The sequence below is a fragment of the Dromiciops gliroides genome, chromosome 2, assembly GCF_019393635.1.
Source record: "Dromiciops gliroides isolate mDroGli1 chromosome 2, mDroGli1.pri, whole genome shotgun sequence".
NCBI classification, from domain to species: Eukaryota; Metazoa; Chordata; class Mammalia; order Microbiotheria; family Microbiotheriidae; genus Dromiciops; species Dromiciops gliroides.
In genome coordinates, this window is record NC_057862.1 from 247383403 (window position 1) to 247455491 (window position 72089).

A 72089-nucleotide genomic window follows, 5' to 3' on the forward strand; every position below is an offset into this window, starting at 1 on the left:
AAAGGGAGAGTAAAAGGGTACACCTAAATTCTCGGATTTTTTCCATGTTCTTTTTCTTTTAAGCCTGTGAAATCCACTCACTATTATGGAAGATGATGAATAAAGCAGGCCTTCTGGTGCAATAGAAACATTTCCCCTTTGCTCTCCCAGGGGCCAAAAGCTCTGCCCAGGTTTGAGCTCTCTGCAGCTGCTCACATTCACAAACTGTGAGTTCAGGCCAATTACAGTGTGGGATTGAAAACATAAATTATAGACACGGTAGTAGAGATGGAGGGTATCATATAGCAAACAAGTCCAATTTTCTCATTTTACAAATGAGGAAACTGAGGCCCAGAGAGGGTGGTGGAGTTATGATTACAACTCAGGTCTCCTGACTCCTAGACTGGGACTTGTATTCAACCATAACCATACTACCTCTCTTCAGGGAATAGCCAATGAGAATGTCCTTGGGACTGCTGAGTATTCACATGAAAGCTATTTTGAGTGTTTATAATGTACAGTAAGGATGAGTCTTCTTGTGCTCATAAATGAAGGCTTATACTTACCAAAAGAGAAAAACCTTTATATAAATGGATCATACACACATACACAGTGTATCACATATTACATCTACATAATTACATGTATATATCTACATTATCTCTGTCTCTCTTTTTTTTTTTTTGCGGGGCAATGAGGGTTAAGTGACTTGCCCAGGGTCACACAGCTAGTCAGTGTCAAGTGTCTGAGGCCAGATTGGAACTCAAGTTCTCCTGAATCCAGGGCTGGTACTTTATCTACTGCACCAACTAGCTTCCCCTCTCTTTCTTTCTCTCATCCTAATCTAGGTTAACTGAAGCATGAAGGAAACCTGAAAGAGAGACAGTATGTGGCCTGTGCTGGGAAAGTAAAACTACCACCATCACCTCAACTACCAGCTTCCGTCATGCCCCAAGGTAGAAAGCCTAGGAACCTAAACTGAAGAATCTTGGCCCTTTCCAACCTGGATCCCACTGCCATCACCTGAGGAAGCAACTCCTGTGAAGAAGCAGACTGACAACTTTCAGCATGGGTCTGGCTGCCATAATTATTAGAGTCAGAAAAAGAAGTTCTAAACACCCAAATCTTTGACATTGTCAGATGGTTTAACATCAGAAATTGATATGATTTTATCTATGGGAATGACATTAAAGATGTGGCCTTACTCTATTTTGCTGCTGCATCCTAATAATCATGGGGATTTCCACTTAACTTGCAACTGAAAACTGTGATATGTGTCATCTCTCTGTAGAATGGGAGCTTTTTGAGAACAGGGACTATCTCTGTTTTTCTATATGTATCGCCAGAACTTAGCACAGTGATTTATACATAGTGAAAGATTAATAAATGCTTTTTCATTCATCTATCTGTCTACATATCTAAATAATATTTTCTTTCTAAGAAAAATCATTTAATTAATTCTAGGTTACTTTTTTGTTTTTTGTAAATTAGAAGAGAAGGAACAATTCCCTTTATCATTCTTGATGAGTGGGGTTTTGCATCAAGCATAGAGCACTGAGACATTTTTATAGCTTATAAATTTATAATTGTAAACCATGTATGCATATATACACACATGACTTACTATAAAAAGTTTACAATTATAATTTATAGCCTATAAATCTCTAATTATAAACTATATATGTATATGTGTGCACATAGATTTTACAATTAGATCTTTAATACTTAGATATTCATAAGTATGTATATATAGGTCTATACAGATACACAGATCGTTTTATAATTAATTTAATATATATTATATATTGAACCCCAAATCCATGGCTTCCCTTCCTAGATGTGTTCTCAACTATATACTTGCCTGGTGGTAAAAGATAAAGGGATATTCTGACAAACAATCCCAAATCAGACTTAATGTGAATACAGGCTAGTATATGCTACTCAGCTGGTGTAACAAAGAACTAGCCTCATTGATGAAATGCTGATTAGCTTGCTTTGTGCTGAACAAGGGACTCATGGGCCATTCTCTGTTTCTTGTCAACTTCAAACAGCCTGAATGTGTTTTAAGTCCACTGACCCCCAAATACTTTTTGTCTTTATCAGACTCTATTCTTATCTTTCCAGAAGTGGACTTGCTTGTCTTTTTCCTGTTTCCTCATATTTCTCTGAAAGATGTTCAGGAATCAGGAAAGCTCTATATTTAGGTTCCTTTTCAAATTCCTATTTCTGGGAATCTTCCAGTGTCCTTAGTCCTTCCTATATGTCACAACCAAGAATTTGATGCCAATTTGTCTATTGGAGTAATTTGATTTGATTAGATTCAATTCCATTGCTTCAATTCAATTTGCATTTATCCTGTACTCTGCGCTCAACACTGGACAAACCTGCTGAGAATACAAAAGAAAGTAGAGGGATTGATCCTTGTCCTGAATAATTGAGTTGAACATGAGAGACTAAGGAAAACAAGAATAAGCCAATAATTTACTTTTAAGCCCCTGTAGTAATTTATTTAGCTTGATTATCAGTTAAAAGCAAATTATTCATGAGAAAAAACAAAGAAGGACCAAATAGCTCCATCAGGATATGTATTTCAGATCCTGATATATGTGGTGCAAGATTCCACTTCATGAGTAATGTTGAGTCATTTCAGTCATGTCCAACTTTTCATGACTCCATTTTGTGGTTTTCTTGACAAAGATACTGGAGTGGTTTTCCATTTCCTTTTCTAGCTCATTTTACAGATGAGAACCTGAGGCAAACTGTTAAGAGACTTGCCCAGGGTAGCAAAGCTAATAAATGTCTGAGGCAGGATTTGAACTCATGAAATGTCCCTAATTCTTGGTTCCAAGCCAGAGCTCTGTCCATTGTGCCATCTTTGCCCTCATGAGAAATATCTAAATAATAACACCAAAAATAGTTGAGCCTAGCTAAGATGTTGAGGAGATTTAACCTCCTTTCAAGTTATTCAGAACTCTTACTCTGCCATAGAAAAACAGTCAGTGTAGGAGTTAGGAGGGCACTTTTTCTTTCAGTCCCAGCTCCTCTAGGATGTTGCTGGGGGTGTTTGGAAAAATGAAAATTTCTCTGTTTTGGAGAGTAATATTTGTCCTGTATTTCTAAAAATCATTTCTAATTTTTGTCATTCTGAACTTGGCAAACAGAAACGAACATAAGCTTTTCATATATAACACAAAGTCAAAAAGAGAATGGTATATAAAATGGTGAATTTATTACATGCAGCTTCTTTTTAAAGAACTTAAATTTATCACATTGGTTTCTAAAGCTGTACTACTCATCTCTGCCTCTCTCTGAATTTTTCTCTTCTGTGTCCTTGAAAATGCTTCTAAAAATGCTCTTTCCTTTCCTCCCCCTTATTTTTGGGATGCATCACTGTAATTATCCTCTTCCTTGCCCCAAGCCTCCCTGCCTAATTAAAAAAACACACCCCTCTTTTAAAACAAGTAGGCTTAGTCAAGCAAAATTAAACCTACATTTTGGTCATATATAACTATATATAACTATAACTATATATAACTATATATATATAAAACTATATATATATATAAAAAACTATATATATATATATATATAAAACTATATATATATATATATATATGATCATTAGTATCACTAGGCCATCATTTCTCTGCCAAGAGGTGGGAAGCATGATTCATCTCTAGTACTCTGGAGTTGAGGTTGGTCATTGCATTGATCTAAGTGTTTAAGCCTTTAAAAGTAATTTTTTTCTCTATAATCATTCTAGTCATTGTACAAATTCTGGTTTTGTATCATTTTAAGCTTCACTCTGTATCATTTTATCATTTTTATGGTGCAAAAACACTTTATCAAATTTGTGTACTGTAATTTATTAACAATCTACCCATTGATGAGTACTTCCTTAGTTTCCAGTTTTCTACAATAAAAAGTACTGCTATAGTTTTGTGCATATAGATCCTTTCAATTGAAAAATGATTATTTGGGGTAGGTATCTAGTAGCAGTACCAGAGGGTCAAAAGGTATGACTTTTGGAGTTGATTCCAAATGGTTTTCCAGAATGACCAATCCACAACTCCATCACCAATGTATTAGTGTTCCTTTCCTCCTAATGTCTCTTCAATAATTACCATTTTCCTCTTTTGTCATCTTAGCCAGTCTGAGATAGAACTTCAGAGTTATTTAATTCAAATTTCTCTTATTATTAGTGATTTTTAGCATTTTTTCATATGGTTGTTGATAGCTTTTAATTTTTTCTTAAGAACTTCTTATTTATACCCACCAGCCATTTTTCTATTGGGGGAATGGCTCTTATTATTATATATTTGAATCAATTCCCTGTATGTCTTGGATATTAGACATTTATCAGAGAAATTCACTAAAAAGATTTTTTCCTAGTTAACTATTTCCCTTTCATTTTGACTTCATTGATTTTATTTATATAAAACCTTTTTAATTATATATAATTAAATTTTAAGAATATCCCATGATGTTTTTCAGATGATGAAATCAAAGCTATCTATTGCCATGTGAAAAAAATGCTCTCAGTCACTGAAATGCAAATTAAAACAACTCTGAGGTACCACCTCACACCTATCAGATTGGCTAATATGACAAAAAAGGAAAATAATAAATGTTGGAGAAACTGTGGGAAAATTGGAACACTAATGCATTGTTGTTGGAGTTGTAAACTGATCCAACCATTTTGGAGAGCAATTTGGAACTATGCCTAAAGAGCTAAAGGACTGTGCATACCCTTTGACCCAGTAATACCACTATTAGGTCTGTATCCCAAAGAGATCATAGACAAGGGAAAAGGACCCACATGTACAAAAATATTTATAGCAGCTCTCTTTGTTGGTGGCAAAGAATTGGAAATTGAGGGCATGCCCATCAATTGGGGAATGGCTAAACAAGTTGTGGTATGTGAATGTAATGGAATACCATTGTGCTGTAAGAAATGATGAGCAGGCAGATTTCAGAAAAACCTGGAAAGACTTAAGTGGACTGATGCTGAGTGAAGTGAGCAGAACCAGGAGAACATTGTACACAGTAACAGCAACATTGTGTAATGATCAACTGTGATAGATTTGGCTCTTCTCAGCAGTGCAATGATCCAAGACAATTCCAAAGAACTCATGATGGAAAATGTTCTCCATATCCAGAAAAAAGAACTGTGGATTCTGAATGCAGATTGAACCATACTGTTTCTACTTTTTGGTTGTTTTTCTTTTTTGAGGTTTTTCCTTTGTGTTCTGATTTTTCTTTTACAACATGACTAATGCAGAAATATGTTTAACGTGATTGTGCATATATAATCTATGTCAGATTGCTTTCTGTCTTGGGGAGGATGGAGGGAAGGGAGGGAGGGAGAAAAATTTGGAACTAAAAATCTTATGAAAACAAATGTCGAAAAAAAAATCCCATGATATTCTCTATCCTTTGTTTGGTCAAGAATTCCTTTCCTATCTATAGTTATCCATAGTTATGTCTCTCTTTCCTTGTTCCTCTAATTTATTTATGAAGTGACCTTTTATGCATAGATCATATTTCCATTTAGAGCTTATTATGGTTTTTGGTGTGAGATGTTGGTCTAAGCCTAATTTCTGCCAAATTTTTTTCTGTTTTTCCTAGCAGGTTATTATTTTTTTTGTCAAGCAGTAAGTTTTTGCCCCAGTAGTTAGGATCATTGGGTTTATTGGCCATTATATTACTATATTCATTGGTTTCTTTATGTTGCATACCTACTCTGTCCCACTAATCGACTTTTCTATCTCTTTAACCAAGTCATTAAAAGATAATAAAAATATTGCCATACATATACACAGCAAAACAGAAAAGAGGATTGCATGTACAGCAATAAATCTTCTTCTTCAGTTAAATGTACAACAAAGTCAATATGTTATTTTCAAAACTTTGTGTTTGCATTTCAAAGCTTCTATTCTTCCCTGGTCTTGTCATCAAGAATGCTTGAAGAGGGCAGCTAGGTGGCACAGTGGATAGAGCACTGGCCCTGGATTCAGGAGGACCTGAGTTCAAATCTGGCCTCAGACACTTAACACTTACTAGCTGTGTGACCCTGGGCAAGTCATTTAACCCCAATTGCCTCACCAAAAAAAAAAAAGAATGCTTGAAAGTCCTCTGCTCTGATAAAGATTCATTTTTTTCCACTCACTCTTGGGTCCTTGTGGCCAAGCTATTCTTTTCTTTGAGGCTCTGCTTACACTTGTGGAATTACTCTCTTCTTCAGGTATCCCAGAATACTCTGAGCCTCTCTTAATTCATAGGATTTTTTTTCATTGTATTTGGTGTGATTTTTTTGTTTGTTTTCTTGTTTTATTTGTGTATTTATCTCCAACCTCAGTTACTGCACTGGGACTTTGTTCTGTGGTAATGCTCTGCTCCCTTTTCACACTCTTGGAATGGAGTAGACAAACCCTCTTTGCTCTTGTCCCTTCTATGGTCTGGGTGCCAATGCCCTGAAGTTCTAGATGGGGTATCTGCCTTTTGCTACAGTCTCCAGCTTCTGATTCCTCTTTTGGTGGACTAGTATGGTTTTGGCTTCAACTTTTATCTATTTCTAGAATATGCCTTTGTCAGGCCAGACCCATCCTCCGATAGATGAGTTCCTTCATTTTGGTTTGTGAAAGGGTCCAGTTCAGTTGGCCTTCATTTCCTTCCCCACTCCAGACTTCCAAATTTATGTCCTCCCTCTTTGAACCCTTCCCCAATTTTTTAGCTCCCTTCTGTGTTTTGTCTTCCCTTGTTAGAATGTAAGCTACATGAGGGCAGGAATTACCTTTTTTTTGCTTGCATTTGTATCCCCAGTGTTTGACACAATACCTGGCATATATCAAGCACTGAATAAATGATTGTTTCCTTCCTTCTTGTCTATTTTGGAAAGAGCCAGGGATACTAAGTCATATGCCCAAAGTCACACAGGCAATAAGTATCAGAGATTTGAATCCAGGTGAGATTTGAACCCAGGTCTCTTTTTAGAGGCAGAGTGCTGTTAGTGGATGGTGTTCAATTTGGAAGTAGAGAGAGTTGTATTCAAATCTTGCTTTTGACACTTACTTGCTATATCGGAGAGACAGCTAGGTGGCTCAGTAGATAGAGTGCTGGCCCTGGAGTCAAGAAGACCTGAGTTCAAATTTGGTCTCAGACACTTACTAGCTTGTGACCCTGGGCAAGTCATTAACCTCTGTTTCACTGGAGAATGAAATGTTAAACCACTCCAATATCTTTGCCAAGAAAATCCCAGGGACAGTTTTGGTGTGCTAGGGTCATGAAGAGTTAGACATGACTGAACAACTGAATAACAGCAGAAAAGCTGTATTATGGTGACCAAGTCAGTTAATGTCTCTAAGCTTCGGTTCCCTCAACTATAAAATTGGGATAGTAATAACTATGGTACCCACAGAGACAACTAGATGGTGTAGTGGATATGGTGCTGGGCCTAAAGTTAAGAAGACCTGCATTCAAATTTAGCCTCAGGTTCTTACTGTGTGACCCTGGGCAAGTCATTTACCTTGTTTGCTTCAGTTTCCTCAAGAATAAAATGGGGATAATAATAGCATCTGCCTCCGATGGTTGTTGTGATATTCAAATGAGAAGGTATTTGTAAAGTGCTTAGCACAGTGACTGGCACACAGTTGGCACTTCATAAATGCTTGCTTTATCCCTTCTTTCCTTTGCAAGGTTGTTGTGAGGTTCAAATAAGATACTGTATGTCAAGCATTCTGCATACTTTAAAGAGCATGTGTCAGCTATTATTTAGCAATCCAATACTGTACATACTTGCCAATGCTTGCTAATGAGGCAACTATTCTAAACAGGACTCGATTAAACTATTTTAGTATGACCAACCTCAAGAATTTAAATGAAATATTAAGTATTTCTCTTCAGAATTTGTATTCTTCTTCTCTTTGGATGGTCTCGTATTATCTGCTGCAGTTGGAAGTTAATCAGGCCAAAACGAGCAGAACAAAGTTAAAGTGAATGTCCCATCTGCCACCCTAACCATCTCTGGTGACTTCAAAGAGAGTTCTCTGCACAGAAGGAAGAGACACCTGGGGAGTAGAGGGAAATGAAAATCAGGTCCTCTTGTGTCAGGTTTGTTTTTCCAGGATTCAGGAGGTCCATAGGCTCATACTGTCACTTACAAAGTCATCTCCAGTCAATTTCAGTTTGAATCTGAGAAATTTTCTCCTCCCCCTCCCCTCCCCCCAAACACACACACACTCTCTCTCTCTCTCTCTCTCACACACACACACACACACACACACACACACACACACACACACACACACACACACATGGACCAATTACTGTTTGAAGTGAATGTGCTACTCTTCACACTGATGCTATAGAGGTGCGATGAGTTTAGAGGAAGTTAACTCCCTGTTGGGGCAGGCATCTTAAGTCTTAATTATCACTGTGACCCATCAGTCTCTTGCTGAGTGATAATGGTATTCTGGATTGTTCAGCAGGGATTCTTAAGCCCTTAAAGAGTCTTAACTAATTAAACAGACAAGCACATCTCTGTGAGCCAAGCAAGACCAAAGACTCTAATGAGAGCTTGGTTTGAGTTCTAATTCAGATTTTCCCTCTGATTTAACAATACCAAGACTACATTAATAAAGAATACTATAGAATTGAGCCAATACTTAAAATAATTTAAAGAAAGTGTCCACATATGTATCAATCCTGGAATCTCAGACAAAGTCTTATGTGTGTATGTGGGGATGGCTATTAATTATCAGTGTAATTGCCTTAGTTGATCAACTGACTACAAGTATAAACTTGACCCTAGAGACCCTTGGCCAAATGTAGGACCTTTTTAAAATTCCCCAAGGGTAATAATGATGTTTGTCATGATTTTTTCTGACTATGGAGTAACTTTATGGGAACATAAAAATACTATATAGAGGAGAAATAAGATAGAAGGTGCAGTGGCTGCTATATAAGACTTGGAGTCAAGAAGTTCAGTTCTGTCTCAGACAGTGGCTTTGTGATCTAGACAAGTCACTTTGCAGCTCAGTTTCCTCATCTGGAAAAAGGTTATAATAATAGTACCTGCTTCACAGGGTTGTTGTGAGAATCAAATTAGTTGACATATGTTAAAGTGCTTTGCAAACCTAAAAGCACTCCATCAACGCTATTATTATTATCTCTCTAGCAAAAATCCAATTAGGCCTAAATGTTAATATCTAATAGCAATATTTTTATAAATTCCAAATGCCAACTTGAAGAGAATAGTTAGAGAAAGCAACTGCAAAGCACCAACCTCCTTAATAACTACCTTATTATGTGTCAGTCATTCTCTTGGTTATTTCTTTGATTGTGCTGTTCTCCCATGGCCCTGCCTCAGGCCACTCTCCTACTCAATACTGGAATGGAATGAGACTTTCATTGGTCATTTAACAGTTAACCAAAGAAAATTTACTAAGCCATGGCAAGAGAAGGATATTTAACAAGGATAGATATCGAGGACATCCAGAGTTGAGTGAGATGAGCAAAAGTCCCTAACCTTAGTTGCCCATTGTAGTCTGCCTGCCAAGCATCAGAGTGTATCTGATGTTTCTTGTGGCTGTTTTGTTCTCACTCCACCAGGAAATTATATAAACAGCAGTCTCCTGAACCTGTCAAGTCTGAAGGGTGGTTTCTATAGCCTTTTGGGGGGAAGGCAATTGGGGTTGTGACTTGCCTAGGGTCTCACAGCTAATAAGCTTCTGAGGCAGGATTTGAACTCAGGTCCTCATGATTCCAGGGCTGGTGGTCTGTCCACTGTGCCACCTAGCTGCCCCCTAACTTCAATTAAAAAAATTTTTTTTGCAGGGCAATGAGGGTTAAGTGACTTGCCCAGGGTCACACAGCTAGGAAGTGTCAAGTATCTGAGGCTGAATTTGAACTCAGGTCCTCCTGAATCCAGGGCTGATGCTTTATCCACTGTGCCACCTAGCTGCCCCTGTCCCCTCACTTTAAAGAGGCATTACTTTCATGTGGGGCAGCAATTAGGATATATATCCTAACATATATATCTTTTAAAATGTAACAGTATATGGTTTTCCATTTTGTTCATGCCTTTCAAATGTGGCATTTATTGCCTAAAGAAACTTGTTAGGGTCTGAGGTCAGCAGGATCTCAACTTTGGCTTCTTGGAGTAGCCCCGGAGTAAAGAGCCGAAGCCCAGTGATCACTAGCCAGGGAGACAGGTCAGGTAGTGCTCCCTTAGAGACAAAATAAGAGACGAGGCTGGTTCCTTCCCACATTCAAGGTCTAGAGGGGCTTTGGAGGGAGACCTAAGGCCAGTTTAATCTCCAACAACTATTTGAATCCCATCCAGGCCACAGCAAGGGACAGAACTAAAGCCTGGTTGGCGATTATGCAATGGAAAGGAGATAGATAAGAGCCGATGCCAACACCTACATTAAAATAGAGGTAAGGGGGAGTGGCAGAGGGAGGTCCTGGGTGGAGCCACCCCATCCAGAATTTTTTATCTTGTTTCTTTTTATTTTTTATTCTGAGCCTCACATCAAATACAATGAGCATCTCCCTCTACAAAATGGTATGTGAAAGAGGCTTCTACGTGGAATTACACATCTCTACTATTAAAGCTATAGCTTGCTTTTAATTTCTTTGTAGGCACTTTAAAATAAATTCACCATGTAACTTCATAGCCGTCCTGTTTGCCTATTTCCTTCTATTCTCTTCTGTGTATTTAAAGAACATATTTCAATGACTCTCATTTCTTTTTTTTTCTTTTTCTCTTTTTTTGGTTAGTGCTACCATCTTAATCCCCCCCCCAACCCCATTGAAAAAGAAAAAAAACAAAACCCTTTTAACAAATATGCAGAGTCAAACAAAGCAAATTCCCACATTGGCCATGTCTGAAAATGTCTCTCTCAATCTTGAGTCTATCACCTCTCTGACAGGAGGTTGGTTGGTAACATGTTTTATCATCGGTCATTTGGAATCACACCACACAGAATTGCTGCAGCAGACATCCTGACTGCAAAAGGGGCAGGACCAGAGAGAACTTGCCCACCCTACTGAAGAGCATGGGATGGGGTTGGAGTGTGGTCATAGAATAAAGTCCTAAAGCAGAAACTGAAGCTTGAGATGGGAACAAACAGAAAGAAACATTGAAAATAATGAAAAATATACTGAGAAGCCCATAGTGTTCTGCTTACCAGAAGGGAGCAAGCATTTATTAAGTGCCTACTATGTGCCTGGAACTATACTAAGTGCTTTACAAACATTATTTCATTTGATCCTCACAACTCTGGGAGGTAGGTGCTATTATTATTTTCATTTTATACTTAAAGAAACTGAAGCAGATAGAGTTTCAGTGACTTGTCCAGGGTCACACAGCTAGTAAGTGTCTGAGGTCAGATTTAAGCTCAGGTCTTCCTGACTCTAGGCCCAGTGCTCTATCAAGAAAACAATAACTTTACAATAAATACAAAGAGTCTTTGACCCAGTACTATCACTTTTAGGTATATACCTCTAAGAGATCAAAGAAAGAGGGAAAGGATCCAAAGATATTTGTAGCAGCACTTTTTTCTTTTTAAAAAATTTTATTTATTTTATTTTAATCTTAAGAAATAAAACAAAGCATTTTCATAACATAGTAGAATAGAAAAAAGATGATTGTACATGAAGCTGCAAATATTTTACGTACAACATGCTATTCCTTTTATTTATTTATATATAATATACAATATAGTTATATATAATATAAAATATATTATGTGTTATATATGTAAATATATACATGTAAAAATATTCTGTATATACTTCTATTTATCAATTCTTTGGATGCAGATAGCATCTTTTTTCAGATGTCTATAATCAACTTGCATATTTATAATAGACAAAATAACTTATTCACTCAAAGTCATTCTTAAAACAATAATGCTGTTATTGTATACAATGATCTCCTGGTTCTGCTCATTTCCTTGTGTGATCTAGCAGCACTTTTTGTTTTAGGCGAAGAACTAAAAAGAAAATGGATGTCTTTCATTTGGGAGAATGACTAAACAAAGTATAGCATATGAATATAAAGAACATTATTACACTATAAGCAATGATGAAAAAGATAACGTGAGAGAAATCTGGTAAGACATATGAATTTATGCAACACAGGGTTTATTTTAAAAATATACAAAAAAGAGCAAAGTACAGAAAGTTCGGTAGGGGCCAGATAATGTTGGGACTGCTATGTTAAATGTAAAAACACAAGCTGTATGTAATAGAGATTTACAGTATTATCCATTATCCTCTTTCTTCTATTTTTCATATTTGGAAATGTTTGTGTCTGTTGATGTTTATCAAGTTTATAATAAAATTTAAAAAAAGAAACCTGTGGGGGGCAGCTAGGTGGTGCAGTGGATAGAGCACCGGCCCTAGAGTCAGGAGGACCTGAGTTCAAATCTGGCCTCAGACACTTGACACTTACTAGCTGTGTGACCCTGGGCAAGTCACTTAACCCCAATTGCCTCACCCCCCCCCCAAAAGGAAACCTGTTGGGGACAGCTAGGTGGCATGGTGGATAAAGAACTGGCCCTGGATTCAGGAGGACCTGAGTTCAAATCCAGCCTCAGAAACTTGACACTTACTAGCTGTGTGACCCTGAACAAGTCACTTAACCCTCATTGCCCTGTAATAATAATAATAATAATAATAATAATAATAATAATAATAATAATAATAATAATAGTAATAGTAGTAGTAGTAGTAGTTCTTCAGAGGTCATGGTGCTCCACATCCATATAGCAGCACCAGTAACACATTTTTGTTTGTTTGTTTTTTGTTTTGTTTTATTTTTGCGGGGCAATGGGGGATAAGTGACTTGTCCAGGGTCACACAGCCAGTAAGTATCAAGTGTCTGAGGCTGGATTTGAACTCAGGAACTCCTGAATCCAGGGCCGGTGCTTTATCCACTGTGCTACTTAGCTGACCCCACCAGTAACACATTGTTGAAAAGATGGGCCTTTGTTTTTATGGGAACCTTTGTGTCTGTAAAAGAGCACTGTAGGGGGCAGCTACGTGGTGCAGTGGATAAATCACCAGCCCTGAATTCAGGAGGACCTGAGTTCAAATCCAACCTCAGACACTTAACACTTACTAGCTGTGTGACCCTGGGCAAGTCACTTAACCCCAATTGCCTCACTAAAAAAAAAAAAAAGCACTGTAATTTCTGGAAAGCAATTTAGGCTGCTTGCCACCTCTTTTTCATTTCTGGACCCAGTTCATTGTCTAGCTGAATTGTCTGTCCCAGATCTCCATACTGTTGGGCAAGCTCTACAGGGTATGCACTCAGATGCATGTTGAAAGCTAGACAATAGGCATTCTTCCACTTGGACTTTTCTGTATGAATGGAAAGGCCAAATCTCCTTTGAGTAATTATGATTCCCCTCCAGGAGGCTCTGCAATGTCTTGGGCTTAATGCACAAAGTCATCCCCAAAGATGATATGCATTCACCATTCAGAGGTAATCTCTCCTCTACCTGGACTCTGCTCAATGTTTTCCATCACAGTGGTGAATACTTTTGGAGAATATATCTTTCTGTTTTATGCCTTACTTGATATTTATTATAAGAGGGTTATTGATATCAGGGTTATTTCTGCTGTTATATCTTCCAAGGAATCCTGAAGGATCCTGATGATAAAATGGGAGATTCATTGCTATAAAAAAGTCTACAGGGTGGTGTTTTGTTCTGCTGAATCAAATTTTTAGGTGCAGTTGAATCTTACAATCTCTACTTCTTTCAGTTAATTTAGAGCTGATAAAAATGTGGTCCATGGTTGAATATTGCTTGTGAAATACTGTTTGTTTCCAACTTATATTCTCTTTAAGGATGCCCTTAATTCATCTAGATGACACATACAAATTTTATATAAATGTGAGAATGGGAATATAGGAATAGCTATTGCTGTTCTTTTGTTCACTTTTATGCATCAATAAGGTTCAAGATTTTGCCCATGCCTTTGGTATCTTTTCCTTTTTTAGGTACCTTGCATATCAGTTCCTCAATGTTTTCACAATTGTATTTCTTCTGGCACTATGTCCTCCATATATATAAGTGGTCCAACAAGGCTGCTTTCCCTATCTTTGTTCTCTTTAGTGTTATGTCGACATTGTCTACAAGCATCTTAGGAACTTTGATGATAGGGTCCAAGTGTAGTGGTACCACTCTCCTTGATGAAGAAAACAGTTTGTTGATATATTTTCTTTTTTTTTCCCAAATCTTTTCCATTTTTCTTTTGCTTATCATCTTCCTTACATTTTCCTTCTTGAATACCAGAATACCCTTAGAGAAACTTTGCTTAGTTGCCATGCTTTCTTTAAACTGCTTTTACCTTCCATTACTTCTCTCTGCTTTCTGAGACTATACTACTCATAATCATCCATTATTGTTCTTTGTAAGATTTTACAAATGAATTTATATTATAATCCTAGTGTTGCTTTTAGTAGTTACCTCTCTTTTTAGCAGGTAAGTCAGATATTTTCTGAATAAAGAACTTTAAGGGCTCTTTTTGTCTCCTTGTTATGGCAATTAAATTACATTAATTTAACATATGGATGAATTTCTGCCATTGGTGTTAATGTTGTTTTTGGCCATTTCCTATTTTTATTTTTCAATAACTTCCAGTAATTCAGAATTATATCCTTTTAATCATACACTATGACTATTTCTCAGTTTGTATTCTTTCTTTTTTTTAAATAAGAAATTTTGATACTATCATTGACAAATGGATGATTTGATTGTATACAGACAGCTCTCAAGGTTAAATCATGCCAGCAGTGTCTTTTCCTGTCTGTTAAAATATATTCAATTTAATTTTTTGTGTGTGGCATTATCTGGTGTTTGTTATATGAAAGTATTCATGATATAGAAATGAGAAGCTTCATATGGTCAATCAATAAACATTTATTTATCACCTACTATGTGCTAGCTACTATGTTAAGCAACTGAGAATATAAAGAAAGGCTGGCAATACAAAAGATAGTCATTATTCTCAAGGTTCTCAACAACAAGTTGTTGGCTCCTCTCATTTAGTTTTTTTAAACCATATGTTGCCACATATTTCATCTTCAATCTCACCTTCCCCTCCCTCCCCCTTTTTGATTGAAGTTACCGGATATCAGAGTGTCAGTTGATTTCATTTGAAAGGTCTTAAGTTCTCAGGGCAGCTAGGTGGCATAGTGGGTAGAGTTCTGGGCTTAGAGTCAGGAAGACTCACCTTCCTCAGTTCAAATCTTGCCTTAGACACTTACTGGCTGTGTGACCCAGGGCAAGTCACTTAACCCTGTTTGCCTCAGTTTCCTCATGTGTAAAATGAGCTGGAGAAGGAAATGACAACCAACTCCTGTATCTTTCTGCCAAGAAAACCCTAAATGGGGTCACAAAGAGTTGCATCTGACTTAAAAATGACTGAACAACAACAACAACAACAACAATGCCTCATAGGCTTTTTCTACCATTTTGACCTAAGGGACTGACCAGGGGACATAAGCTGAAATTGTTTCCATAGTGGATTTTTAAAAAAAAATACTAAGTGAAGCACATATGTTGGAGCTACTCCCTCAACGTCCACTGCAGTAACAGTTTTGATCCCAGAGTGTACCTATTATGTTCCCTCAGGACTCTAATAGCAGCTCCAAGAGGCTGGGGGTTAGAGCTATAGCCCTAGCAAGTATGCTTCCCCCTCCCATGAAATAGCAAGTCATCCTGAGAGATAGACAGAAAGCAGCATGTGCCAACTGAGTCAAACAATTGCCATTGGACCATCACCAGCAGCTTTCAACCCCCAATGGAACCAGCCCAGGACCCTGAGCTGAAGAGCCCTGGGTATAGAACCTGCTCTCCACAATACCAGCTCTACTTCCAACCTGGGGGTCCATCACTGAGGGGAATAAACCTTGTGGAGAAGGGACCAGTCCTCCTTGCCATCTCTAACACCATTTACTGACTAATTGCTACCCAAAGGGAGGAAAGCTCAAGAATTCAACAGCAGTACTCCCCTGACCACTAATTTTGCTTTCAGCTGGGCCCCTGTAGATGATGGCATTCCAAGAAATAACCCCAATAGAGATGTGACCTGGCAACTGCTTTTGCAAATACTAAAATCTCAACAACCAAAGCTACCAAAGACCTAGAAAGTTCTTGACACTGTCAAATAGTTAAAAACCAGGAACAAACATGATTTTATCCATGGAAACAATGTTAAAGAAGATAGATTATGATCTATTTTGTCACTATGTCCTAAGGACTTTTCCATGTGACTTGCCATTGAGACTTCTTATATATTTTCTTTCCTTATGACAATGTGAGCTCTTTGAGAGCAAAGACTATATACTTTTCTATTTACAACTGAGCCCTTAACACAGCTGTTTGCACATAGTAAGTGCTTCTTCATAGATGGTTTTTTTATTTATTAATTCTCCGCTGGTATCAATTAGTTAGTCAGATAATTAATTTTTGAAAGGGATATTTATGAGGGTAATATGATAAGAACAAAGTCTGTGACACTCTCACACAAGTACATAAGGAGTCCAGGGGAAAGTGGGCTCAAGTTTAGAACATATATGGTAAAGAAAGTAACTCATAGCCCCTGAGAGATTTTTCTGCTGAAGATATTTTCCTTAGGCATAGTGAGGCTTTTCTTCTGGACTCCTTGACTAAGCTTTTCCTTACCATGCTCAGTCTGTCTTTGGCTCCTGGTGGCAGACACTGTCTTTAGCTGTTGCATGCTTACAGCTCACAAGATTTTCCTCTAAGCAAGAGGGTGGGTGTGAGAGAAGACTGAGACTAAGGCCAAGGCTAAGCCTAAAATGAGGGCTTGTCTCATTCCCTCTCCCCCTCCTGCCATACCCCCTACCCAATTCCTTCTCAGGGACTTCACTGGAAAGCTTTAGCCACTAAGCAGCCAGATGCAGAATCCTTAATACTAAACTAGGCCGGTTACTTTATACAAGCTCCACAGGGCATGACCAAGTCCTTAAATCAATCCAAACAGACTTCTTGTAGCAAGTAACTCCAGTTCATCCAGTGGATTTAAAGGATTCCTAAATTGTCCAAAGATTTTGTGCATTGGTACAGGCATATCTGGAAAACATTCTCTCCATATTTCTATTGAAATTCTTATCCCTTGTAATACTAATGTACTATAAGAAATGATGAGCAGGATGTTCTCAGAAAGACCTGGAAAGACCTACATGAACTGATGCAAAGTGAAATGAGTAATACCAGGAGAACATTGTACATAGTAACAGCGATATTATAAGATGATCAGCTGTGAATGACTTGGCTATTCTCAGCAATACAATGATCAAAGACAACTCTGAAGGACTTATGATGAAAAATGCTACCCATCCCCAGAGAAAGATCTGATGAATTCTGAATATAGATCGAAGCACATTTTAAAAATTGTCTTTGTTTTTCCTTTCTTTGTTTTTTCTTTTTGGTCCAAGTTTTCTTTTCTTTTCTTTTTTTTTTTGTGAGGCAATGAGGGTAAAGTGACTTGTCCAGGGTCACACAGCTAGTAAGTGTCAAGTGTCTGAGGCCAAATTTGAACTCAGATCCTCCTGAATCCAAAGCTGGTACTTTATCCACTGCACCACCAAGCTGCCCCTAAGTTTTCTTTTACAACATGACTAATATGGAAATATGTTTTGCATGACTAAACATGTATAACCTACATAAAAATGCTTGCCTTCTCAAGGGGCAGGGGTGGAGGGAGGGAGAGAATTTGGATCTCAAAGTTTAAAAAATGTTAAAAAATATTTTTACATGTAATTGGGGGAAATAAAATACAAATAAATAATTAAAAATTAATAATAAAAAAGAAAATTCAAAAAAGACAAATTAAAACAAAGTTGTGGTCAAAAAAATTTTGTATCCTTGATGGTCTTGATCTGCCCTAACTGAAAGTGATCTATCTTTAATTCTTATAATATGTTGTCTAAACTTTTCCTTTGCCCATATCATATTCTAACTTGTATCTATATAGATGATGCATCATTCCTTTTATTTTTTTTATTTTTTAGTGAGTCAATTGTGGTTAAGTGACTTGCCCAGGGTCACACAGCTAGTAAGTGTTAAGTGTCTGAGGTCGGATTTGAACTCAGGTCCTCCTGACTCCAGGGCCAGTGCTCTATCCACTGCGCCACCTAGCTGCCCCCATTCCTTTTAGATTGCAATCTGATAGAGGTCAGGGATTCTGTCTTTTTTCATCTTTGTATCCCCAGACCCTTATAATAATAGTGATGACAGTTAACTTACAGTTAACTTAACTTACTTAACTTACTTAGCTTACTATGTGCCAGGCACTGTGCTAAGGTCATTACAATTATTATTTCATTTGATTTTCAGAACAACCCTGGGAGGTTGGTGCTATTATTATATCCATTTTTTACAGATGATGAAACTGAGGCAAACAGGGATTAAGTGACTTGCCCAGGATTATACAGTTAGTAAGTGTCTGAAGCCAAATTTGTAACTTAAGTCTTCCTGATTCCAGGCTCAACACTCTGTCCACTATACCATCTATCTGCCCCTCATATGTAGCAGGTACCAACTAAATGTTAACTTTATGTACTAGAGAAGTGTCTTAGTGTAAAGAATTCATGACTTGGAGTTGGGAAACCTGAATTTTAATTTCACCTCAAACACTGACTGGCAGAAGGGAATGGGGAAGTATTTATTAAGCACTTACTAGGTGATAAGAACTGTCCTAAGTGTTGGGAATACAAATAGAAAATCAAGGAAGCTCATGCTTTCAGTGAGCTTCCTTTTAAAAAAAAATCTTTTTTTTTTTCTTTTTTTTAAGCGAGGCAATTGGGGTTAAGTGACTTGCCCAGGGTCACACAGCTAGTAAGTGTTAAGTGTCTGAGGCCGGATTTGAACTCAGGAACTCCTGACTCCAGGGCCGGTGCTCTATCCACTGCGCCACCTAGCTGCCCCCTTTTAAAAAAATCTTAATAGTATTTTATTTTTCTTCAGTTACATGTAAAGATAATTTTCAACATTTGTTTTTATAAGATTTTGAGTTCCAAATTTCCCCACGCCTCTTCCTTCCCTCCCTCCTCCCCAAATCAGAAAGCAATCTGATATAGGTTATATATGTACAATCACATTAAACATATTTCTGCATTAGTCATGTTGTAAAAGAAGAATCAGAATAAAAGGGAAAAACCTCAAAAAAGAAAAAAAAAGTAGAAATAGTATGGTTCAATCTGTATTCTGATTCCACAGTTCTTTTTTGTGATGTGGAGAATATTTTCCATCATGACTCCTTTGGAATTGTTTTGGATCATTGCATTGTTGAGACGAGCTAAGTCACAGCAGATCATCATACAATGTTGCTGTTACTGTGTACAATGTTCTCCTGGTTCTGCTCACTTCACTCAGCATTGTTCCACTTAAGTATTTTCAGAAAAACCTGGAAAGACTTAAATGGACTGATGCTGAGTGAAGTAAACTTGTATTCTAATTAGAGGAGACAACATAAATAAGATAGTTCAGCGGCAGGGCTGATAAAATGACAAAACCTTAGAGTGTTTAGGGTACAAAGGCAGGCCAGATGGCAATGGCTGAGTCTAGAGGGCATAGTGGGCAGGGCAGATAGTAAGGGTCAGTGAACTCTAGGGAGCAATGGCAAGGATGCAAGGCCCAGTTGTCCACCATCTTATTGCTCATCCAAGCGGTATGAGTCTTCATGTCCATTGGCAAGTTATTTAACTTCTTGGACCCTCAGTTTCTTCATTGGTACAATGACAGCAATCATACTTGTACTACTTACTTCATAGGATTGTTGTGAGAAAATCACTAGGTAAACCTTAAAGTACTATTTAACATGAGTGGTTATTATATGTCCCCATAATCTTCCAAGTTGAAACTCAGGGAGTAAATTTGAGTTTTTGTTATTTAAAACTAAACTAAAACTAAACTAAACTAAAGCCATCATTTCTAACCTATAAAGAAATACAGTTGTCCCTTCCACATCGAGGGTGTTAGGGCCATGGCTCCTCTGTGATCTGGAAAAACCATGTAAAATTTTTTGGCCCTCTCTTCCAACCAGAGAAGTCTGAATTTTTTTTCCTTTTCTTTTGTGGGGTATTTATAGTACCTTATTGTAAAATTGGGTTAGGTATTTGGTTATGGGCTATATTATATAATATCATACATATATTTTATGCATTTTTCAGTTTCTAAACTTTTTCTATGTTGTCCACTGGCCTTTGTGTATTGTCTGTGGCTTCTGCAAAACTCCCCCCAAATTCCCATTTAATTTCTTATGCTGAACCACAATATACTGAAACCTTGATGGGGAAAATCTGTACTGTGGAAGGCATAACTGTACTCTATAATATGTTTGAAAATTTTCCAAAATATGAAATTCAGATTACAATGCTATATATGAGGAAAATCCAAATAAAAATGAAATTGATCAAAAGTCAAACTTGCAGAGTTTCAACCAATGAAATAACATAAAAGCAAAAGACCAACAATTTAATTGATTAAAAATCTATTTTAATTAGGCATAGAGTGATGTCATATATGCATATATATATATATTTAATAATATTATGGTTAGGGTATTTGTACACTCAATGTTTTACCCAGTTCACAATCAATAACAGTTGTGAAAAAGATGGTAGAGTATAGAGGTCAGAAGACAGTAGCAAGTGGCAGAATCATTGGTTAAGACCATGAGAGAAGCAAGTCACTCCATAAAGCAGACAGATAGGGTTGACTTTGGAAGGGATTGTACTTAGGGCTAGAAATTCCAAGATGCTGAAGAAATTATTTACCAAACTTGATGGAAGCAGGTTATGCCCTTTCAACGGAAACCTTGGCTACATAGATTAATTTTAATAATATAGCGAGATAGTCAGAAGCCAGCTTGATCTGCCTTTCCTTCTGAGGAGAAAAGCATATCTTGTCCTGTAACAGTATAGTCTGTGAGAGCTGTATCAGACTCCATAGTCTTCCAAACAAGACTCACATTGTCAAAAGTTTGCTGCATGCTTTCTTCTGCCCTTCTTTTATTCTCCTCTGCCCTCAAAAGGCTTTTAAAAGTGTCCAGGGCCATGATGATGCCCAGTTTTGCTACCAACTTTCCTTTTTCCTTTAATTTTTTTCAATGTCCGCTTTCTTCCCTTCAAATTCTCATTGAAGCCTAATTGCATATCCCAGCCTGTAATTAGCTTATATATAAAGTTTAATTCACTATAGCTCTTTTGGAATTTGACTCAAATGGGCTTTGAAGTCTTACTAGAGCTTTGATCCCAAATCCTTAGCTTGGTGGTCATTGCCCCTGCTCAAAGGATTGCCATTTACTTTTTTTTTCCCTCTCTTATTCTGGGACAGCTTTCCCCAATTACATCATTTGTGTTTGTTTGGCCATAAAAGCTACAAGGCATCATTTTGTTGCCATGCTATATTGTAAAGTGTGCAATTGATGTTCCTGGCCTCTCTTTGCTGCAAGAGAGAGCTCACTGCTGGACAAGGCATTTATAGAATGATTTTCAGACACTAGTGGCAATGATGTGAAGTGCTGGACTGCCAAATGTAAGGCATCAGACTATACATCTGGGTGACCCTTTCTGACATTTCCCAGGAAATGGCTTCAAGCACATGTTAAGTAACTCAAACACATATTAATTTAAGCCACACACTTATATCAGCAAATCTCTCTAGTACTGATTGCTAGGCTTTCTGGGTAACAAAAAGCAGCATATCTGGGGAAGCCAAAGGGTACAATGACTAGTGAGGAGATAATGAAGTAACTGAACAAGGAGCAATACAAACTACTTTTTAAAAAAATCAGAACAGCAGGGGGAGGTCAGATCCTGCTGGCAACAGAGGAAAGCAGTGGGTGATCTGTTTAAACTGCTTTCTCCGTACCTGCAACCAAAACAAAGAATCAAAGAAGTAGGAAAAAGCAAAGGAACCAGACGGGAGAGAAGAAAATTAGGCTGCCCCGTTAAGAGCAGAATAGGAGGCAACCTGACCCATCACCCTTAATCTTCTGATCACTTAGAGTTTTCCCTGAATAACAATTGTAGCATTGAGCCCCTTGCTTCTAACTTTGACAGCCTGTTTGTTTTAATTGGCCTTTGAATGAACTGCATTATTTATTCATGTATAATAGGCACTTTGGAAATTATAAACTTTTCCCCCTCCTGGTTTATTGGCAAAATATCTGCTGCATTTGTTTTGAGACTAGGAGATGCTAGAACTCTTTTATGGTGATTAGCAAGTGAAGTTGTTATGGCAAGTGTTATGGTTTTAGTCTAATGACAGAAGGATGGAGGGAATTACCTGACTTACATTAGCGACATGTTAAAAAGCATATGTCAATTTGCTGATTTCTTTTCTCCCCCTACTGTCTGTGCTTAAAATTAGAGGCCAAAATTATACATGCCTTCTAAACATTAAACAACAACAACAACAACAAAAAACTAATTAAAAATAGCTGGTAACAATTTTTAGAGAAAGACTGGGGAAATGACAACGAACATGGATGAATGTTATTGGATAGACTGAAATAGATAGGATAGTCCTTTAGGCTCCGAGCCCTACCTATAATGAAGGCTAATAAATACTGTATTATAAACTCAGTAAAAGCAATTAATTTGGGTTTTGGTAATGATCATCTGATAAAATTTCTTATTTGGATCTGATTTCTAACACAATTTTATTAATTTATTAATATTTTATAAATTTGGAATAAAGGTTATGAAAGGATCATATTACTATGTATAGGGAATAAAGTGAAAAATCCAAGGTATGTTTTGTGAGACTATGTAAAGAAATGCAGTTTATTACATTAAAATTATATTTTTAATATTAGACATAAAAGGATATCAGTAAAGAATAGCTAGTATTTATATAGAGATTTAAGGTATAAGCTAATGAAAAAATGACTAGGATGCAAAGAAGCACTAAAATTGTGTTGGGGAGAAAGCATATGCATATGTTTATACAAGGTGCATGCACACATATATGTCTCATATACACATATATGTACACATATACATAACATATGCACTGTCCGATATGTAGATATACACATACTTTCTTTCCACTTGTATAGATATATGGATGCATGTGTACATGTCTATACCATATATTTTAAAAAATGCCTTACATCTTTAACATGTGACCATCCAATACAAATTGAATCTCAGTCCTTTCCTGATCCTCATATGGCCTGATTCTCATTCACCTCACAGTACTGATTGTCTTTCACTGGACACACTCCAGCTTGGCAACCTCTCCCTTAAATGGTGGCACCCTGATTAGAACACATAAATCCAGATGTGGTCCGAAGAGGGCAAAGTACAAGGAGACTATCACTTTTCTCTTTCCGACACCATGCTTCAGTTGACACAGCCCAAGATTTCATTAGATTTTTTGGCTGTCACTGTGTTCTGGGGCCATCTGTAGGTTGGGACTTGAAAGGAGGGTAGAACTTAGATACTACAAAGAATGTCCTTTCTTTCTTGAAAGGGAGAACATGGGCACAGTTGGATTATATACATAAATATATGGAACACTTATTTTAAACTCATTCAAAATCATTAATACCAAGTCTGAGTGACTGAAAATTCTGATTTGAGTGGAATCCAAATAAATAAGGGGGTTTGTGTATGTATGCGGGTACATTACAAGCTTTCTCCCATCCAAAACATTAGCAGCAAAGAACCAGCTCCTGTTTATTCAACACAACTTATGACATCAAATCTCTTTGTGTCTAATGTCCTAAGTAGAAATAATCAAGCTACATAGAATACTATCATGAAGGAAACTATTCTGTGAGCCCCTCTGGAGAAATTAATCATAGGGATGGAAGGTGGAACCCCCCCCACTATTATTAGGTCACCTTTAATGCTCCCTGAGGATCTAAACGACAAGGCAATTGCCAACAGTTTACTTTCCATTGATTTCCTACAGTCCAATTTCAAATACCTTTTATAGTGAGATTTCCACCACTTCTGGGGGTGGGGGGTGGGGACCGATCTAGGAGTTAAAGAGTTTCAAAATTCTCCATCTTATAAAAAAAAAAACAACAAACAAACCAAACCCAACAAATTGTGTAGAAACAAATCCCCACCCCGGGGGAGGGGGGGATAACTTCAGTCATTACTAGGAAAGAAACGTGAATTCAATTTAAGTTGATATGTAGGGTGGTTTTGTGTAGAAAGGGTTAAGATTTTGTGCTGAAAATCAGAGTTTTTGAAAGTTCTCAGGGGAGCCCAACCGTTTTGTTATTTCGTGGACTTTGGCTCCAAGTCCGATTGTAACTGGATACTGGGACTCAAGTCAGTTGCCCCTTGAGTTGTACGAAATAGGAGAACCAATAAGGAAAAGAAAGGAAAAAAAAAGTGGGCTCAGTGAACGAGAAAGGGGGGATGGGTGACAGGGGGAGAGAAGAGGTAGGAGAGAGGAGAGGGGGCGGGGAGGACCGAGTGACTAGAACAAGGCGCTGAACGAAAATAGAAGAGAAGAGAGCCTGACAGGAGAGAGGGAAAGATAAAGCTAGAGTGAGAAATAGACAGGGGGGCAGGACCAAAGAAAGAGGATGTGGGATTGAGGGTTTGCAGAGCTGCAAAGCTGTGTGTGACGTTGCGCGGAGCAGCATTATCAGCAGAGGATCCTGGCTGGGAGGAGACCTGGGAGAGTCAGAGGAGGGGGCTGCAACCCCAGGACGGACGGGTGGGTGTGCACAAGGTTGGCTGGCCACACTCTGCTCCTCCGTTGCCGTCCTGGGAGGCTGGAGCTGAGAAACAGGGACTGTGGTGAGGAAGGAATTTCTCTTCCTCTCTTGCCCCGTGTCCCCCCAGTCCTGTGCAGCATGAACCCCTCGCCCCGCCTCCTATCCCACCAGCAGTAGCTACAGCAGAGGAGCAATTGATTTCTTTTCTCCAGCACACAGCGTTTGGGGAACATTGCCTCCACCTGCGGAGCAGCTCCAGCAGGGTGAGGGGCGCGCACGCCTCTTCCAGTCGGATGAGGGGTTGGGAAGAGGGCGAAGGACATGAAACCGAGTTCAGCCGTGACCGCGAAAGACCCGGAGCCACAGACGCCCCGGGGAGAGCAGCGGGCGGTGGAGCCCGAGGGGCGCTGGCGGGACAAGGGCGAGGCGGACACTGAGCGACAGCGCACCCGGGAGCGACTGGAGGCCACGCTGGCCGGTCTGGCCGAGCTGGAGTTCCTGCGGCAGCGGCAGGAGCTGCTAGTCCGGAGTGTTCTCCGAAGTCCGGGGGTTGTAGCCGGGGCCGGGGCCGGAGCCGGAGCCGGAGCCGGGGGCGTGGCGCCCACTCGGGCTGTTGGGGAGCTGCAGGCTCCTGGAGAAGCCTCCCAGCGCAGTCGCCTGGAAGAGAAGTACTTAGAGGAGAACATCTTGCTGCTGAGGCAGCAGTTGGTAGGTAGAGCCGACGGGCGGAGAACCTGGGGTCCCCGACTGAGGTTTTTGGGGCAGAGGGAGCTTGCTTCGGGCTGCAGGAATTTGCATTGTTAGACAGTCTACTAACTTTAGCGCTGGGGATACGGAGGCAAAAAATGAAATCGTCCTTGACTTCAAGGAGTTTACAGTGTGTTACAAAGACACTCCTTGCTAAAGCCTCTTCTCTGTCTTCACTCCTCTTTCTCCCCCGCACCTCCTATCCCAGTACCCCCAAAGCATTCTCCATTCTTGCGTTTTGGTGTCACTGTGTGTACATGTGGGCGCGCGCGTGCATTGTGTCTGGATCAGGTGAGGGTTAGAGTTGGGACTAATTTCAGTTCACCTCCATGCTAAGGCTCAGCATCTTCTCTGCTGAGTCTGATTACGACCTTCTGCTTTCCTTTTCCTTTCAGTTAGTGAAAGTCATCGAAATGCTTTCAGCGGGGCTAAACAATTTCATTGGCAAGTTTTGTGAGTTCCCTTCCTTTTTTTCTTTTTCCTTTTTCATTCACTCTGAAAAGTAACAAAAGGCAAGAAAGGGGCTCTTGGTGTGATTAAATTCTTCATCTCAAATGAAATGACTTAAAAAAAAACACCATTAAATTGAAATGACCTTAGGGAGTAGGTCGGTTAATTCATTGTCATTCCCAGAACTCTTCTACGTGTCAGCTTTTGCAGTTGATCTGAAGCTTAATTTCAAATGGAAGCTTCTTTGCATAATGGAGCTAAAACTAAATGCAACTGATGTAAATTGAGTGGCGCCCCTCCCCCAATGTATACTATTTTATATCTACTGTACTCTGAAATCCAACTGTGGGGCGGATGAAGGAAATCATCTTATTGGATTCTATCAGAATGGGCCATTTTAAGCAGTCTCCATTAAGGGTGAACAAAAAAACCTAAGAGGCATCGAGTAATGTCTTTAACCCAGTCTCATAGCAATGGCGGAGTCTTTTGTTTTCACTGTCCTCAAAATGTAGTTTGGAAAACAGGAACTAAACCCTCATGTGAATTCTCCTCAATAACTATGCTGAAAGATTAATGGCCAACACAAACAATGAGGTGCTGTGGAGTCATTTGTTGCCTTCTCATTGTGTGTGTGTGTGTGTGTAACTTCAAGATTCTTGATTCAGCTAATTTTGACTCAGCTAATTTTCCCTTAATAAACATTTTCATCAAATGGTTGTGGTTTGTGTCCCAAAGCTTTCAAGCCTATGGATATTCAGGAAGAACACTGAATATTCATGCAATTTTTTTTACAGTAAAAAGTTACGTAGCGTAGCCCACCCTATGATCCTGACGTGACTTGGCTTTTTCTTACATAATTCTTTGGCTGCGGACCGAATTTGGACATGACACTAGCTTGGGCTAATTTTGGTTGGTCATGCATGTTTAATGCAATAGCATTTTTATCTTCATTTACTTATTGTCGTAAATGGCACATATCTATTGTCTGCTCCAGATGAGTACAGCATTCACTGTATCAGGAGAATTCTAGCTTAGCCAGTGTTTCTGATACTATTTTAATTTGTACACTTGACATTCATGATTTGAACCAGATGCTGTCTCTGGGTAGTATTTTGTTTTTCTGGCAGACCACTAGATGGCACTGATGAGTTAGCAGAACTGATGCTTCGCTTGGGAAATCTGAACTAGTTCAAATTCTACCTCTCAGTCACAAATTCAGCCAGCTCACACAGTACTTGGCACTAACTAGCGTTTGTAGTTTCTCATTTTAAGGCACTTATGCTGATTGTACCCAGAAAAATAACTAACAAAACTTTATATAGGCTATCTGTGTTTGGAACACAGCCTAGATTAGATCATAGTTTCTATTAATTAGTGATATCAAATTATTAAGTTTCTTATAAAATAATTTATTTTAGATGATTCTTTATAGGTAAAGTGTTAGGTTCTCTTTTTTAAGAACCATTTAACTTTTAAAGGGTGTAGCTTGAAAGTAGTAGGTAGATGTTAAAGATATTGGTTTTATACCCAAAGTTTTTGTATACAATAATGCATTTTATTCTAATGTATAATGTATAAAAATAAAATGAGATTTAATGAGATTTTCCTTTTGAGGCTTTTGTTTATTTCCATTCTCGTGGGTAAATTTTTGGCCTTGGAAAATTGAGAACTGATGTGTGAGATGAGGTAATTTTGGTATATGTAACAACATCTGTTTCTCACTAATGTGTCTTAATTTTCTTTTCTTTTTTCCACCTCAGAACTGTTTGAGGAGAAGAGATGCTGGTCTATTAAATCAGTTGCAAGAACTAGACAAGCAGATAAGTGATTTAAGGTTGGATGTAGAAAAAACATCAGAAGAACACCTGGAGACAGATAGCCGTCCTAGTTCAGGTAAAGTTCCTATGCTTTCTAGTAACTGATTGCATTCTTGTGCTATATTTTACTTGAATACAAATGTCCCTTATCAGCTTTTCAAGACCTGTCAAACTGTAATAAGTTTGTGTTTTCAATGTAGGAAAAATAACCCTTACCATCCTTTTGAAGGAAGGAAAAAAAAGACCCAAAGGTAAAAATAGTGACATTGATCAGAGTGAATTCTCCAGTTAAAAAAAAAATAAGGCTTTTATTTAAATTTCTGAAAGAGCATTCCTTCTTTGAAATGTGAGAGAGTCTGCAGTGAGCTACAAAATTAGTCACACTTCAACTTCCTGAGACTACTTCAAAAGTTTGTTACCATTTGGTTCACAAAATAGATTTTTCCTTTACTCCCTGCTGTCCTCTCTTGAACTTTCCCCCCAGCCTCCTAAATCCTGATAATAGTAAAGACCAAGTCATAGACATATATGATTTTTCTATTTGTACATTTACATAGTGTCTATTTCATTGTTCATTTCATCTCTCATTAATATGAATGGAAAGGACCTAGGGAAAAAAATAAAAGGAAGGTCAGCTTGTGGTTAATAGTAACTATAAGGTTTTTTAGAACCCACTTTTTATCCCAATTTCCAGAATTCCTAGAAATTGAAATAGAGCTGTAAAATTAGAACATGAAATCCAGTGAACCTAAATTCACCTTCAAACCTTTTCTTAACTTTTCTAGGGAAAATTTCCTTTTAAGTAGGAATGCTTAGGTTCCTCAAAGCAGTCTAATTCCAAATGGTGTTTGTATTCTTAGGGTTTTATGAGTTGAGTGATGGGGCCTCAGGATCACTTTCCAATTCCTCCAATTCTGTCTTCTGTGAGTGTTTATCCAGTTGCCATTCCAGCACCTGCTTTTGCAGCCCTTTGGAAACATCTTTAAATATCTCAGATGGACACCCCAAATCTACAGGTAAGATTCTTAGAAATGTTTGTGCTAGAAGGGACAATTAGAGAAGATAAAGCCTTGGTCTTCAAAGGGTGTATGCTGTTATTGTTCAATTGTTTCAGTCATGTTGGACTCTATATGACCCCATTTGGATGTTTTTGGGGCAAAGATACAGTAATGGTTTGCCATTTCTTTCTCCAGCTCATTTGACAGATGAGGAAACTGACGCAAACAGGGCTAAGTGACTTGCCCTGGATCACACAACTAATAAGTGTCTAAAGCCATATTTGAACTTGAGAAGACAGTCTTCCTGACTCTATGCCTGGCACTCTATCCACTGTGCCACCTAGCTACCCTCAGAGTGTGTATGGCAGCACACCAGTTTATTTCACACTTCATAAAGTATGCCACAAAACTCTTCCTTGCTCTCTGAGACTTCCACATTTCTCAGCCCCTGTCTCCAGTTGCATTTGGCTACTTGTTCCTTCCTGCTTGGTGTTGGAAACCTCTGTCTGGGAATCACAAAGCTGCCTCCTATGGCTTGAGTTTTGGGAAGGTAATAAAAGAACAAGTTGAGGTAATGGGGGAGGAAAAGGAGGAGTAGAAGAATCCTAAGGTCTGGGTAATGGTTCTGGGGGTCCCAGTTCCTGGGAATCTTTCTTTGTTAATAACTTACACGTTCAGTGCACCTTCATTATTCATTGATTCCTATATTGAACTGTGAGTCAAAAAAGTTTGAAAGCTAGGATCTAGCGCTAACTTCTTGCTTTATAGACATTTGAGACTCAGAGAGGTGAAGTGACTTGGCCTAGGTCACATGTGTAAAAAATTGCAGAGCTGGGACTAGAATCCAGGGTCTCTAATTCAGCTACTTTTTAGTTGCATCATGAACTGTAGTATCAAATAGATAACTATAGTATCTATAGTTTGAATTCTCATATATGAAAAGAAAGGCTACTTGGTTCAATACAGTAGAGGGTTAATAATAACCCTCATAGCATGCATTTAGGTCATCTTCTAACTTCAAATGACTCTGGTTTATCACCAGAAATGTTTTGCCAACATTGGAGATCTGGAAACCTGAGGTTCGAATATGAGTTTTGACTATTTCTCCTAATTTGAAAAGATAATAGAAATGACAGATGCAGTCAAATCTAGAGCTAGAAGATTTCTTGAGAGGTCATCTATTCCCACCCCCACTTTTTTTGTTGTTGTTTTGGTTTTGTTGCAGGGCAATGGGGGTTAAGTGACTTGCCCAGGGTCACACAGCTAGTGTCAAGTGTCTGAGACCGGATTTGAACTCAGGTCCTCCTGAATCCAGGGCCAGTGCTTTATCCACTGTGCCACCTAGCTGCCTCCTCACCCCCACTTTTTTTACAGATGAGGAAACCAAGGCACAGAGAGGTGCCATGACTTGCCCAAAGTCACTCAGGTTATAGAAACTGGCAGAACCAGGATATGAATCTGCTTATTCACTAACTTAGAAGTGGAGTTATTATTAAGTTAATCTTATTCATCAGGGAAGTGCCAAGGGGTTGGTTTTTTTGTTTGTTTGTTTTTAGCACCCAGGGGATCAGTGGTCCTATTATGTCTCACAGAATCCTTTGGCTGAAAGATTAGTTCCTTTTTATACCTTACTTCCCAGAGGAATGAGATATGGTCACCAGTGTGAAAGATGCTATTCTGTCTCTGGAGAAAGAGCACAGTGGAGTGTGGTATAACGAGACTGTGATAACACCTGTGCTATTTTAAGAACCATTTTCATGTGTACCTTTTCCCTCATGGTGCATCCATGGCATTTTCTGCATGCCCCCATGTTCCTTCTTATCACACAGCCTCCAGGCAAGAGAAAAGGCAATGCAGAGACTATAGACCGAGGTATAGGGATGGGAATATGGTGCTATATCCTTTGTCTGACTGCAATTATCTGTTCGAGGTTGAATTCTCCTATGTGAAAGATAGGGCTGCCTGATACAGAGCAGCAGAGGATTGGTAATTGAATGATTTCTTTGTTTGAGAACAGTGTATTCAATCCCAATAGTTTGATATAAAAACAAATTTGTAGTATTGGCTATCTCATGTACCCAAGTTTACAGATTGCTGTATTCAATTCTGTACTGAACTGTTCTCAAAGGAAATTTTTATAAACCTATTAAAGGCAATTTGGTACAAGATTGAATGATTTCCTTGGAAACTGATTAATGGGTCTCCTCCCCTAAATAAATCCCATAGAAAAATCTCGTAGTCATATAATTTAGAAACAATGGGACTCATTCAATTAGGTGAGATTCTAAAACTGACATCTCGTTTGATGTAATTTTTCTTGAAAGTTAATTTTACGCCTTGAAATTTTTTACTCCTCAAAAGGGAGAAGACAGCAGTTGGGGGGGGGGGAGAAGCTATTTACAAAGCATTTTATAATCATATCTTAAAGTACTCTATAAATAGGGTTATTGCCTCTGGAAGACATGCAGGACAAGCATGTAAGATGGATAACTTTTCTTTTTTGGAGTGCCTGAGATAAAAGGGGAAGGAAGGTTATATTTGGTTATTGTTTTTTGACATATTTCCCTTGAAATGGGCAGTTCTGTTAATACTTCTAAAAGAAGGAAAAGGCTTTTGTTTTTTTAGAGAAGGAAAAAACTTTAAACCTCTTCCCCATTTAAGAATAATGAGAAGGGGATACACTTTTGATTTTCAGATATTGCTTTTCAGTGAAAAGAACTCCTAACTGGAGGGAGCTTTAATTGAGCAGTGATAATCTCAAAATTTTGTTCTCTTCAGATAACTGAGGGGCAATTAAAATATTATTTGATATTTAGAATTAACTTTATATTATAGAAGAAATATTAATAATGAATGTATTATTACAGAAAGAAAGCAGATGAAAATGATGAATAAAGTCAGTAATCTTACATTTGAATCATTGGTGGATGTTGGAAATTAAACTTTGATCAAGGTTTTGATTGTTACCTTTTTAAAAACTGCAAACTTATTAAATTTTTGAATAGAAGTGAATTCTAGACTGGAGGTAAAAGATGAGCCCTGGGGAATGTGACTGAGGAAGGGTCTTTTCTTGGAAGAATGTAGAACCCCTTCCTGGTAAAAATACAAACTGTTTGCCTGACAATGGTTTCTAGGTTCATTGGCACCAAGAACTCATAATCAAGAACTCATTAAGTCACTTATTAAGGGTTTTCCCTCCCCTCCAAAAAAACTACATTTTTTCTTTAGATTAATCAAAGCATGGTACTATTAGTATATAAAAATTTGTGTAGAAAGTGTCTCTAGGGACATGTGCCCTTGGAAAGGAGGTGGGCTAGTGATGGAGAGAGAAGGGATAACAGATGATGGAGAGTCTGTGTGCAGCCCTAGTAGCCATGAAGCTGGAGAGTCTTAGAAAAAGACCTCTAGTGCACTTTGTGGGAGAGCCCCCATTATAGAGGATTCATGGGAAGGCATGGACAGGAATTCACTTAGATGAGAAATCATGAATAAATCAAGGTATCACAAATGAACATCTAAGGAGCTACTGTTATAGTAATGATGAGATTCTGGTAAATGATCTACTTTTCATGATTTTCTTTGTGGCAGTTATTCTTGAATATTATAATGCCAATCAAGATAATTTTCTTAAGAAAATACAAAAGAATCTGTATTATTGCAATAAATGACAAAAGTAAAGAAATAGACTATAAGCTCCCTGAGGGTAGAAATAGTCTTTTATTTTGTATCTTTGTCTCTCCAGTGTATACCTAGCACAGTGCCTTGCATATAAATACTTATTAAATATTTGAGCTTAATTGAACTAAAGGGAAAACTACAAATAATATTAACAACAATAATAATGAATAAGAATAAGAAAATTTAGCATTTAAATAGTATGTTAGAGGCAACTAGATATCTCAGTGGATAGAGTGTTGGACCTGGAGTCAGGAAGATCTGAGTTCAAATGTGGCCTCAGATATATACTAGTTGTATGACTCTGGGCAAGTCACTTAACTGTGTTTGCCTTAATCCACTGGAAAAGGAAATGGCAAACTACTCCGATATTTCTGCCAAGAAAATTCAATGGACAGTATTGGCATGCTATAATCCACAGGGTCATGAAGAGTAAGGCATAACTGAACAGCAATGACAAGATAGTGCTTTAAGGTTTTCAAAGTGATTTACATATGTTATCTCATTTGATCCTCACAAAAATGCTATATTATCATCTCTATTTTATGGATGAGGAAAATGAGGCATGGAGAGGTTTAGTGTCTTGCCCAGGGTCACACAGTTGGTAAGTGGTCTGAGGCAGAATTGGAACTCAGATTTTCTTAACTTTAAGTTCAACACCAGCCACTGTGATACCTAGGTAATATACCACCACCACCACCCGCAGCATTGCATTGCATATAGCAAAGTTTACATAACCTTTAAATATATTTCTTCACTTGATCTTCAAATCAGTGCTCTGTAAGGGGTACTATTATTATCCCCATTTTATAGTCAGGGCAACCGTGACTGGCAGAGGTTAGGCGACTTACTCAGTGCCACACAGCTAGGAAGTGTGTGAGGCAAGATTGGAATTCAGGTCTTCCTGACCACAAGTTAAGCATTTTATCTACTATGTAGCTTAACTACAAAATGATGAAAAGGTAAGATCAAGATAGAGGAAAGATTTGCTCTGAGACCTGTAGGAGATAGATAAGATTATAGATAATGGATTTAAAAATGTTAGAAATGGAAAGGACTTCATCTTGTTCAACTTTCACATTTTATAGATGAGGAAACTGAAGGCCAGAGAAATGAAGTGATTTGCCAAAGGTCACACAGTGAGTAATTTTACTATCATTCTCAGTTTTTTTCAGATCACTCACTACACATTTATTAAGTGCCTACTATGTGCCTGGCAGTGTGCTAAGAGTTTTGTATACAAAAAGAGACAAGACAGTCCTTGCCCCCAAGGAGCTTATAATTTAATGGCTTAAAAAGTCGTCTTTTTTTTTTTAATGTAAAATTAACTTTTCATCTCTACCTCAAAAGCCAAGTAAGGGTGGGGAGATTAGTGGACATTTATTTTCCAGACTCCTTAAAAGGAAAGTTCCAAGTGGGAAATATTTTGATTGATTCATCAGTATGTCCACAACATTGTCCATGAATCATGCTTTAAGATTTGTAAAACAATAATATTCTCCTTACTTCAGAAACATAGTCGAGCTAATGAACACAATACTTTTTGATTTTTTTGTCTCCTCAGATCTCATAGGATGGTTGGACCACAAAGAAGGGCAGTGTGAAGATGCTTGCCGATCGCTCTCTATGCAACATTCTAATTCTCTCGACGTCATTGCAGATGTGAATCCTAAATATCAGTGTGATTTGGTCTCTAAAAATGGGAATGATATATACCGCTATCCAAGTCCGCTTCATGCTGTAGCTGTACAGAGTCCAATGTTTCTTCTTTCCATGACCAACAGCTCTGTCAAAGATGAGGGACAACTTGGTAGCAGTGCTAATGATGTTTGCATTGGCTCGGAACTAGATTCTGTCAAAGCAGATAATTCTTCCCTTCCACAAAGCAACTCAATGTCTGTGTCCCATCCTTCATCCAATAAGAAAATAGATGGTTACATCTTGAGCCTAGTGCAGAAAAAAACACATCCTGTTAGGACTAATAAGCTGCGGACAAGCGTGAATGCTGACCCCACAAAGGGCATTCTTAGGCATGGGAGCATGTGTGTTAGAGCAACCGGTGGAGTTACACACAGTAACAGTGTTAACCTTAAGAATTCTAAACAAGCCTGTTTGCATTCTGGTGGAACAACCACTTTGGAGAATGGCACATTCTCCCCACTGAAGCAGTGGTTGAAAGACTCAAAGGGAGAACAGCTGGAAAGCCGGAGGATGCCTGTGTCTGTGGGCTGCCCGCCAAACGCAGCCCCAGATCATCAAAGCAAGCACCTGCCAAAAAATGTCAAGCCAGGCTCCCAGGAGTTTGCATGGTGCCCTGTTTCTGGGGCAGGGGATTCCCCTAAAGAAAATGGTCAGCTCTTTACTGCTTCTCCAAAAGAAAGTCCTGGCCGCGTCCCAGCTCTCCAACAGGAGAACAAAGTTGTCCAGCCACTGAAAAAGATGTCACAGAAAACCAGCTCACAGGCAGCTCTGCCAGCAATTCCTCCTGCTGTGCCACCTCCTCCGCCCCTGCCTTCCTCCCTTCCTATTGAAGAGAGACCTTCTTTAGATTTCAAGAGCGAGGGCTCTTCTTCCCAGAGTTTGGAGGATGGGCTTCTGGTAAATGCTCAGTTTATTCCAGGGCAGCAGCAAAGTAGTAAGTTACATAGAGCCAACAAAAATGTCCGAATCCTCAAGAGCTCAACCCTGAAGCACAGAGCCCATGGACCTAATGCGGTGGAAAGTGGCTTACAGACAGTGAGGGAAAAAAGCAGAGTGGTGAGCAAGAAGTGTCATTTCCCTGATGACTTGGATACAAATAAGAAATTCAAAAAAGTCTCCTCCAGGGGGAAGAAGGGTGGAAGCTCCCAGGCTGAGGCCGGTCTTTCCAGCAGGCCTACAGGCGGTCTCCATCGGCCTGTGACCAAGTTCCACGGTCATGGGCACGGAAGAGAGGCAGTTGTGGCCAAACCGAAACATAAGCGAACCGATTATAGGCGGTGGAAGTCGTCCGCTGAGATCTCCTACGAAGAAGCCTTGAGAAGGGCGAGGAGAAATCGCAGGGAGCCCATGGGGGTCTACAACCAGGTCCCTCTTCCGTATGTGAGCCCATATGCATATGTGGCTAGTGACTCTGAATACTCTGCAGAGTGCGAGTCCCTCTTCCACTCCACAGTGGTGGACACCAGTGAAGACGAGCAGAGTAACTATACTACCAACTGCTTTGGGGACAGTGAGTCAAGCTTAAGCGAAGTGGAGTTTGTTGGGGAGAGCACCACCACCAGTGACTCTGAAGAAAGTGGGGGATTGATTTGGTCCCAGTTTGTTCAGACTCTCCCTCTCCAAGCAGTCACAGGTCCGGCTCTTCATGACAACCACACAAAGACTTTTGTAAAAATTAAGGCCTCTCATAATCTCAAAAAGAAAATTCTTCGTTTTAGGTCTGGCTCTTTAAAACTGATGACCACAGTCTGAAGTGACTTTTAGGTATGGAATGGAATGTATATGACCTAGTTACAGAAGCAAGGTGGTTCTTGTTTTTTGTTTTATTTTGTTTTGTTTTTTCTCCAGCTTTTTTCATGCTTTTTTCAACACTTAAAAAACAACCACCACCAACCTAAGGTAAATGATGTCATCCTCATACCGTGTGTGGATGTGAGTGCCTTTAAGTGAAGAATAAAGAATATCTTACTAGGAAGGAATAAAAATCCTACAGTGTTCATGGTGGTAACATTGAATGTTTAGTACCAGATGACTTTATTTTAAATGTTCTGATTCATGAGTCTAAGAGTAGATGGTCTTCATCTGACTCTTTTAACTTGACTCATCATGTAGGAGTGCTTTTTATTCCAAGGATGGAACTTGATATTCATCTTCCCCTTGATTCCTTTGGGGGGGGTGATGGGAGAGAGGAGAAATATCTGAACCTATGATGAGGAACCTCCTTTCTTTCACCCAATTCAGATGATCAGTCTTAGAGAGTTAGTTGCCTGGGAGACTGAAAGATTTAATGATTTACCCAGGATCATAAAGGGCTGGATGGATCAGAGATCTGAATTTGAACCAGTGTCTTCCTGGCCTCCAAGTCCAGTTCTCTATGCCCCTTGATTCTTTAGGGCAAAGGTCTTTATGAGAAGTTTCCCGAGGGTTACACTCAAGTGTATGAAGGAGTAAAGAATAAGTTATTATTTCATATCATTTTTCCTGCCTATGTCATTTGTGACATTTATTTCTCAGGCAATTTTCCTTTCTTTATTACTCCTCCTTGTCTACCTGCTTTTCTTGACCCAGGTCCTCTAGACCAGAAGTAAGTGACCGAGAAGAGGTAGAAACTTTAAGATAGGGACGTACATGATGAAAAAGGAGAAAATACAGGGCTGCAGGAAGAGTACCACTTGAAAACTGCAAGGACTAGAGCACTGTGCAGAAAACACTTTTCTAGGGTCACAGACTAGGAGTTAGTATATGGATTCCTTCCATTTTAATCTCTATGTCCGACTATGGTGTCCTAGAATGACTTGACCTTGGGAGTCAGATTTTCTATTAGGATTCATAGTGGTATCATTACCATTGAAATAACCTAGCTTCTCCCTGGGGAGTGTGAATCCAAAGCCATAACTGGGTCCCATCTATGCTTCTAGAAAGTTGCCTCCTTCAAGGTGTCTAGTTACCTTGACAGTCTAAATCCTGAACATGTTAGTGCAATCCCTTACAGAGTGAGCCATAGCTCCCTCTGGGAAGGGTTTATTTACTATTTAGTAAACAGTATTGTGTAAAATTGCTTTTTATCAACATGTATGTCATGTGCAAAAGTAGTAATTGTTTTAAATATTCTTATTGATGTCAACTTTTCTGTATAATATAAGCAGTATGTTTTTATATCTCATTGTGTAAATTAATACAACACATATGCTGTAATAAAGTTTGTTTTAATTCTATTAAGTTTGTTACATCTTTATAAAACCAGATGTTTAGACCTACAAATCTTAACAGAAATTATCAGTGCTGCTTTTGAAACAGGTATCAAGCCTACTAATTGATCTGTAGTAATGTGGATGTTTTAGCTATGTTAAATGGAGTGGGTAGCAAGGGATAGTGTTGGGGGCGGCTAGGTGGCGCAGTGGATAGAGCACCGGCCTTGGATTCAGGAGTACCTGAGTTCAAATCCGGCCTCAGACACTTACTAGCTGTGTGACCCTGGGCAAGTCATTTAACCCCCATTGCCCTGCAAAAAATTTAAAAAAAAAAGAAAAAAAAGAAGGTATCAGTGCTGATACCTTATACTTATGGGACAATTCCTCTGGAAATAGGATATTTTTCCAAAAGGAATTCAGTACCTTCTATTTCATATCATAACCTCTTATAGAAAAGGCAAGCCTCCTACATTTGAAATAAATGTTATAAAATATGGTAGAAAACAATTGTTTCAAAAGCGAAATTTTCAAATTTTTATATTTTAAAACAATGTAGCAAACTACAAACCTTTTACACATTTCTCTTTTAACTTTGGACTTCTCAATATTTTGCATCTTTACAAATATTATGCATTTCTCTACCTTAAGAAGATCTGTTTGAAGCAGCAGAAATAATTTCCCCTTAGTTTTTGTAGCATTGTAGTATAGTGGATACAGAGAGGCTTTGGAATCAAGAAGACCTGGGTTCTGTTCCAGCTTCTGAAGCATATTGTCAGTGATCCTGGTGAGTCTTTTAATTTTTCAGTGCTCTCTCTAGGTTTTTACATTTCAGAGAAGGTACCCATCAGCAATGAAAGTTAACTGACAGGGGACTTCCCTATGCCAATGAAATCACATGTCCAATCTCTCTCCCATTAAAGCAGATAGATAACTTGAGATTTCAAAACTTCTTGCGGTTTTTTTTTTTTTAGAATCCATGCTTAACACACACTCACATGCACACATACATACACAAATATGTCTTTCCATACCTTTTGCTTTGACTAGGATATCTCATTAAAATGAAAAAATATCTTCTGAGCAAAACAGAGATGAAGAATTTGAAGGAAATTCTCTTAATGTCCTTTACCAACTTTGTTTCTAGTGTATGCACCCTGAACAATATAGTGAAAGCCTGTTGTGTAAGGCAAAGGGAACACAAGTTATGTATTGTTTCCTTTATAATTTGTTCTCAAAGAGCATTATCCTTGGAAGAAATCACTTTCTGAAAGCCAGTTACTAAGGAATTGGCATTTTTAGGTATATGAATGCTAAGCCAAGAGAACCGTGAAGAAACAGGATTTTCCAAGAATCTTGGTCCCAGTTTCTTCCTTGGCAAGCTTGTAGGAGTTAGTACTGGACAAGATAAATTAGTGTTTACCCATTGTTTTTAGTCATATAAGAGCCATTGCAATCAGTACAAGTGAATTACTCAATTATTTACAGGGGAAAAAAGCACCAAATTATGGAATATTATGTATGGTTTGCCCCATTTCATATAGCTACCATTTTTACATGAGAGACAACTGTGGAGTAGTGTATATAGCAAGTTGGCCTCAGAACCAAGAAGACCTGATTTCAAATCCTGTCTTTGATACACAGTGACTGTGTGATCCTGGGCAAGTCACTTTACTCCTCAGGGCTCTAGGCAATATTCTAATGCCAGAAGATGCAGAGAAATTGCTTATCTATTTTGGGTAGAGGGAATTTCCTCAACTTTCCTATGCCAGTGAAAGCAGTCTATCCCTATCCTGACCATTTTTACAGAAGTCTTGCAAGGTGTTGTAAAATTATGCTATATGGGCCACCAATTTATGTACTTTGGCTGAACTCAACTTATTCTTTGAGGAATTTTAAATCTACCCTTTTTAAAAGTCAGTAGAGTATCAGGATATTAGATGGAATTTTCTGTCTCCCCCCCCCCAAAAAAACTTTCAGTATTTATGTTAGTTTTATTGTCTTAGAATTGGTCTTTAACATAAGAAATTTTTCTCCTGATATCCATCTAGGAATAGAACTCTTAAAAATTTTATTGATGCCTTTTGTTTTTTACATCAACAGTTATTTTTGAATATGTCCTCCAAGACTCACCAAGTGAGTCTTTTCTTATAACAACAACAATGACAACAATAGATGGAAGGAAAGAGAAAAGCATTTATTAAGCACCTGCTATATGGTAGGCACTTTACAAAGTATTTCATTCAATCCTCACGGCAATCTTGGAGATGGGTGCCATTATTATCTCCATTATATAGTTGAGGAAACTGAGGTGAACAGAGATTGTGTGATTTGCCCAGAGTCACACAGCAAACAAGAGCTTGAGGTTGGATTTGAACTCAGAACCTATTTGACTCCAGGCCCAGCACTCCACCTAATTGCCTCAGTTAAGTGAAACTGATTAAGGTTAAATGGAAATGGTTTGATAGTACATACAATACTCCACATATCCAAAGTCCCTCACATTTCTCCAGTGAAAGGAAAAAAGTACATTTCCTCATCTCTTCTCAAGGACCAGGCTTTGTCATTATAATTACATAGAGTTCAATTTAATTTTATTGTTCTTTTCATTTGTGTTGTTGCAGACATTATGCATTTCGTTTTTTTCTTGCTTCTGCTTATTTAATTCTGCATCAGTTCATATCAGTCAGTCAATAAATATTTAGTAGGTGCCTCCTATGTGCCAAGCACTATGCTAAGCATTGGGGATGCAAGGAAAGGCAAAAGACAGTTTCTGCTCTCGAGCTCACTGTGTAATGGGGTCTTTCCATGTCTCTCTGAATTCTTCTGGTTCATCATTCCTTACAGCAAAGTAATATTCTCTTACATTACATACCACAATTTGGTTAGGCATTCTGCAAATGATGGATGCTCACTTTGTTTTTAGTTCTTTGCTACCACAAAAAGTGTGAGCAGAACATTTAAAAAAGTCTGATCCAACTCTATCTTCCAAACCTCATGAGATAATGTGTGTAAATTTTCTGAGAGTTTTTTTAATTGTACAATTCTTTCCAAATAAGAGCTTACCCATTCTTCCTCCTTCTGGAGGGATTCCTGAGCCCAGTTGCACTTTTTTTTTTTTAAAGTGAGGCAACTGGGGTTAAGTGACTTGCCCAGGGTCACACAGCTAGTAAGTGTTAAGTGTCTGAGGCTGGATTTGAACTCAGGTACTCCTGACTCCAGGGCTGGTGCTCTATCCACCCCCCCCCCCCACCGTTGCACTTTAATTAATTAATTAATTTTTTTTTAGTGAGGCAATTGGGGTTAAGTGACTTGCCCAGGGTCACACAGCTAGTAGGTGTTAAGTGTCTGAGGCTGGATTTGAACTCAAGTACTCCTGAATCCAGGGCTGGTGCTTTATCCACTGCGCCACCTAGCCGCCCCCAGTTGCACTTTTTATGTCATTTCTCTTAACCACTGAATTCACCTTTTTGACTCCCTAAGTCTCATCTCCTTTTGAAGTGACTAGAATTTTCCCTTTCATTCACACATGAGACTGGGCCTTGATCCCAGACTTTTCTAAGACTAAGAGGCTCTGCGCTTTCAGATGTGCTTCCTACGCAGCCCTGTGTTCTTTCATTACTTTATTACTAAGTATACATCATGCTTTGATGGGCTAGATGGTAGTTTTGAAAGCACAAGCATAGAAACTCCTTTACCACTGTGTGTACAGATGAAGAAACTCAAAAAGGGATAACAACAATAGAGAATCACAGAACCTGAATTGAAAGTGACCTCAAAGGCTGGCTAGTCCAACGAATATTTGAATGAGAAAGCCTTCTAGGATGTAGGGGTAGGGGATAGGGAAGTAGCACCTGATTATGGAGTGGTGCATTATGATGCACCTATGGTTTTCAGAACCCTGTGGTGAGGAGGGAGACTTAAAATTTGCATGAAATATGGATTGATTCCTATTATTGCGGAGCCTAAGTAGTCTAGTGTGGTGATGAGATACAGAAACATGGATGACAACGATACATAAAATTACACGACAAAATGCATTAGATATGCAAAAAAGTATTGTGTGATGTTTGACAGAAAATGTTATTACTGAACTGGAATTAGAGGAAGGTTTCATGGAAATGGTGGCCTTTAAATTTTGCCTTAAAAGATGGGTAGAAGGGGGCAGCTAGGTGGCACAGTGGATAAAGCACTGGCCCTGGATTCAGGAGGACCTGAGTTCAAATCCGGTCTCAGACACTTGACGCTTACTAGCTGCGTGACCTTGGGCAAGTCACTTAACCCAAATTGCCTCCCCCCCCCAAAGATGGGTAGGGATTCAACAGGTGTGTGTGTGTGTGTGTGTGTGTGTGTTTGTGTGTATGTGTGTGTAGAGGACATTCAAGCATTCAAGTAATAAAAAGGAATATAAGGAAAGGTACAAGGAAGGGTAGGTTCTGGGTATTTTCAGAGGAGGGGAGAGGGCAGAGAGTTGTATGGTTTAGGAGGGATATAATGCAATATAATGTTGGAAAGGTAAAGCAGGATTTGATTGGAGAAGGCCTTGGATAGAAGGCAAAGGAATTTTAGGTTTACTTGAGAAGCAGCTGAGAATCATTGAAGATTTTTAAGTGGAAGAGTAAATGAAAAGAACTCTTCATATGGAAAATTAGTTTGACATCAGTATGAAGAAGATTGGAGGGAGAAGACATGTTAGGAAATTACTATATTAGGCCAGGTGACTGGTAAAGAGTGTCTATACTAAGGCAGTGACAGTGGGAATGAGGATGATGGGGCATGCTTGAGGGACATATTTGAGAGGTGATGAAGTCAAGGACAACTGTCATGTTGAATGGTTCCATTCTAGGCTTCCCTTGAAGAAGCGGGATGGGGGAGGTGTGGGGGAAGTTTCTGCCTTGTTTGTCAACAACAATGTAGGGAGGGATAGCAAATCCTGGGAAGAGATTAAAACACACTTTGAAATTGTGGCCTCCAGTTGTGTGTGTGGCATGTGGAAAGGGACACAAATATGACTTCGTTTTATTTTAATTGGTTGGTAAATTCATGAGGTGTCTAGGTAAACTTAAATCACTTTTGGGTATAGCCAAGTGAGAAGAAGCTTATTGGTTATTGTCTTGGGAGAGAAGACAGATCTGGATCCTTATGTTTGAAGTTTAAAGAGTTTGGGGTTAGATTATTAGATGACCCTGAACTTGGACATGTAAAAACTTGGACTTTCAAATATTATAACGGAGGCTTTGAACTTGTGACACTTTGCTATTAAAGAGTGTCTCTTCGACCCCAAATGCAATCTTTTTGGAGGAGCATTTGATTTGGGTTTTAAAGGAGAGAGATTCAACAATTGGAGAAGGGGAAGGAGGACATTTTGGTATAGTATAGAGAAAAGGCTGCATAGGACATGTTTGGAGGTCAGTATGCATGGAAAACATTGAGGTAGCACTGTGGTATGATGCTGGAAGGGTAGGGTGGTACTCGATAGAGGAGGATCTTGATGATGGATTGTGAATTGATTGTGGAGGGCAAAATAATTTTAACTTCCCTTAGTAGGCAATGAAGAACCACTGATGATTTTATAATAGAAGAACAGGATCAGGTCTCTTCATAAGGATGATTTATCTACCAGCAATATACAGAATGGACTAAGGGCAAGACAGAGATTAGAGAAGCAGGAAGACCTGCAATCATTTAGGTAAATGATAATTAGGGCATATACCAGAGAGGTAGCTACGGGAATAGAAAAATGGGGGTGGATGTGAGAGATATCACAGAAGTAGATTTAATAGGATTTAGTAGCCAAGGAATTAAAATAATATCAAAATTCATATGGAGAATGTTAGATAAAAGGTGGATAAAGTTGGACAAAGGAAAGAATTTTTCTCTGCTTCCTCCCTTTTTCCCTGCCTCTTTTCTTCCCTTCCTTCTTTTTTCCTCCCTGCCTCCTTTTCTCCCTCCTTCTTTTCCTTTCTTCCATACTCTTTTTCTTCTCTTCTCTTCCCATTCTCCCTCCTTCTCTTCCTCCCTTCTTCCTTCTATCTTTTCCTCCTTTCCTTCCTTCCTTCCTCCTTTCCTCCCTCTCTCCTTTCTTCTCTCTCCTTTCCTTCTCTGCCTTCTTTCTTTCATCACTCCCTTCCTCCTTGTCTTTTTCCTTCCTTCTTTCCTTCCTTCTTTTTTCCCTTCCATCTTTACTCCCTCCCTCCCTTCCTTTTTTCTCCCTTTCTCTTTCTTCCTTCCTTTCTTCCTCCCTTCTTTCCTTTCTTCCTCCCTCCCTCCTTTCTTTCCTTCATTCCTTTCCCCTTCACCCCTTTCTTCCTTTGTCCCTTCATCCCTCCCTTCCTCCCTCCTTTCCTTCTTCCTCCTTCTCCTCTTTCTTTTTTCTTTCTCTCTCTTCCTGAACAGTATTAGTTCCATCAACAACTATTTATTGAACACTTTTGTATTAGGTTCTATGAAGCAGAAAAGACGAACCCTAGTAATTGGGCTTATATGTAGTTGAGTAGATAAGAACTAAAACATACAAAAATATACCATGAAGTTATATGATTAGGGACTTCACAGTGTAATAGGAAGAGCACTGGACTTAGAGGCAGACCTGGGTTTGAATCTCTTGTCTGGAAATTACCAGCTTTGTGACTATAGATAAATCACTTAGATTTTTTGAGTCTTGGTTTGCTCATCTATAAATTGGGGGTAATCCTCTATCTATAATATCCCAAACTCACAGAGTAAGGACCACATGAGAGACTACATGTGGCTTTCGTAACCAATCTAATTGTTGGCTCTTATTATTGTCAGGCAGCTAGGTAGCTTAGTGGGTAGAATACTGGGCTTGGAGTCAGGAAGACCTAAACTCAAATCTCACCTCAGACACTAGTTGTATGATCCTGGATAAGCCATTTGGCCTCTTAGTCTTAGTTTCCTCATCTATTAATTACCACCTACCTCATAGGATTGTTGTGGGGAACCAATGAGAAAATACAGGTAAAGTGCTTTGTAAATCTTAAAGCATTATATAAATGCTAGCTATTATTGTCATAGATGTACTAAATCAATGATGCTCTGAACAAGTACTACTATAGGAGGGAGAGAGTTCACTGCAGTGTGGTTTGCAACAGGTTTCACTGAAGCAGAAAAGAGTGAAGCAATCCAGGTAGAAGCAGAGTATAAATGAAGCTTGGACATAGGAATGAGCAAGGCATAGTTACAATCCTAATGGGAGTTTTATTTTGAGGAGTAGTAAACATAATGAAAGTGTAGATCAGCAGTTCTCAAAGTTCGGTTTATGGGCCCCTGGGGTCCCCAAGACCCTTTCAAGAGGGTCCATTAAGTCAAAACTATTTTTACAATAATATTGACATTATTCATCTATTAAAATACTTCTCCCTTTTCTAACCATGTATCTTTGTAAGGCCAGATTTTTTTCATATACATTAACCAAAACAACATATCACAACAGATTGAATGCAGTAACAGATATGAGGATCCAGCTGTCTTTTATTAAGTTAGACATTAAAGAGATTTACAAAAAATATGTAAAACCATGCCAGTATTCTCACTATCTTTTAAAAAAAGTTATTCTCCATAAAAATGTTATGTTAACATGTAATGGATTTATTATTTTTTAATGATCTGATAAATAAAAAAGTTAAAATGTATTCGTTTTAATTTCTAAATTGGTAAATATCAATAGATATAACCCACATAAACAAAAGCTCTTTGGGTCATCAATAATTTTTAAGAGTGTAAAGAGATCCTGAGACCAAAAAGTTTGAGAACCACCGTAGAAAACAAGTCACAGTTGTTATGAATTAAGTCCTGTTTGTCTTTGATCTTCTAAAGGATGCCTTGGTGTAGTTTCAATATAAATATTTCTGTTTGTATTTTCTAAACCTCATAGATTTAGTCAAATCCCTCAAGCAGTGATTCTGTAACCACGACTCTCAAATCACATGTGGCTCTTCCACATTTAACCAGAGGCTCTCAAAGACCTCTAATTTCTATATTAGAATATTATCTTATATTAGATGGTATATAGCACAAACAGAAATCATGTGGCTCTTTAGCTTCATGGTGATTGCAAATGTGACTTGAGCTGCTGAAATATAAGTACCATTTGTCATAATAGGCACATAACAAAATCCTCTTGAAATCCCCTGAAGCAAAGAAGGGAAGAACAAAGAAACGATTCCAAATATTTGGTTCCAACTAAAGAGTTACTTTCCAGTAAAATTTACTTTCTTTTTAATCCAACAATTTAGAAGAACAATGAATGAATTAAAATGGATTTGAGCATAAGGCTCTTAAGAGAAGGTCTTTAGAAAATGTCAGCCATGAGTGTGCCCTGAAGCTATAAGAGTGAACCTAATACCTGGACAACTGGTCCAAGGGACTGGCTAGACACTCTGCTCCCTGAAAGAGTCTGTGCTGGAGACACGGGCTGTCAATCAGTACCAGCTTAGATCAGTATCACATTGCCTCCAGAAGATGATTGGCTCTCAGGTAAGAGATTTCCTATGAACAGATGGCTGCTGAAAAGTCACCTGAAGCCCACCATTGTTTGGAATCTAATTCTCAGCTGCCTTCTACATTTTGTGACCAAAAGAGGAAAAAAATTAGGAAGAGCTGTCATTTTAGGTTAGGTACATCCCTTGGTTCCTTGGGCTGGTCTTTCTTGAAGCCCATAGGAAAAAAAAAATGAAAACAAAAACAAAAACGAAAAAAACCCTGTTAACAATAGTTTGTTACTAGTATGAGATACATGCTGAAAATAATGATTTCATCTGTTAGACATGTATAGTGCTTAAGTCTTCTTATTTAAAAACCTTTTAAAAAGAAAACTAAGATTAGGGTAATAGTTGGTGTAGAATAATTAGGTACTCCCCCCCCCCCAATGACATAATGTAAATTGAAAAGCAAAGACAACTTTTTGTTTTGTTTTGTTGAGGGTGTGGGGTATGGGAGAGGATTATTTGTCTATGAAACCAGCCCTGAAATTGAGTCTGAAAGATGTTGAAATCTTGGTCCTAATAGTAAGTCTCATTTCTGAATGGGAAAAGTAAATTTACTTATTTCTAATGGTATTTGCATTACTGGATGGTTGCATTGATGTTACACACATGTATGTAAGTGTGCATGTCTTATAATGTGAAAACTATATCCAATTCAGATTCTAAAGTGCAAGAATAAATGTCCTTTCTTCAGGATAAATGGCCTCATCGATCATTGGATTTTAGGTATATATTTAAAAATAGAGTAACCAGGGGCAGCTAGGTGGTACAGTGGATAAAGCACTGGCCCTGGATTCAGGAGAACCTGAGTTCAAATCTGACTTCAGACATTTGACACTTGCTAGCTGTGTGACCCTGGCCAAGTCACTTAACCCTCATTGCCCTGCCAAATATATAATAATATATGTATATATGTAAACACCTCACCCCTTCCTCCAATAAATTAGGACCATTAAATACAGCATTTGGAATAAAGGCTCCATGAGTTTTAGGAATTTGAAAAATGAGGAGATCATTTCCTCCTACTCCTCTCACTTGATTCCTTCTTTTATTTCAGTTTATTCCTGTTTATTATTTGGTGATAAATGCCTCTACAAATGAGCAATGGTGTAGTAATCCTGTATCTATATTAGGAAGGGGAAAAGGAAACCCACATACGAGACTTTTGTGTCCAAAAGACTGTCCTGTCTAGCTGGCTTAAGATGGGTGTGGGATACATCAAGCTTCTAAATTTATTTCCAGATTAGGGAAATTTAAATGTAGTCCCCAAGATTGAGGTAGTTTGGCACACCCAAAGATGACTTCCTAGATCTTTCTTTTTGTTTAGGAAAACTCCCAAGTTTTAGAAATGATCCTCCCCTTTTTCAAGGTCCAGCATGATCATCTGTGGAGCAAGGTGTTATCTGCTTCCTCTTCTTCTAGATCTATGCTTTGGGCTCTTTGAGCACAATAATTTGTTGAGGGGGATGAGAGTATGAGACTGGAATGTTCTTTGATTTACTCAGTGTTGGCTGAGAAGGGAAAAGTGCCATCTTATCTATGAGGCTAGTATTAGACAAAGAGGAGGAAATGTTTCCAGCTAGTTTTAGGAGCAAAAGCAAAAAAAGCAAAGGTCTATTAGAACTTAAAGGATACATGCCAATTATCTGGCAAGTGCCATGAGAATAGTCTTGGGCTGTTCTCTCAGTTGAGAAGTCAAAGGCCTTACAGAGGTGCTTATATGATTTTTTCCCTTGGGATCCCACATGTGAAATGCTAACTCGGATTTGATAAGAAAGGGAGGAAAAAACTTCCAATATACCGAGATCCTAATAAGGGACTATAGGCCTTATGAATATATCTATCCATCCATTCATTCAGTTGTTTTCAATTGTGTACAACTCTTTGTGATCCTATTTGGGGTTTTCTTGGCAAAGATACTGGAGTGGTTTGCCATGTTCTTCTCCAGCTCATTTTACATATGAGGAAACTGAGGCAAATAGGGTTAAGTGACTTGCCCAGGGTCACACAGCTACTAAGTGTCTGAGGCCAGATTTGAACCAAGGAAGATGAGTCTTCCTGACTTCAGGCCTGGCATTCTATCCACTGTGCCACCCATAGTTATAGCAAAATGTATGAGTTGAATAAATGAAAGTGTCTAATATGACATTAGTAACTATACACTGCAGTGGGGGAAGCTAGGTGGCACAGTGGATAAAGCAACGTCCCTGGATTCAGGGGTACCTGAGTTCAAATCTGGCCTCAAACACTTGACACTTAATAGCTGTGGGACCCTGGGCAAGTCACTTAACCCTCATTGACCCACAAAAAAAAAATAACAGTGAAGCATTAGATGATCTGTTAATTTTTTTCCTTTATATTCAACATTACTTTATGCTATTGTTGGAATATGGTGTCTAAGTCTACCCTCAGTATCTCACAGGTGACATGGAGCATTTGGAGAGGGTTCAAAGGAGAGTCATGAGGGTCTTTAAAGAACTGAAGAATAGGTTGATGAAGAGAAGCTAAAGGAACTGGAATTATTTAGCCCTAAAAAAGCCAATGCTTGATTTAATATTGTCTTAGACATGTGATAGGTTATTGTTTAAAAAAAAAAAAAGGTGAGCAGCTGTTCTCCATCTCCAGGGGACACAAGGAGAGGAAATAGACTTGAACGACTGCACAGGGCTTTTGGGTTAGATAAGAGATTAAGACCATCTTGGCCCTCAGGGCTATTAAATGCTGTAATAGCTTTTGGGGAAAAAAAAAAGATTAGAGATTCTTCTTTAAAGGTCTTTAAAAATGGGAGATTTTGATCTGTCAGGAATGATATGTAGTCCTGTCTTAAGGTAAGGAGATGGACTAGATAACTTCCATAAATCTTTTCTACTCATGTGATTTTGTATAATCATTGTTTCCAGAGAGTCTAATAATCCAGTAGCATACAGTGTGCCTGTGTCCAAAAAGGCTTTTTAGACTCTTGAGTTTGCTCAGGCATAAAATTATGATGTCATTAAATATGTTATTTATAAGTCTCAAATATCCACACATGGCTGTTCAAATTCATTCATGTCAAATTTTCAAGTTTTTTTGACACTTTTTTTTGTTTATACAGATGATGACTAGATAGATCTAACTTTTCCATCCACAGCCCCTTCTGACTATTCAGCAGATGTGACTCTAAAATTTGTGTTTATTATGTGCAAACACACAAAGTATCTATGATTTCAGTGTATGAAATTCCTGGTGTGGGAAATCCCTACGTAAACATAAATGCAACCTTCCTCCACCTTAGTAGATAAATTATAGGGAATTGCTTGAGATATAATCTGGCTGTTCTCAGCTCTCAGCTCTAGGCATATTTTTCTGTCTGTCCCCCATTCCTGGAATGATCTCCCCTCTTAACTCTGCTTACTGACCTCCCTGGCTTCCTTTAAGTACCAAATATTGTTATTGTTGGTCTCCATTCTGAAAGAGTGCCAATGACATTATTATTATTATTATTTTTTGCGGGGCAATAGGGGTTAAGTGACTTGCCAAGGGTCACACATTTAGTAAGTGTCAAGTGTCTGAGGCCGCATTTGAACTCAGGTCCTTCTGAATCCAGGGCCGGTGCTCTATCCACTGCTCCACCTAGCTGCCCCACCAATGACATTATAAGAGTAATGTCTTAATTTGTAGGTGAATTGGATTTAAGTGAGGCAGAGCCATCTTTTGTCTCGATTCTTACTTAGTCCTTAGTCATGTAAAGGGTGTTGTCTCAGACAATCTGAAACCAGGTTACCCACTGTATCCTGGGCCATGACTAGTCATCTTGACTTATGTCTGCCACCAAATAAAAATCACATCTTTCACTGCAAGCCTTTCCCAACCTCTCTTAATCCTAGTTCCCTCTCTCTGTTGCTTATTTCCTATTTATCTTATATAAATACTGCTTTGTATATATTTGCATGTTGTCTGCTCCATTTTTTTGTAAGCTCCTTCAGGGCAGGGATTGCTGTTTGCTTTTCCTTTTTTTTTTTTAGTATTCCCAGCACTTTACACAGTGCTTGACACATAGTAGGTAATTAATTAATTATCTAATCTACCAATTGATTGATTGATTTGTCTTGGGGAAAATAGGGTAAGGGGTTTGGGGAAGAAGTTAGGGGTTTGGGGGTCCTTAGGAATTCCTCTTTAAAGAATTACACCCTCTTGCACACAAAAGCAATTAGAGTAAGATAGTAGTTTATTTAGGGGCAAGGGAAGGGAAGGGAAACCAAGAGAGAAATCCCTGGACTTCTCATGGGGAGAAAGGCATGGCACAAAGTGTGGCTCCAAGATGCCATTCTCCTCGAGCAGGAGACAGGCAGGTACTTTTATAGAGGACTGATGGGGGTGACCATCTGACTGTGGAAAGTTCCCTTAGTGAGGGAGGATCATCCCTCACTGGTGGTGGCTGGAGGAGTTGGGTAAGGGGTGGCTGCAGATCTCTCAAGCCATCTCTACACAAAGGCAGCAGTCACACCCAAACAGTCTCCCCAGGGGTGAGGGAGATTGGAATGAAGGGTGGGAGTCCCAGAGCTAGCTCAGTCCAGATCTGGTTCCACTTATCTCTTTAGGTGTATCTGTCCTTTGGATTAGTTTGTCAAGGAGAAGGTTCTTTGATGTGCCCCATAGAACTTCTGGGGTGCTCTGGGCCCATAACAGATTGATTAGTGTTTATTGATTGAATAATGTGGGCAGGTTCACATAGCTTACAAGTGTCAGATGTAGGATCTGAGTTCAGGTCTTCCTGATTCTAAACCCAGTTTTCTGTCTACTTGCTTCTATTTACTCTATAATCACACAACTTAATTAAAAAATTAAAAAAAATAGCTGTTTTCCTAAATAATCATTTGTTACTAATAGCTTTGCTACCCAGCCTCCCCACAACAAGGTCCCTAGACTCACAAAGATTGGGTTCAACCCACAATCAACCCCAAAGGGTCGATTATTATCTTTGGCTCACTGACCTTCTGAGGAGTTAATTCAGAATCATTTCTAAAATAAAGCTGAAATAGGAAATATTTTGTATCTAGTCTTTACCAAAGTGGGGTCCTACTATGTCCTCCTAGGATTGCAGTGTACAGTATGGGTTTTTGGTTGTGGGACAGCCTTTATTTCTTCTACCATGGAAAACACATGACATCAAAGACTCACCAGAGCTCATGAACAACAGAAACATAAAGCACTCAAGCAGCCCATTAGCCTCCTTAGCCTCCATCCCTCCCACTAACCTATGGAAGATGAAGACAATTCTAGACTGCTTGACAAATACTTCTTATTCATTTGTGCCATCTGAGCAACTCACTGCAAGATCATGGGGGGTTGATGAGGTCTGTATCTCCTGGCCTGGAATTACCTGGCTTTAGTTTTCTAACTGCTAAGTAGTATTCATCTTCCATCCATTATTGTTGAAGAGTTCTCTCATTGGGAGAACTCCTGTGCTCCTACAGCCACTTTAGGCTTTGACAGATGAGCTTTTGCCTTATCTTTCTGAGAACCAGGTCTCTTTGACTCTCTTCTCAGCTATAGTTTTTGATCCTTTTCATCACCTTGCAGACCTCTTTGAAGCTCTCCTTTATGCTTTCATATATTTGTTCCCTCAGAGCTTAGCACAGTATTTGGCACAATACTAAGTGCTTATTAAATGCTCTGTCTTTCTGTCTTTCCTCTCCTCTCCTCTCCTCCGCTCCTGGGAATCTAAGAGAGAGAATGCTAGGAAAAAAGAAAAGAGGCAAGTGGTTTCATAGTTCACTTTTATAATTCAGGAGAAATATTTATATCTTGTCAGACATTCTCTAACAAGAGCCCATTTCTACTCTTAAGTTGCCAGTCATTTTGGAGGCAGTTCTTGTCACTAGGGAGCGATCAGAAGAGTTCCTTCTGTCTTCTTAGCCAAAGGCTAAAGCACATGCCTAAAACCCTCAAATTGAATGAATTCCATAACATATTTTTAAAATTTGATTTTAAATTTATGATTGGTTCAAACATTTAAGATGCCCAGATTATATAGCATGCTGTAGAGAGCAGCAGAATAATTTTCTAGTATGAAATAAAAAAAAAAGGCTAAGAACATTTGCTGTTGTGTGTTAATTGGAAAACTGAAGAGTTGGATAAAAACATTTAGTGGAAACTTTAATAATTTTCAGTAGGAAAAAAAATGCCTTCAAATGTTCACTAGATAATAGAAAAATTAATGAGAGATAGAGAAAGTGTTGGTATGGTCGTTTAGTGACTTGAGAATCATTAGAATAAAACTCATTCTCACATTTGCATACCCTTTCCCTGGAGCATTAATCACTCACTGGAAAGCCTGCTTCTAGGTTGGAGGTGTCTATCACCACTTGGAGGTAGTTTAGTGGGGAATAAGAGCTTTTTCTGATAAAAGGAAGCTGTCACAAAACTAATCCATCTGAATCAAAATAAACAGTGATTGCTTCTGATAATTACATACAAACTAGGTAGGCACCAGCCTTAAAGATAATAAAATGTTTTCCTTCCAGCTGGATGTCTGTTTTACATCTGCCTGGAACTCCATATATCTCTCATCTACTCCCCAAATAAGGCATTGACACTATCTTGTAAAATTATGGACCCAATGGTTATGCTCAAATATGGTGGTTTGGTCTTTTAATGCAAGGTTTGGGAGCAAGTTTCCTCATCTATAAAATGAAAAGACTGATCTTAAAGTCCCCTTCTTCTCTGAGATATTTCAAAGGATTTGCCAAAAAAGGTGGTTGTTTTCTGATCTATCTCCATAAATCATTGATAGACATTAGTAAATTGAGTGATAATTTTTTTTTGTCAATTCAGTTTTATTGATGTTTTTTTTTTTACATCACAAACATTTATAGATTACCGCCCCCCCCCCGTGTAGGTCTCTTGTAACAAAATAAAATAGTGACTTCAAATGAAAGGGCATACGATATTTCCTATCTATAGCATCTCCCTTCACATCTCTATTAAAAAACAACCCAAACAGAAAAAAAATTTCTTATGCCAAATATACGTAGTCAAATAAAACAAATTCTACAAACAGCTGAATACAAAATAAACATATGTCTCATTCTGCACTCTAACTCTTCACCTCCATGTCATGGATACCATATTTCATCATTAATCCTCTGGAATCATGAATTTATTGTATTGATCATAATTCTTACATTTTCCAAAGTTTGTTTTAACAGTGTTGCTTTTATTGTATAAAATTTTCTCTGGTACTTTACTGCTGTGACTAGGTATTGTTTCAGGCAGATTAGAGTTAAAAAAATCTAGAAAGGGTCAGGTCTTAGGAAAATTCTTCACTCTATGCTATCAATCAATAAGCAAGCATTTAAAGAAAAAACACCTTTCTCTTTTTTTCATTTTACCAGACTTTTATTTTTTTTTCAAATTACATATAAAGATAGTTTTCAACGTTCACTTTTGTAAGGTTTTGAGTTCCAAATTTTTCTCCCACTCTCCCTTCCCTCCCCACTCTGGAAGCTGGCTAGCAATCTGATATAGTTTATACATTACAATCATGTTAAACACATTTCCAAATTAGTTATGTTGTAAAAGAAGAGTCAGAACAAAAGGAAAAAAAACACAAGAAAGAAGAAACAATAACAACAAAAAAGCAACAACAAAAGTGAAAATAGCATGCTTCAATCTGCATTCAGAGCATAGTTCTTTTTTCTGTATGTGAGAGCATTTTCCTTCATGAGTCCTTTGGAATTACCTCGGATCATTGTATTTCTGTGAAAAGCTAAGTCTATCACAATTGATCATCACACAATGTTGTTGATACTGTGTACAATGTTCTTTTGGTTCTGCTAATTTCTTGATTTGGGGACTGGCATCATTATATCTGTACTTTAGAACTATCAATTTGGCAGCTGCATGGAGGTTATAAATTGGAGTGGTAGAGGTTATAAATTGGAGCAGGGAGAGCAATTATAAAGGGTATGGTGGCAGTTCAGAGAAGACATGATAAGGGAATGATGAGGTGTTTGGAGTGAGCAGTAAGGATAAATGGTTAGGAGGTAGAATTGAGAAGATTTTATAATAGTTTGGACATAAGGGGCAAATGAGAGTGAAGAGTACTTGAAAATGACTGAGGTTTTAAACATCAGTGATTAGAAAAACTGTGGCACCCTAACATAGAATCTAGGAAAAAGTGGGGTTTAGGCAGGGAAATTATAAGTTATGGTTTGGACCCATTGAATTTGAAAAGTCTATGGGAAATCCAGATGTCCAATAAGCAGTTGGTAATGTGGGACTGGAGTTCAGGAAAGAGAAAAGGGTTGGTTGTAGTTTTGAGAGTTACCTACATGGCAAGAATTCATGGGAGCTGATTGGATCATCAAGAGGGTAGAGAAAGAACAGAAGGGAGTCCAGGACAAAGCCCCAGGACACACTTACATGTAAGAGGCAGGGTATGGGTGGTCATCTTGCAGAGGAGATTAAGAAAGAAATGTCTGACAAGTGGGAAGAAAATTACAATAAAACAGTGTTACAAAACTGGGGAGGAAAGAGTATCCAGAAGAACAGAGTGATCAAAAGTGCCAAATGCTATGTAGAGGTTAAGAAGGATGATGGTACATAGGGTCACAAAGACTTGGACGTGACTGAACAACAACATCAACAACAAGAAGGATAAAGACATAGGAAAGACTACTGGAATGCTCAATAAAGAGATCATCCTTTACCTTGGAGAGAACAGTTCCACTTGATAGGTGGATATAGAAATAACATTGTCGAGGTCTAAGAAGAGAACAGAAGGTCAGGAAGTGGAGTCAAAGTATATAGACAGTTGTTTCTAGGCATTTGGCTCTAAAGGAGAGGAGGGATAGAGGACAACAGCTTAAAGGGATGAAAGATCAAGTAAAGGGCAGCTATGTGGTGCAGTGGATAGAGTGCCAGGTCTGGAGTCAGGAAGACTCATCTTCCTGAGTTCAAATCTGGCATTGGGAACATACTAGATAAGTAACCTTGGGGAAGTCACTTAACCCTGTTTGCCTCAGTTTCTTCATCCATAAAATGAGCTGTAGAAGGAAATGGCAAACCACTCCAGTATCTTTGCCAAGAAAACCCCAAATGGTACCACAAAGAGTCAGACGTGATTGAACAACAACAAAGGATCAAATAAGTTTTTTTTTTGGTGAGGCAATTGGGATTAAGTGACTTGCCCAGGGTCACACAGCTAGTAAGTGTTAAGTGTCTGAGGCTGGATTTGAACTCAGGTCCTCCAGGGCTGGTACTCTATCCACTGCACCACCCAGCTGCCCCTTGTTTTGTTTTTATGAATAGGGAAGATTTGGGCATTTGAAGAGTAGGGAAGAATTTAATGAATAAAGAGAACTTGAACATAAGGAGAAAGGGATGTACTAATATGTCAGAGTGACTAGCATTGGAAAGAACTGTCTCACCATCTGAGACTATAGCAAAGGATGGAAAATGAAGGTTTTGAAGTATGAAACTGAGCTTAGGGATGGCTTCACTTTTTTTTTCAGTGAAGTGTAAGACAAAGTCCTCTGTGTAGAGAGAGGGAAACAGTAGAGTAGGTGTCTTTTTTTTTTGTGGGGTAATGGGGGTTAAGTGACTTGCCCAGGGTCACACAGCTAGTAAGTGTTAAGTGTCTAAGGCTGGATTTGAACTCAGGTACTCCTGACTCCAGGGCTGGTGCTCTATCCACTGTACCACCTAGCTGCCCTAGAGTAGGTGTCTTGAGAAGCGGTTTGGAGTAGCTCTGGTAGGGAGCAGGATAGTCAGGAACGAGTAGAAGGCTAAGTGTGCAGCAGTGAGAGCTTAGTTAAAACTGTACACCACGAACCTACAGTTTGAATGATTGTATGACTTCTTCCAGCACAATTTGATCTTACTTAGACAGAAGTGGAAAGGGCAGATGGTGGAAAGAATTCAACATTTTGGAAAGAGATTAACATGGAAAGGAATGTTTAGCAGCTAAAGGGCCAAGAGTTATCTGCGGTGTGGATTTGTGCAGTGTTAGATTTGGAGTTAGGTAATCTGGGTTCACATTCCAGATCTATTATTTACAACTTATGGCCAAATCAGCCTCTGTAGGTCTATGTGCTATAATTCTTTATCCCCATACTCTATCAGCAATAGCAGAGTGCAAACCTTTGGCACTGGTGTTCTTTCTCCCTTATTATTTTTCTGTTAAAGAGTGAGGCAGTAGAAAGAACATTAAAAAAAAATTTTTTTAATAACTTTTTTGTTTTTACATTGCACAAACATTTACAAGTTACCTCCACTTTGTGAGAGTCTATCTCTGGTAACAAAGTAAAACACTTAAATAAAATCATGAACTTTTGAAGGAGTGACCTCAAAAGAGGAAAGCTTATATGATCCTGGAGACAATAGGAAGCCCCTGAAGCTTACTGAGTAGGGAAGTAATGTGTCATACCCTCACTTAAGGAAAATCACTTTGGTTTGGAGGATGGATTGAAGTGGGGCAAAATAGGAGGCAAAAACATAAATGTAAGGTACTATCCTTGCAATATACCATAGTCTTTGGTTGCCTGTACCTGGGCATTGGGTAGCTAGGTGCACAGTGGATAGAATGCTGGGCCTGGAGTCAGGAAGACTCATCTTCCTGAGTTCAAATCCAGACTCAGACATTTACCAGCTGTGTGACTTTGGACAAGTCACTTAACCCTGTTTGCCTTAGTTTCCTCATCTGTAAAATGAGCTGGAGAAGGAAATGGCACTCCAGTATCTTTGCTGAAAAAACCCCAAATGGGGTCACAAAGAATCAAATACAACTGAAAATGACCAAAAAACAACAGCAAAACTGGGCATTGGTACATAACTATTTGAAATTTTCACTTGTAACTTGTTCTCCTCATTGCTAGACCTTTGTGGATGCTCAATATTAGCTACGTCCCCTATCATGTGCTATACTTATTATTTCCATTTAGATGAGCACCTTCACAGGATCTCAGGTTTGGAAGGTACCTTAGAGAATCTTTAAGCTAGACATTCTCATTGCCATTCTTTCCTTCTTAGTTGTCATTTCATTTAATGTTATATTTTTGCATCTTTTATTTCATTTCTCTCAGGCACTCTTGTATGTCTGTTATTGTTTTTGCTTTTGTGTTTTTTTTTTTTAGCCAAGATATTTCTTTTCTCTGAGGCTTTACTTGAACTCGTTGCTCAGTTACTTACTTTCTTTTTTTTTTTCAGGGCAATGGGGGTTAAGTGACTTGCCCAGGGTCACACAGCTAGTAAGTGTTAAGTGTCTGAGGCCGGATTTGAACTCAGGTACTCCTGACTCCAGGGCTGTTGCTCTATCCACTGCGCCATCTAGCTGCCCCTGCTCAGTTACTTTCTACTTCTGGATTTACCCCTTGGTCTTCTCTTAGTTTAGGGTATTTTCATCATTGTGTTTTCTTCTGTTTACTCATATCTTCAGGTTGAGTTTCTGACTCAGAATCTTTGGGCCCCAGGATGCGCTCTATCCCTGCTTTTTAAATCTTCATTTTCATGATGTTGGTTCTATGGGTCTTAGTTTCCACTGAACAAAGTTAACCTTTCCCTTTTAAGTGCTCTCAATATATTTTTCCATGTAAAAACTGCATTTTCTTTATTCTACACACTTTAATTTCAGAAAAAATAAACATTAACAACCCACAATACACAACATCCTACTCCCCAGATCAGAAGAGGGAGGACAGGGACCCTGTAAGCTCTGCCTTAATACGCTGAAAAACAGGAGGAAAAAAACCCCATTAAACATTTGCTGATGGAGCCATGTAGCTCATATTCATAACAGAAGGTAGCTCTACTATTTTATCTGTTGCTAGTGCCCTTGCATCAGACTTTCATTAATTCCATTTCCCCTTCCCATGACTTCTCCAAGAGTAATGGTTTTGTACAATGCTCCATTTTATTGCATATTTTCTGTAATCTCTTGACTGAAAGTCTAAGTGATCAGTAGTGTGTTCTCTTGTCTTGCTTCTGAAGCTTATATATGAAAAATTGATCTGGAGATAGTTAAAGTTAGGTTTGCCTGGATCAGATCACTTCAAAGCTCTAGGATTATTCTTAAGCTGACATTTTTTTCTAGTGACTGATAAAATCTAGCAGCTTCCATTCAAACTTAAGACCAGTTGATCAGATATACCTTATTTTCTTAGTTTATATCATATTATCACTTATTCACACTAGTCCAACTTCATCTGCTTCCTCAGGATCTATTACTTCTCTAACAGTGTCTGCAATCGACACATGCTATACAAGTTGCAAAATCAGAAGGATCTCCCTCATTACTCTGAATGGTAAACTGGATAAACTTGGCATATGCTTGTTATGGTGCCCTCTCAGTGCCAAAGCACTTGGCTGGTGTTTGTGGGCAGTCTTGTCATTTGACTTCAGGCTTTGTGATATTCATACTACACAGTTCCAAAAGCTGTTCCTTAAGACCTACCAGAATCTTATCTCCCAACCTCCACTTTTTTTTTTCTAACTCAGCTGCTTGCCAACAATGCTGTAATAATTCAGGCACGTGGGTGATCCAGACTTCTCATAGGTCTTTCATAGAGGTAATACGAGTCCTTTATTGTGATGAATTCTATCCTGAGTACGTGGTTTTCCTGTGGTACAAGAGATTCAGGCTGAACACCACACACTGGAAGTGTGGAGTCCTATCAGCATCCCTAGAACCATTAACCTAAAGCTTCAGAAGGGATCCAAAAGGAAGTGAGTGTGACATATAAAAAATCCAAGAGACATAATTTCTGGATAATTTATCATTTTATTAATTTGGCTAGCAAATAATTAAGAAAAGGATGGTCATTTTAAATTTCTCTCATAAACTGAACATCTTCAGTTTATGGGGGCCTCTGAATGCTTAAAAAGCCTTTGGAAAAGGGGGTGTGCCTGAGAATGGAAATCAACTCTGATTGGTTAATAATCAATGACAGGGTGGACATACTAATGAGGACGTGTGCAAAAAGTGTATAGCGCCTCCTGCAGAGAGCATGACCTAATCATGAGCTTAGGTGCCTCCAGTGATCTGGGCAAAAGAATCTACCTCCACCCAGACTCTGCTGGTTGGTGTTCTTCATAAGCTAGGTCACCCTAAATTCTAATGGAAGGTCTCAAAGACAGATGGGGCTTATTTCCTAAGGGCAAGGTCTTGTTTAGACTGGATTCTGTTTGTAAGGTCTTCTAATTCGGTGGAGTCCTATCCAAGATCAAAAAAGCTTGTACCTTCAAGATTTGGGCAATCAAATCTATCAGCAACATCCCTTCAGATGCTAGCTGAATAACCTACAAGGGCTGATTTCTAAATGAGGAAATAGAAAAGGGAAAATCTTAATCTCAATTAAGAATTGGTTATTAATTTAAGAGAAATAATAATTTCTCTCATGAGGGGAATATTCATATATTCAAGAGGTGATCATTAAAGTTACATATGTAGTAAAGCAATACTTCTCTAATAGTTTTGTCATGATATGAAGATGATCCTGGGATGTTGATGGCTATGCATGAACTCCAACAAGTTTGACAAGACTGGAAAGACTTTGAATATAGTCTCTATGTCTTTTCTTTGAGGCCCAACCTAGCAAATTTTGGAGAGGTTCATCATTAGAAGGATTGACTACTACAGGACTTAAACTTTTTTCCACTCGAGACCTCTTTTCACCAGAGAAATTTTTACATGACCTCAGGTATGTAGGTATATAAAACAGGTATAGATAATAATCTTTTCCTGTTGCCAAATTTTTCGAAATCCTCACATTCAGTTATGTGAACCCATATGGGGTCACAACCCACAGTTTAAGAAGCTAGGGCCCAGTGGGCAATGAATTTCTTTAGACTGCAAGAATTTATGAAGACCATCAGCTAAATCCTGGAGACAGAGGATATGCACAGTTGTAATCACTCCTATTTTGAAGTGGTAAAGTGATGCATTAGTACAAACATATAAATTATAATGTGAATTATTTATGTGCTAACCTTCCAGATTAAAAGAGGGCAATCATATCATAGGATTATAAAATTTTGAGGTTGGAATACATCTTGAAATCATGTAGTCTGACTGAGGTTTGATAACATTATACCTCAAACGAGATTCCCTAAACTGATTAAAAATTAGATCAGGGTTAAGATATCTTTTTTTTTTTTTAAGAGGGGAGGGACTAGACTTGTGATTTTTATCAATGTAGGCAGCTCAGGGTGAGAAACTTCTACCAATCACTCTTTTTTTTTTTTTTTTTTGGTGGGGTAATTAGGGTTAAGTGACTTGCCCAGGGTCACACAGCTGGTGTTGTGTCTGAGGCTGAATTTGAATTCAGGTCCTCCTGAATCCAGGGCTGGTGCTCTATCCACTGAACCACCTAGCTGCCTCCTACCAATCACTCTTTCATCTTTCTTTGTCTCTCTAGTGCATAGCACAGTGTCTGGCACATAGTAGGCTCTTAATAAATTAAATTAATTCACTGAATGAATTATAATCTTAGAGAATTGCCATAGGGCATTGATAGGTTAAGTAGCTTAGTTGCTAGTATGTGTCAGAAGTAAGACAAACACAGAACTTCCTGATTTAGTGGCTTGCTCTCTATTCACTATGTATCCCTATATCTTAACATATCTATAAAGAGGGGAATTGTGAAGGGTAACCTGGGCCCAGGTGAAAAAGTAAGTCACCCAATTAGAGGTGCCACAAATAGTCAACTGCCCAAAGTTTGATCATTCTGTTGATTCATGTCCATTTGGTTTAAGTAATAGTGCCTTAATCCAGATTGGTGTGGATTAAGTATGATTCTAACAGTGGCATTGCTGGACACTCAGGTAGGTGAGACATTTGGGGAGCAAGCCTACCTTTTGAAACTCCTAAATCATAGTATTTGCAGTGCGTTTATGGATTAGCCTACCGAGGGAGGAGGAAGGAGATAGAGACAGGATGTGTCCTTCCATTCTGTCTTCCTTTCCCAGAACTTGGGAAGTCTTCTTGGCTGCTAAGGGTTGTAACATTACACATAGAACTGTTGTAGGCCCCAAAGGTCAGGGCCACGTATCCTCTTCATATCCAAATAAGAAAGCATTTGGTCAGGACCCACATGTATACAGACCAGGTTCAATCCTGAAGAAGCCCATGCCTTAAAGAGAGGAGTCAAGTTCTTTTTCTGTCACTCTTTGCCTCTTTTTATCCCCACCCTGTAGTTTCAGGGGAAAATCATTTCATTTTAGATTTGGCTCATGTCTAGGATCTTCCTGAAAGGGGTAGGGGGAGAGGAGAGAAGAAGGGTATTTTTTGTATAATTTAAATTAGGCATAGAACAACTATTTTTTCCCTCCAATAAAGGAAATGTTTCTCCCAAAGAAGTGCTTAAAGCTTTTAAGAAATACTTAAAAGACTCACAGGTGTACATTGACAAAGATTTAGATGAGCACCAGTAACTTATAACTACTGTTAGACCCTCCGATGAGATTGATACTGAAAACATTAAGACATAAAGCCTCATCAAATAGTCTAACAGGCATTTACCTTCACCTAAGCTCTGCACTGTCCAAATTCCTCTAAGCCTATATTTTTTGACAAGCCAGGTCAGAGCTCAGGTCCCCCTCCTCCTTCTGGTTGTCATCTTCTCCAAAAAGAACACTACTTCTACCAATCAGTTCAGATAGGAGCTCCTGGCCTCTTGAACTGACAAGTCTGCGTTCTAGACTGGCCGTGTCCATTTGGGGATTGCTGTTCAGTGACCTATTCTTGGGGTAGGAACACAAAACAGAAGAGGCACCTGGAGGCTGAGGTTCAAGCTCAACTAACCAAATCCCTGTTCTAGCTGCCAAGAATGAGCAGTGACTATTTTTGCCTGTCTGGGGGAGGACACCTGTCTCTCTTGCACCCCACACAGGAAACCCAAGAGAGGCATTTTCTCATGCTTTATGGTCCAGAGAGAGGAAGAGAGAGAGGCAGACGAAAGGGTTACTCCTTTTATTTATTTATTTTTTTTGTGGGGCAATGGGGGTTAAGTGACTTGCCCAGGGTCACATAGCTAGTAAGTGTTAAGTGTCTGAGGCTGGATTTGAACTCAGGTCCTCCTGAATCCAGGGCTGGTGCTTTATCCACTGCACCACCTAGCTGCCCCAGGTCACTCCTTTTAAATCCTCTGAGTGGGCAATTCTTCCTGGTGCTGTGGCCAGTGCCCTCTGACTCAGCTTTGACTCAGCCTCTCCCCTCCTACAGCCATGGCAGGGTGGAAGTGGGCAGGGTTTGCTTTGTCATCCCAAAGCACTAGCCCAGGGCTTAGCACACAGGGAAAAGGGAATGAGCCTTTATATGTATATATATATATATATATATATATATATATATATATATATTACTATGTTCCAGGCACTGGGATAAATGATTTTTAGAAATATTATCCTCACTTGCAAAGTAGGTACTATTCTTCTCCCTATTTTTCAATTGAAGAAACTGAGGCAAACAGAGGTTAAATTATTTGTCCGGGAGTCACACAGCTAGTAAATATCTGAGGCAGGATTTGAACTAAAATCTTTCTGACTCCAGGCCCAGTGGTCAATCTAACCACCGGCTGCCTGTATATTGTAGGTGCTTAATAAATGCTAATTTACTGTCCCTGGAAGTTGCCATGTCAACTCAGCACATATTCCACTGGATGAGCTCTAGTCAGAATTGACTGGATTGATTGATGCATACATTTCAGTTGTTATCAGACCTACTGGCAATTAGGCAGTATTGTGAAAATAAGGGATTAAAAGTCCTGCCTCTCCTCTCAATGTGAAATCTGGTCTACTTTTAAAGAAATGATATTTATTTTAGCTGAACTACTGTTCCCACATCTTCTTAGTAATGATAATAACTTTCTAATGGCTTTTCTAAATCCCCTTTCCAAAGATAACCATCTTGAGTTAGATCAGGGCATTCACAGTTGAAGAAGCTTGTAATTTTTAATTACCTGGAAAATCATACTCTTTCTTTAAGTGAAAAATGACTTAGGTGAAACAGATTAAACTGTTTTTTAAAAAAACATAATTATTTTGTAGGCCAGGAGGTGGAAATATGAAAGACTACATCAATTCATTTAGCTCTGACAAAGATAAATTAATACCAATTCTCTCTTTTTTAATATTTACAAACTGAAGTCCATTTTCATGTCTGAAAACAGGGTTCTCTGCCAGGAGTAGGAAAAGACTGGGATTTTGAAATTGGGTTGGTTTCTTAACCCTTAAGAATCATTGGAATGATTGATTTGCTTGGTTGAAATCTCTGGTTGAGATACAAGAGTCTTTGGATGAGATTGTGGGAACTCTTGCTGCTTTGCCAATCAATAACTGTCTTTGGGTCTGCTTCTTCCAATTGAATTATCTCTCCTAGATTTATTTTCTAGGTCATCTGTTTTTCCAAGGAGATATTTTACACTGCCCTCTATTTTTTCATTCAATTGGATTTGCTTTACTGTGTCTTGGTTTCTCATAAAGTCACTAGCTTCCATTTGTTCAATCCTAATTCTTAGGCAGTTATTTTCATCAGACAGTTTTTTAATCTCCTTTTCCATTTGGCTTTTCAAACTGTTGACTTTTTTCTCATGACTCTCCTTTATCGCTCTCATTTCTCTTTCCATTCTTTCCTCCTTTTCTCTACATCTTCTTTCTATTTCTCCTACTTTCTCTTCAAAGTCCCTTTTGAGAGCTTCCATGGCCTGAGACCAGTTCATATTTTTCTTAGAAGCTTTGGATGTTGGAGCTTTGACCCTGTTATTATCTTCTTCTTCTGAGGTTGTATTGTGGTCTACCTTACCCCCAAAGAAGTTTTTGATGGTCTTCTGCTTTCTCTGCCTGCTCATCCTGGCTTACTATTTCTTGGCTTTTAACTCCTTCTTTAAGTGTGGCTCTGCTTCCAGGACACACTGTTCAAGCTACAGCATGGCCCGGGGAATGGTTGGGCTTCTTCTCGGCCTTCCTGGCCTCCCTTTCATTTGATTTTAAACTCTCCACTGGGGGGTGGTGGTGGTGGGGACGCTTCTTGGCTCCACTCCTGTTCTCAGCTTCAGAGGGTCCCAGGTGTTTGGGATTGAGGCGGTGCAGGTTTTAATCTCACCTGGCCTGTTCTCAGGTCCTGAGATAACCTCAGGCCTACTTTACTAAGCAACCAACCAGCAAAGCTTTCTGTGGTGTGGTTCTCAGCTTCCGATGAGACTGCTCCCCTGCTCCCCTCCCCCACCTGGGCCTTCAGCCGCTCAGGATTTCTTCCTGGTTGCCTGGTGGGGTGGGACAGTCAAATCCTTACCCCCAGTCCACTGGTACCCCTGCACTTACCCCCCAGGCCAGCCATTCAGCCTGACCGCACGCGTGCGCTTGGTTCCAGAAGACGCAGGTGCTGCAGCCGATTCAGAGGCACTGGGGCAAATTCCTCTAGTGGGTGTCTGGTGTGTCAGCCCAATTTCGGGGTTAGGCTTTATTCGTGGCCCAGAATGGCCCCCTAAAATCTGTCTATGGCTGGAGAAAACTCTCAGCCCATATTTTTGTGTGTTTTTCTGCCCCAAGGGTTCTTTTATTGCTGTTTTGGGGGTTATTGTATCAGGAGCCCTGTGAGCTTAATGTCTTTCCTCCGCCATCTTGGCTCTGCCTCCTGCTTCTTCCAATTGAAACCTGCAGATCTTAGCTCTGTTATCTCCCTGACTTTCTCCAAGAAAGGAGAGTTTTGTCTGCTGTACCTATCATTTAATTTTCATTTTTAAAAAGCCTTTTAATTCTGAATTTAAACACTATAAGTAGCAGAACACAAAAAAGAGGATTCTCTATGAAATCATGAATCTCCATTTCATACACCTAATTGAAAAAAAAGGTATAATAAATTCTACTGATTACTTTCAAAACCATCTGGTTTGTTTCAGCTTCCTTCTTTACTTCCTTTCATTTTCCTTTATGCATTTAAAAATGTTACAGTGACCCTCTTTTTTATTGCATCATTGTCGCTAGCCACCTATTCCTAGCCTTCTTCCCACACCCCAATAACTGAGAAAGTATAGTCAATCAAAATGAATCCATACTGTGACCATTTCTAAATATATCCATATACAATACCTATATACATAGCACATACAAATATAAACTTTCTTCATTTTGTATGTGTCCATCAACTCTGTCTGGAGGTAGATAAGATGCTTCATCATAGGTCCTCTGGAGACATGGTTAATCATTGCTTTGATCAGAGTTCTTAAGGCTTTCAAAGTTGTTTTTCTTTTTTCAGGGAATTTTCTTGACCAAGAGAAATGGGACCTATTAGAAGTATACCCATCACTGAGGGTTCCAATAACTGTGAGTTGGTGATAAGAGGCCAAAATGAACACAAAGAAATTTATTAGTATGCTAAGGAAGACTGTTCTCACTGAGAGCAACTTCAAATTCCTATGGTACAGATTTAATTTTTATAGTTTTTCAGGCTCATTTAGAGTACACAAACAATTAGCAGTATTCTGAGACAATTTAGGATAAATAAGAAAGCATTTCACAACAGAGGGAGGGATAAAGAAAGGAAAAATTAACTAAGGGAAAAAGAGGGTCTTCTCTATTTGTCATTCAATTGTCATGATTTATTATGAAAAGACATTCCCTGTTCAAGGACAGGAGGCAAAAAAAGGTAACCAAATACTTAAAAATTGTGAAAGAAACCTTTAAGACACAACTACAGAACTGATGTAAATATTTAGACAAGACTTCGTGTCTTTGTGCAACAACAAATAGTTTTTACAACAATGGTTAACACCTTCTGTTTTGCTATATCTTTGTATAGTTTGTTGTATTTTATTTCTCCTTCAATAAGAGTTGGGGACATTCCATCATTAGGCCACCAGGTGGTTAGGAAATTAGTCTATTGAGAGGTTGTAAAATCATTGCAATTCCTTCTCCCCACCCCACTCCATACATACCTTACAGGGATGTTATCCTTATGTAAATTGTTCTCATAGTTCTGCTCACTTCACTCTTTTAAAAAAGTTATACATGCAAAACATTTCTATATTAGCCAGGTTGTTAAAGAAAACAGATCAAAACAAAACTTCAGATAAAGCAACTAACAAAAAATTTATGCTTCGATCTGTATTCAGATACCATTAGTTCTTTCTTTGTAGATGGATTGTATTTTTCATAAGTCCTTCAGAGTTGTTTTGGATCATTGCATTGCTGAAAATAACCAAGTCATTCATAGGAGATCATCTTAAAATATTGCTGTTTTTTTTTTTTTTTTTTTAGTGAGGCAATTGGGTTTAAGTGACTTGCCCAGGGTTACACAGCTAGTAAGTGTTAAGTGTCTGAGGTCGGATTTGAACTCAGGTCCTCCTGACTCCAGGGTCAGTGCTCTATCCACTGTGCCACCTAGCTGCCCCTATTATTTTGTATACAGTACATTTCACTCTGCATCAGCTCATGTAGGTCTTCCCAGGTTTTTTGATAGCATCCTACTCATCATTTTTTTAAAATAGTAAACTACATTTATATAGTTTTTAATTAAAAAATTTTTTTTTCAGGGCAATGAGGGTTAAGTGATTTGCCTAGGGTCACACGGCTAGTGAGTGTCAAGTGTCTAAGGCTGGATTTGAACTCAGGTCCTCCTGAATCCAGGGCCAGTGCTTTATCCACTGCACCACCTAGCTGCCCCTTATATAGTACTTTAAAGAGAGATTTCCTTATAATAAGCCCATGAGGTTGATTATTGCAACAACAGTAATAGGTAACGTTTACATAGTACCTTATACCTGACAAAGAATTTTCTTCACAATAGCCCAGCAAAGTACCATACTGTTTTATCATCATCAATCAATTCTCACCAGTCAATTCTCATCTTCATCTAATCATCATCAACCCATCAATCATTCAATCATTCTCATGATCGTCATCATCTTACATTGCTCTTGCCTCTGCTTCAAAATTTTTTTCACAGTTACTATTGCTAACCATGTTTCCCTCCATTCTATTCCCTCCCCATGATATTTACTCTATTTTCTATCTTCTTTCACCCTATCCCTCCTCAAAGGTGTTTTGCTTCGGACTGCCCCCTCCTCCAATCTGCCCACCCTTCTTCTTTTTGGCCCTCCCTTCTTTCATCCCTCCCTCCTTATACCCTTCCTCTCCTACTTTCCTGCAGAGTTAGATAGATTACTCTACCCAATTGAGTGTGTGTTATTCCCTCTTTGAGCCAATTCTGATGAGAGTAATGCTCACTCACTCCACCACACCTCCCCCATCTTCCCCTCCACTCCATAAGTTTTTTCTTGCTTCTTTTAAGTGAGATACTTTCCCCATTCCACCTCTCCCTTTCCCTTTCTCCCAGCGCATTCCTCTCTCACCCCTAAATTTTATTTTTTAAATATATCATTCCTTCATATTTAACTCACACCTGTGCCCTCTATCTAAATATACTCCATCCACCTGCCCTAATAATGAGAAAGTTCTTATGAGTTCTTATGAGTTACAAGTATCATCTTCTCATATAGGAATGTAAACAGTTTAACATCCCTTAATTTTAATATCCCTTATGATTTCTTTTTCCTATTTACCTTTTTATGCTTCTCTAGGATCTTGTCTTTGAAAGTCAAATTTTCTATTCAGCTCAGGTCTTTTTATCATGAATGTCTGAAAGTCCTCTCTTTCATTGAATTCCCATTTTCCAGGGGCAGCTATGTGGCACAGTGGATAAAGCATCAGCCATGGATTCAGGAGGACCTGAGTTCAAATCTGGCCTCAGACACTTGAAACTTACTGGCTGTGTGACCCTGGGTGAGTCACTTAACCCTCATTGCCCTGCAAAAAAAAGAAGAATTCACATTTTCCCCCTGAAAGATTATACTCAGTTTTGCTGGGTAGGTGATTCTTGGTTGTAATCCCAATTCTTTTGCTCTCCACAATATCATATTCCAAGCCCTTCAATCCTTTAAGGTAGAAGCTGCTTGATCTTGTCCTATCATGACTGTGGCTCCACCATACTTGAATTGTTTCTTTATGGCTGCTTACAATATTTTCTCCTTGACCTAGGAGTTCTGGAATTTGGCTATAATATTCCTGGAGATTTTCATTTTGGGATCTCTTTCTGGAAGTAATCAGTGGATTCTTTCAATTTCTATTTTACTTTCTGCTTCTAGAATATTAGGGCAATTTTCCTTGACAATTTCTTGTAAGATGATGTCTAAGCTCTTTTTTTGATCATAGCTTTCTAATTTTCAAATGATCTCTCCTGGATCTATTTTCCAGGTCAGCTGTTTTTCCAAGGAGATATTTCACATTGCCTTCTATTTTTCATTCTTTTGGTTTTGCTTTATTGTGTCTTGATTTCTCATAAAGTCATTAGCTTCCATTTGCTCAATCCTAATTCTTAAGCAATTATTTTCTTCACAGAGCTTTTGTATCTCCTTTTCCATTTGGCTTTTTAAGCTTTTGACTTTTTTCATGACTTTCCTGCCTCACTCTCATTTCTCTTTCCTTTTTTTCCCTTCTTCCTCTCTTAACCTTATCTTCAAAGTCCTTTGTGAGCAGTTCATATTTTTCTTGGAAGCCTTGGATGTAGGAACTTTGACTTTGTTTTCCTCCTCCGAGGGTGTATTTTGATCTTCCTTGTCACCAAAGAGACTTTCTAGTGTCTGAATTTTCTTCTGTATGCTCATTTCCCCAGCCTATTTCTCAACTTTTAACTCCTTCTTAAAGTGGGGAACTGCTTCCAGGGCACACTGTCCCAAGCTTCAGGAGGTCCCAGGTGGTATGATTTAAGGAGAGGCACATTCTACACTCCCCTGACCTGTGCTCTGGTCTGTAAGTAACCACAGGCCTGCTTGCTCTTTAACCTGGGAACAGAATTCTGTTTCACTGTGATTGCAAGCTTTGGTGCACCTGTGCCCCTGTCTATCCTGGGACACCACCCAAGACTGTTTCCTGTTTCTGAGCATGGGGAACACAACAGAGTTCCACCTCAGTGCCAGAAGAGACATCTGCAATCTCCTCCCAGCCAACCACTCGACACCCTCACCAGTCTGTGAGCTGAGTTCCAGAAGTAGCTGCTGCCTCATCTGATTCCAAGGTTCCAGAGGCCTGATTCTCTGGGGCTGGGTCTGGGTCTGCATGGTGTGACCCAGATCTGCACTCCACTCTCACCCTGGTATAACAGACCTTTCCAGCTGACCTCCTAAGCCATCTTTGGCTGGAAAATGATCTCACTTTGTCCTTTTGTGGGTTCTGCTGCTTGAGGAATTGTCTTATGGCATTACTTGAAGGCATTTGGAGGGATTTGGGGGAGAGCTCTGAGGAGTTACTCCCTGTCCTCCACCATCTTGGCTCCCCCCAGGAAGTCCCTTGCTTCACTCTTTTTTTTTTTTAGTGAGGCAATTGGGGTTAAGTGACTTGCCCAGGGTCACACAGCTAGTAAGTGTTAAGTGTCTGAGGCCGGATTTGAACTCAGGTCCTCCTGACTCCAGGGCCGGTACTCTATCCACTGCGCCACCTAGCTGCCCCCTTGCTTCACTCTTGATCAGATCTTACAAGCCAGATTTCTCTGAAATAATTTTTTATAATTTCTTATGGTTTAGTAACATTCTATTATATTTATATAACAAATGTGTGCTCAACCATTCCTCAATTCCCTAAGAGACGTTCTAAGAAATCCCCTATAATTTGAGTTCCTTGTTTTGCTTCCTTCCCTTTTACTTTCTCCTCCAGCATCTGGAAGTTTGTTTACCTCATAGGTTATCCTTCCCTATTATTATCCTTCCTCTTAACACTCTCCAAGATCATATTCAGGTTTTTAAGGTAAATGATTTCTTGTTTGTAAGCCTCTCTTTTGCCTTCTGGAACATTGTATTACAAGCTATCCTCTTATTCATAATAGATGCTGCCAGGTCTTGTCTGATCCTGACTGTATTTCCCTGGCACTTAACTACTTCTTTCTGGATTCAAGTAGTATTTTTTCCTTTGATGGGGAAATTTTGTATTTTGGCTATGATATTTCTTGTTTTTTTCCCCCTTTCAGAAGTGATAGGTGGATTCTTTCTATCTTTACTTAACTTTCTGGCTCTAAATATCTGGGTGGCTTTCACTGATAGTTTCTTGAAATATAGCATCCAAACTTTTTTGGATCATGGTTTTTAGGAAATCTAATAATCCTTAAACTATCTCTTCTTGACCTATTTTCCAGGTTAGTTTTTTTATACCAGATATCTTACATTTTCTTCTATATTTTCAACCTTTTGATTTTGTTCTATTAGTTCTTGCTATCTCATAGAGTCCTTGATTTTTGCTTGGTGTAACTTTAGTTTTAAGGGATTCCATTCCTTGGGCAAGGTTTATATTTTCTCTTCTAAACTATCCTCCTTGGAATTCTTTCATCCAAGTTTTTTATTTCATTTTAATCTCTTGTTTTATTTCTTCTCAGTATTCATGTTGTCCTTTTGTAAACTCCATTTTCCTGCCTTTTGAATCTCTATTTTAGTTCCTATGGCATTTTTGTCTCCTTTTTCTCAGAGGAGAATCTCTATAGTTGTAATCCTTTTTGGTCCTATTTGATATTTTCTTGATATACTCATCTCTAGTTTTAGTTCCTGAAATGGGGCTTTGTGCCAGTGCCAGACTCTGCCAATTGCTTTGCTTTTGGGTGAGGTGGTTGGCCCTGCTTGGACCTGCCTTGGGTCACCTGAGTTCCTATGTTGGTATTAACCTCCCAGTAATAGGTTCTCTTGGAGTTTTGAGGTTCAGAAAACTTGATATTCAAGGACTTCTCTGCTGTGTCAGGATAGGGTGTTAGAGAATCTCCTAACCCATGGGCCTTGAGTATTCTTGTCTGAATGATGTGATACCACATTGATTGCTTTTCACTGCCATCCCAAGGACCTTCCAAGATCTCCTCCTTGAAGATTTCTGGACTACTTGGAGCTTTCTTGGGTGAACCTTCTTCTCTTGATAGTCAAGGCCCTGCAAAGGCAGGCTACATATATTTCTGGGTAGTGTCTGGTTACCAAGCTTAGGAAACTTCTCATGCTGGGAACCTGGGTTTGCCTGCTTTGTCTCTGCTCTTGCTGGTGGCTTCCTTTCTCATTGCATTCAGACTTTTGGTTGATCCGTTGTGCAGTTCTGGCTTCTACAAAATCATTTTGATATAGTTTTCTATTCTATTTCTTGATTAATTTTTCAGTCTGGTATGAATTTCAGGTTTTTGTTGGAGTAAGTATATAGGATCTAGTTGGTATGCCTTCTTTTTAGACATTCATCATGGACATAAGTCCTGTCCCTCATAATTAAAAAAAAAACATTTTAAAATCTGCTTTAAAAGAATCAAATGGGGCAGCTAGGTGGTGCAGTGGATAAAGCACTGGCCCTGGATTCAGGAGGACCTGAGTACAAATCCGACCTCAGACACTTGACACTAACTAGCTGTGTGACCCAGGGAATGTCATTTAACCCTCATTGCCCCACCAAAAAAAATCAGACAAATCCAAAAGCCAAATGGACTTTATTTGGAAAATATTTAAATTTATTTTAACATTGATTTTTTTTACTTCATTGAGCAAAAGACAAACTGTTGCACTATTCAATGTAAATTGTTGTTGATACTCTGTAATGTTTAATGAAATTCTTCTCTACTCTCTGAAATCAATATAGATTTAATCGTCTTCATTATAGTGAACTAATTTGGACTAATTTGATAATTTGAAAGTTCATTCGATAAGGATTGAAACCTCTACCAAAATGCCACTCAGATGCCCCATCATGTCTTTTTCTTGAAGATTATTGCCAGTGGATTAGTACCTCTACCAAACTGGAAATGCTTCAATGCCATAACCCTTCAAATATACCATGGTATTCTACTCAAGAATCAGCTTTATTAAATTCAGAGAGCTCATCACCAGAAGACTGTACATTGGTTGGATTTTTTTTTTGGCCAGAGCAACTCATGAGGTCTAAAGGGATTTAAATCTATATGATATTGCTTTTGTGCAGATATTTTGGTAGGGAGAGCACCATATTGATGAAATCCCATGTCTTTTAGGTATTGAAGAAAGATTAAAACAATTAGTTTCTTTTACTCTTTAGTATTTAGGTAGTATTTGGACAGACCTTGAGAGATAGTGGAGGCTAGAAGGGCCTTGTGTGCTTTGGTCCCTGGGCTCATGAAGAGTCAGACGTGACTGAGCAACTGAACAACAAAGTTTTTCAGTGCATTAGCATCTTAGGTTATGAGACAACATAAAGAATAATTTCCTGAATAGTAAGTATTGTGGAAAATTACAATGGGAGTCTTTTACATCCCCACCCACCCATCCACCCCACCTCCCACATCCCTTG

General features: G+C 38.7%; 1 protein-coding gene across 2 annotated transcripts; it reads left to right on the top strand.

The window, feature by feature from the left end:
• The first annotated feature begins 24900 nt into the window (after positions 1 to 24900).
• DACT1 (dishevelled binding antagonist of beta catenin 1) lies at positions 24901 to 37272 on the top strand. Of its 2 annotated transcripts, XM_043980035.1 has the most exons (5): positions 24901 to 25416; positions 27666 to 27798; positions 28583 to 28738; positions 33484 to 33534; positions 33960 to 37272. In XM_043980035.1, the coding sequence occupies exons 1-5, from the start codon at positions 25030 to 25032 to the stop codon at positions 35846 to 35848; spliced, it is 2616 nt and encodes an 871-aa protein (XP_043835970.1). In that variant the 5' UTR covers positions 24901 to 25029; the 3' UTR covers positions 35849 to 37272. The 2 variants fall into 2 exon arrangements, with proteins under 2 accessions (XP_043835970.1, XP_043835971.1); XM_043980036.1 differs by lacking the exon at positions 33484 to 33534.
• Positions 37273 to 72089: the final 34817 nt, after the last annotated feature.

Excerpts from the sequence above, each read along its gene's own strand:
- DACT1 (XM_043980035.1), top strand. The coding sequence starts at position 25,030 with ATGAAACCGAGTTCAGCCGTGACCGCGAAAGACCCGGAGCCACAGACG. Across the intron at positions 25,417-27,665 it reads TGCTGCTGAGGCAGCAGTTG|AACTGTTTGAGGAGAAGAGA; the intron begins GTAGGTAGAGCC and ends TTTCCACCTCAG. Across the intron at positions 27,799-28,582 it reads AGATAGCCGTCCTAGTTCAG|GGTTTTATGAGTTGAGTGAT; the intron begins GTAAAGTTCCTA and ends TTGTATTCTTAG.